This window comes from Varanus komodoensis, unplaced genomic scaffold (assembly GCF_004798865.1).
Source record: "Varanus komodoensis strain SLA01 unplaced genomic scaffold, ASM479886v1 scaffold24, whole genome shotgun sequence".
NCBI classification, from domain to species: Eukaryota; Metazoa; Chordata; class Lepidosauria; order Squamata; family Varanidae; genus Varanus; species Varanus komodoensis.
Window position 1 is genome coordinate 10,727,327 of NW_025335641.1, and position 62,610 is coordinate 10,789,936.

The following is a 62,610-nucleotide window of genomic DNA, read 5'->3' on the forward strand; positions in this document are numbered from 1 at the left end:
CCCCCGTTCTGAAATGTCTCCCTCCTCTTCCAAGGTAACCTTGAAACTGCAAAATCATCTGCTCACCTCTGCCCCTCATCCTAGTCCTCCTCAGAATTAGATGAGTCTATCTCAGGGGTCCTCAAACTATGGCCTGTGGGCCAGATACGGCCCACCAAGGTCATTTACCCAGCCTACCTCAGAGCTTTCGGACTTGTTTGGAGAAAATCTCCGAACAAGTCCGAAAGCTCTGAGCCAGTGCAGGCATACTCTGAAACTCTTTCAGTTTCAGAGACTAGCAGCAAGCTGACGTCCACGCCAAATTGTAACAGCTCCCTTCAACTGTGCATGCACCGGCTCTCTCTGCTAGCTCTGGCTAGCTCCGGCTAGCTCCTGTTGCTGTGCTGGTCGTGCCAGCGTGAATTGCGCACGCACCGGCTCTTCCCCCTATTGCACACATGCGTTGGCTCTGAATACAGAAGAGATGAGTGAGAATAGAGAAGAGAGAATATGGAACCAGACACTGACAATCTCATTAGCCAAAAGCAGGCCCATACTTCCCACTGAAATACCCACTAATAAGTTTATGTTGATTAATATTGTTCTTCATTTTAAATATTGTATTGTTTTTCCTGTTTTTGCACTACAAATAAGATATGTGCAGTGTGCATAGGAATTTGTTCATATTGTTTTCAAACTATAGTCCGCTCCCTACCCAACAGTCTGAGGGACAGTGAATTGGCCCCCTGTTTAAAAAGTTTAAGGGCCCCTGCTCTATCTGAACAGACTGGAGGATGCTTTCTGCATCACTCATCCAGGAGGTTCAGCAAGGAGAACTGGCCCCATGAGAAAGGGGCACCTGCCCCTAGTTAAATGCTTTCTACTTCATTAATCCCTACTTTGTCCAAGTCTGACACACCTTTCATTCATTCTCTGCCATATTAATCTTCCAAACATTAAAATATCTAACAGAAGGATTGCAATTGTCTCTTGCCGCTTTCAAGGCCAGACCCTCAGGACAATTTGCAATGGAGTTGGTCTTCTTTGGGTAGAGTAGATGCAGGATAAAAAGAGGGGACAAAGTGACTCACATTCAGTTCTCTTACAATGGAGCCAATTAATTACCTAGGAAGTAGTCATTCTTGTTTAAAGGCTAAAATCAGAGAAATGAAACAGAAACATAAATGTACTAGAAAGAAAGGTATGGGATGAGAATTACTCCTGGTGAACTCCTATTCAATTCCTAACTTACTATAAAGAGCATTTTCCACTGAATGTTTCATTCTTGTTATTTCTGTCTCCCACTCCTTCCCCATTTTCTGTAATAACACACCAATTTGCTGCTTCGTAGGAAGGTAGGAAGGTACCTGTTGCTATGCAGGTGTCTACAGCAAAACAAACAGTGAGCTTTGTCTGTGGGCCAAGATTTAATGTCTGCTGCTTATCAGCTCCACTGTTTAAAGGGTTTTTGTTCTGGAGGCAGCAAAGACCTGCTCCCACTGGCTAATCTCTGCACATATAAATAGCAAGCACGTCGTTCATTGACATGTATTGCTGTGCTTTCTGACATTGACTGCTTCCCATACAGCTTTTTCCTTCTTAAGGGAAAGGTGGTAGTCACCAAAAGCCCACCATTTAAACGATGTGGTTTCAATACATCCTACCTTGACAGTACATGACACTGCTCCATTCCCATGCCCCTGCCTCCTTCCCCTCTTCTCCTTTGCCTTCTCCTCTCATCACAGCTTCTGCCTCATGAGAGAATCCACACATTCCAAGATAGCTGGTCCATCAATAAATTCACTAGTGGTCGGGGTGCCATGGGAGTCATTTTACAAGTGAATCATGGATCTGATGAGCAAACTATGTGCCACAGAATGATCTTGGATCCAAATTCTCTGAATCCTGTTCTGCTACTGCAGATGGAGGGGAAAGAGATCAAAGTAGATCCTTCCAAGGCAATTGTCCCTTTTCATGCCTGCAGCCCCTGATAAACGTCTTCAACTTTGAACAGAAAACAAAAGGAGCTATTGCAACTCCAAAATAGCTAGTTGCAAAGAGATGTAAAGTCCACCACTAGTCAATGCAAGATGTAGGTGCTTAGGAGGATGCTAGATTGCATAAAACTGTCTACATGTCAAGGGCTACCTTTGAAATCATTGCATCAGAAATGGACCCAGTAATCCAATGTTCAAATACAGCAATAAGAAAGCAATTCCTTCCCTGCCGCCTCAAAGAAGTCTGGCACTAACTATACAATTTTGCTTACAACATCAGGTGCCACCTTCAGAACTGGGAAGCCCACCATGTGTGAATTCTTCAGGGAGGCAAAATGCATTATCAACAAGCACATCATAAAGGGGATGAGACAAAATGCATGGTTTCTCTAACATGGGCTTCCCTCAGACAGAGGGACACTGGATTTCAATGAGGGTTTTGACCTCACTGAAATACGGAATAATCAATTCAAGTTGTGACAACCCAGATTCAGGCTGGACACCAGGAAAAGCTTCCTCAGTGTCAGAGCAATACGAAAGTGGAACCAGCTGCCTAGAGAGATGGTGAGTTTCCCACACTCAAGGCATTCAAAAAGGAACTGGACAGCGATCTGAGTGGGATGGTGTCCTCCAACAGCCGGGGTTGGACCTGATGGCCTTCATGGCCCCTTCCAACTCTACTATTCTATGATTCCTGCCAGGTAGAGGAGAGGAGCTCTACAAGAGAAAATGTTTTCACACTCCAGATACTTGTGGAATCTAAGGGTTGATCTATAGGTGTTTATGCTGGGGTTTTAGGGAGGAGCCATAACATAGCAGTCTTTTGAAATCCCCCTTTGGCTGATAAGCTTGACAACGGAGTTTCCTTCCAAAATCCACTTGCCCATGTAAACAGAAAGCTGGTAGACCCCCTTGTTCTCAGGGACCAGCCTTTCACACAACAAACATGGCTCATGGTCCTGCCTCAGAAATGTTCCAGTGGAAGGACTTCAACTACTAGCCAAGCATTGCAAGTCCACCCACAGATCATGTTTTGAGGTGCTTAAAGGTGTGCTGGTGCTCTGTTTATTCCCTTCTGGGTTTGAAAAAGACGTTCCAGCAGGATGGTGGCCTGTTGCATCCTTCACATCTGTGAATCAAGGGGAGCTGCTTTCCTGCAGAAAAATCCGAGACCCTCCTGGACCAGCAGCAGAAAACCACATAGTGGGAGTTAATAAGCACCCCAATCAGCTCCCACTGCAGCCTTTAAGTCCAGCATCAGAAATAGTAGTCCATCGTGAAGCACAAGAGACCTAACCCTTTATGAACTGACATGGCTTTCTCATGAGAAACTGCCTTCAGGTGAGGTTGTCCTATGCACTATTGGGAAAAGAACTCCCTTCTCTGCTTTGCAGAATGCACAAAAAATATTACGAGCAATGTATATTCAGAAACATGGCCACTTTTGTCATTGAGTAGCTAACAAACTGCAGCATTGTTTTCACCTGTACAGCATTCCTTCAAGAGGACACCAAATAGCCATGTTGTCTTTACAGTAGCACACCTTTGAGACAATACAGCATCCGTGCCAGTGTTTATGTTTGTAAATTACACACTCTCTTCCCCCACTCTCCACGTGATATTAATGCATCCACATTAGGTGGGGAAAAGGATCGAGCATCCCTTCCTCCTGCCATTTCTATGCTTCCAGTTGCCCCTCTTAGAAGCATCTTTTCCTGATGTAAAAAGAAAAATAAAGACACTAAGCTACGGTTATATGCATTTCAGTGTACTCTGCAGTTGGGAGCTTATTCTACACGAAATGTTCCTGCCCATCCAACAGCCAGGGTGGACTACACCTCAGCCATAGCTGCTGGAATAAAAGTTGATTTTTGGTCTGACTTTATGTTCCCTTATCCCTACTCACATAGCTTTGTCCCTGGAGTTTATTTGCATTAATGACTGCAAGCACAGATATAGCCTTTCAGGGTATTAGACCAAATCTGTAAATGAATGCATTGGTTCATCACAATTCATTAATCAAGTCTGTGCTGAATTTAACAGGCAGCAGATTATTAGACACCAAATTATACAAACTGGAGGGGAGGGGGCTTTCCCAGAGGGTCAAATGTAATGTGAATGTCTTTGCATAAAACTATGAACCCCCCATTAAATTAAAGGCATACAAAAATTATGTACACTGCTTATCTAAAGGGTTTTTTTTTAGGAATGTTGCACTAATTTACTTCTTAACTGGCCCTAGTTACACTGGAAAGGACTAAAGGTTAAATGCAATGGTTCCTTTGATGCTTGGTTAAACAGCTCATACCAACGTATCCTTATAGAGGGGAAAAATTAATGAAATTACTACTGTAATTCATTGCTAATGGAAAATCATCACTGCATTCAGCCAAGAGTTCAAACAAATTCTCTGCAGACCCCTAAGACCTAACCCTATGACTCACATGATTCGATTTGCAACTCTTCTTTCAAATTTTCTCACAGGGGATCAAAAGAGGAATTTGACATATAACTCAGTAAAGTTTGCAAATCGTCACCCTTAACAGTTGAGGTCAGCTTACAAGCAATATTAAATAAATAATAAAAGCTAAATTTTAATTTTCACCATCTATTCTGATATCCCCACCCTCAAATTAACAGAATGGAATAGGAAGACCCCTTTTGCCCAGAAAGAAGGCAGCACAATTAATATTGTAATTTGCCAATTACGGTCATGAAAACCAAGTCAGTGTAAAATGAGAAACTGCTCAGTCATACGAAGCAATATTTTTACAGTAAAGAATAAGGAACAAAGTACATAGACCTGCAATATTTTATATTCTTACTCTGACCAAAAGAGAACTTTCAGTATTTATACTCAAGGTGAAAGGAAGAGTCATCTGTTATGAATTTCAGTTGCACCTTCTAATGGACAGTTACAAATGCCCGGGATAAATTATTCCAGTGAATGGGAGTCACACCGACCCCTGTTTCAGGGAGGTTCTTGAAGCGGTGTTAACTGAGAGGCAGTGAGCAACAGGGGAGTTGATGTTGCCCCCCCCCACCCCCAGTGTAACCAGGAGGTTCCTGGAGAGCTAGACTATGGACAGACAGAGTTCGTACAGGGACTGTCCTGCTTTCCACTGGTCAAAATGGATTTGCAGAATCAGTGGATGCCGCATAGCAACCAAAGCACCTGAACTATGAAATCATGCCCACTACCCAAGGTAGACAGTTCCTTTTCCAAAGTACTCACCCCCTTCCATTTTCAGAAAGCACCCAGACACTGTATTCATTATTATTCTCAAAGACTGGAGAATAGGTTCTGATTAAAGTGAGGACCACTTTAATATCAAAGTGGTATTTGCACCATTAAAATTATGAATGTTAAGGCTTACTGCGTCCCTTAATTATATAAAGCCCTACCAGGAATAACAATGTGAAAATTTACTATGCAAATACTTTTAATTTATGACAGATTGCTACTTCAAATACAAGTATTAAGTCACTATTAGATTTGTTTAGGTAATGCACTAATATGCATCACTAAGGTCTTAAATTTCTAAGTAGCAATAGTGTTTGTTAGATGCAAATAAGGATTACCTTAATTAAAACACCATCCTCAGCATCTCAGAAGATTTAGTCCAAATCTTTATATAGGGCAGATTCATTATCTTTCTGCAGTTAATAAAAATACAGCTTTCTTTGGTTACATTTTCAAATTTAACATTGATTACTATTTTGTTACTCGAAATAAGATACTAATGACTTTTAATGCAAGCCAAAAGCAATTTTGTCAGCCCAATTAAAATATTATTTAGTAGCTGCTAAAGGAACTTTAATTTCTACATAATTATATGGTGGGTAAATGTTTTGGGGGAAATTGTGGGTTGTTTTTTGTTGTTGTTTTTAATCGCACATTGTGTAGAGTCCATTGCTGTGTGCCTATTACATTCCACCAAAGCAGTCACTTCGAAAGGATCACTGGAGAGACAAGACTAACTAGGAGACTTAGCATATATGCTATCCCCCAGTCTCCAGTTAATTGGCCTCATGTTGCAAAACAGTGCTGACCAGAAACATGGTACTGTTGCAGAAGGCATATAACTTTGCAAAACATTTGCTGGCCATTATGGAATACAGATAGACCAACTTGGGCAAGAATTTATAACCAATGGCTTTTTCCAAGACCCTCTTCTCACCTTTTGCAGGTGGAGGGCCTTATTCCACGCAAACTCTGTCTCAGGAGAAGCTCAGGAGCCCTTCCAGAAATTGGAGCAAGAATGGCATGGAGTGAAGCCACTGCATCAGCCAGGGGTCCTCCTGTTACCTTCAATGGTACAGGAAGGAATCACACTGCAGTCATTCCCAAGATTATGAGTGAGCATGATGTGAGAAGGTGGCCTCTTTGCTACACTGAACCCATCATCAGAAAGGAGAACAACAATGACACCATGGAGTAATGTGCAGAAAGGGGCAGGGAATAAATTGCCTTATGCTCAACAACAATGACCCTTCCTGACACCCTTCTAATGGACAGGATGAGGCCGCTGCCCCCATCAATAGATGACAGAGGGCAGGAAAAGGCAGGGAAATGTTGGTGGACAGAGTCGTGTATGCTTGGCCTGTAGCCACTAGGCTAACCTGCTGCCCCAGGACTAATGGAGGACGTTGTGCCATTTGCCAGTGCTGAAGTGACAGTCAACTGCCAGTCTAGCTGGCATCCTATGAGGAAGGCATGGGAGATGTTGTCCTTCATCTCAGGCAGTAACACATCTTGAGGCAGTGTTGACCGCAGTAGTTCTTAGAGAAGGATCCTCAGACATCGGCATCTTGGCACAGGAGAACATGATGCTTCAAGTCCCTTAGTTCTAACCTTTTCGGGTTGTCACAACTGTTTTCTGAAAGGCACTCTATGAAAGTCCACCTTATTTTTATATGTATTCATACATTCGTATCTCACCTTATACTAGTAGCAACGCAACAGTAGAAATGATTGAACAGGAAGAATCTCCAACAGTAACTATAATGGGGAGAAATAGACCCAAGATAAATCAGAGACATCTTATAAAAAACACCCTGCATTAGGTTCCAAAGGGCAATGGTAAATCATGTTCAAAAGGAAAGTTGAAATGTTGGAAGGAAGCACACAGACACACCTCTGTGGAGAATTCTTTCTTGGAACAACAACTGCTAAACTCTTGCTTCCATTGGAATGGATATTCTCTGCTTGGAGGGCTTTGGCACAAGGTGTGTGTTCCCAAACTGAAAGGCTCTAATTTTCTCCAAGAAGCCAGAAGCCTCCACCAGGGTGAGAAATAAAAGAACTACCAAAGTCCAGCTTGACCACACAGGCCATTGCCTGCATTACACAATGCTTAATATATCCCATTGGCTTTGGAGAATTAATTGTCATCAATGATCAGGAGAAATACCAGAAGCTACAGACTTTAAAAAAAAAAAACTTAGAACACCTCCTCGGTCATGACAGCAAATAGATTTGTGTTCTTTAAATACATAGCTGACTTTTGATTAATATTTCACCTTTCTGATACTTTGCAATATTCTGCAAATAAAGTAATGAAGGCAATGCTTCATATTTTGTGAAAACAACAGAGAGTCTCATGGCATATTTGGTGTGCACTAATAATGCTTGTTTAGAAAACGACCATTAGTGGATTTAATTCAGATCTGCCAACTCTAGTTAAAAATTATTGCTATTTTCATTCCTCTGAAAGGAGGCAGGGAACTGAAGCATCCTGCTGTTCTGAAACACAATGTTTATGGCAACCCACTAAAAGTTATTTATCCATTTCTCTGTTGTAAATTTCAAAAGAGTTGTGGGGAAATAATGCCACAAATATATATCGCCAGAGTATTCACAGCAAGTGGAAATTCCCAGTTTAATTAAAGACAATGAATATCATCTTCCTATATATCTTTTATACCATAAAATATGTCTTCCCCAACAGCAGGGGATTCAAGTTTTATCAGAGCAGCAGCTAAATTAATGGACAGCCACTTGGGAGGTTGGGAACAAGTCCTAGCAACAGATAAAAGATAGGAAGAAGTAAACAGAAGAGAGCAGGGTTGGCCACCCTGAGGCTATCAGATGCCGCTATTGTATCATATTCATTGATTTCATACATCACAACACTTCCCCTGCAGTTCTCTACCCTTGATTCTTTTTTCTGGACCTTCTTTACTCTTGCATTGGAAAGCTTGTAAACCCTTCATTTATCCAAGTTACATGTCTACATTCCTTATCTTCCATTCCTTTCATTGTTTTCACCATCGTCCTAATGATGTGAAGATGCAAATAGCATACCAACCTTGTATCATTTATCTTCTAATACCACCGAAAAAGGTTAGAATCCTGTTTCAAACAGAAGTATTGTCCATACTGATCAGGAATCCCCTCTTTGGCCAGGTGGGCACAGTTGAAATTTTGAGAGAATGTCATGGGCATTCACATAAAATGGCTACCACAGGAGCTCCTAGGGTGAACATGGCAGTCATGGAACATTCATTTCCCAGAAGGCAACTTGTCCAAGAACCTACATAATCAGGCATAGGTGAGGGCAGAGTTCCAACATAAAGCCCCAAACCACTCTTTTGAAAAGAAAGAGCACTTTGCTCCCAATTAAAAATATTTAAATATCTTAAGAAATAAAATTAAGATCATAAGGGACAGGAAATTTGGCAGTTGCTAAGGGGGTGTCCATGCACATTGGTGCCTGTATGCAACAGACTGAACTCCCCACTTAAACAGATTCTTGTTAGACCAAATAGTTGTTAGAATGGCCTTTAGACCAGCCATATTTGGTCCAGTTTCACCAAAGTTTGTATGTGTATAAAATCTTGTATATACTGTTCATTTGGCAAAAGAGCACTCAGAATGGTGAACGACATGGATCAAAACCACACTAAAAATAACATAATATAAATAACTTTGATGTCAATAGGACATCATGAACATCCATCAGTGTTCACCCAACCCTGTGTCAAACAAGCTACCTAAACTGGATCAGACCAGTAAGAACATCTGGAGCAACTCCTTTATGAGGAGCAGCTCCAACAACTGGTACTGTTTAGCTTAGAAAAATGGCGAGTAAGGGAAAACATGATAAAGGGGTTTAAAATAATGCATAATGTGGAGAAAAGAGAAATATAATAAATATCTCTCCTATAACACTTGTACTTAAGGTCATCCCATGAAGCTGATTGGTGGAAGGTTTAAGACAAATAAAAGGAAGTATTCCTTCACACAACATATAGTCAAGCTACAGAATTCACTGCCATGGGAAGTGGTGATGGCCACCAATTTGGATGGCTTTAAACTGGCGCAGTGGTTTAAACCGCTGTGCTGCTGGGCTGCTTGATCGAAAGGTCACCGGTTCGAATCTGCACAACGGGCTGAGTTCCCGTTGCTCCGTCCCAGCTCCTGCCAACCTTGCCGTTCAAAAACAAGCAAATGCAAGTAGATGAAAAGGTACCACTTTGGTGGGAAGGTAACAGTGTTCCGTGCACCTTGGTGTTTAGTCATGCTGGTCACATGACCTTGGAGACTGTCTGCGGGCAAACGCTGGCTCCCTCGGCTGGGAAACATTGATGAGCACTGCCCCCAGAGTCAGGCATGACTGGACTTAACGTCAAGGGGAAACCTTTACCTTAAAGGGGAATTGGACAGACTCATGGAGGAAAAGGCTATCATTGGGCAGCAGGCCTGCACACACCAGTTGCTGAGGAGCTTGAGCAGGTGGAGGCCTTGCACCCATCCTGCTTGGGTGATCTTGTGGGGAGCCAGTTTGCCACCATGTGTATGGAGTGCTGAACTAGATGCACCTTGGTCTGATCCAGCATGGCTTTTCTTATGTTCTTATCTCATCCAAGACTTTGCCTCCAGCACTGGCCAGCTAGACGACCACAAGAAGCTCACAAAGGAGCACCAGCAACTGCTACAATTTGTACAGTGCACGACCACATCTAATGATATCCCTAAATATTTATTTGTTGACTCCTTAAGTATTTATTTACCGGCATGACAGGCCTCTGAGTGATGTGCAAATAATCTCCCTTGTTGAACCTGAATGACAACTTTTCTGTGCCTTTCTCTTCCCCAGTGCATCTTCCTCAGCCCAGGGCTCTGTATCACTTACTTATGACCTGCAATGACTGGATGAGGCTGAGCCCTGGGCACGTCCACTAAGCAGCATCTGGAAGCAAGCAAAGCCAAAAGCACAATAGTCCCAGTCAAGAAGACAAGCAGTCCAAAAGCAGGGTCTTGCTAGGAACCCAGAGATCGGGGCAGACAATATCAGTTCAAGAAGAAGCACCTTTTCCAAGCACTGGGAAGCGAAATAAGGTATTGTTCTCACACTCAGCAAGTCTCAACCAAGAGTTTATCAGCTGGAATTTCCAGAGCACCACCCAGGATTCATGAGGAAGAGCCCTACTCACAAGAAGGTTTACTCATGCCAAACCTTCCTCTGCGAACAGACACTGCTTCCCACAGTGATTGTTCTGGTCTGCCTCTTAGGTGGATGTTCTCAGGGGGCTTGGTGGTCCCTAGCTTCTCTCAGAGGCAGAGTTCTCCTCCTCTTACAGGAATGGACCTGCAGACATCCCCACAGAGGGCTCAGGCTCTTCATCTTCCAACATGGACTGGTCCTCAGTGCTGTTTGTCTCTGCAAGCTCCAGCTCTTCTTCCAACAGGGACAGAACTGCATAGGTTGAATCTTTGGCATCTTCTTACTTCATTACACTTACATGGGATAGAACTGGCACTCAGATGAATCAGATTCAGCTCCTGAGCTGCAGTTTACTTTCTTCATGGATAAATACATTCCCATACAAAGCACCATAGCATTAGTAAGTGCAACGTTTTTGGAAAGTATGATAAGCTCCATCCCATATTATATGCTCTCTATGATGAATACGTGGATGTACCACCTAGCAGATGGTTGTCTGTATTCACCCTATCCCTTGATAAAAACAAACACATATTCAGCTAATTTTATTAAAATATCAACAGATTTTGTGAAACAACCACCATCAAAATGCTTTACATGTTGACACTATTAAGCCCCTTGTGAATTTTACATTGCAAAATACTTTTTGGCAAGTTTCTCATTACATAAATATCACCCACTGAAAGACTGTTGGCACAGATGTCTCTTATAGGTGCTAGATCTGTCTGTAACAGAGATCATGAGATACGTGTTCCTAGCCAATGTACATGTTCCAACAATGACTCATCTTTCAAACATTTCTTGAAGCTAGGTTTTTATAGCTGTGATGTCAACCTTTCTGAAAGACTGCAGATGTACAGATTACAAATCCTAAGCAAGCTAAATTCGTACCAGGTTTCTTAGACAATAGAAACTCTTACATGAAAAAGGAAGGTGTCCTAAAATTCCATTTCCTCTGAAGGACATTTCTTAAAAGGTATGGGTATCCAACCAAAGTTAAACACCTCTAACAGAGTAGTCCTATCTTCAGAGTTTGTTCGTGGGGCAGGACAGGACTGCCCTCAATCTCTCAGTGTCAACAAAAGGCAATGCATGCATTTTGCTACAAAAAGGCTGCAGTTGCTGCATGTGAATAGATTCAAGGTGCTGATCGTTGTTGTAAGCAACTGGCACCTAGAAATATTCACATTTGCATGGACTGAGTCTTGAATATCCCCTCTTGGGGAAGGAGTTAATAATTCAAGATGCACAACAGAAGAGGTCCACGGTATTAAAAAGTTACTTCTCTTAAAGAATTAAAACTTAGCTGTTCTAAACTTCTAGAATTTGCTCGGACTATTTTAGTGATGGCATATCTACTTTATGGCATACAATCTAGCAGTGTTCTTGTGCAGTTATACTAATATCACCCCTTTATTGTCTTTAATCTGGAAGTAAAAGCACAGGTATCTGCCATTAGCGGTATGCTTTTAAGTGGGTGATTACCTTATTATTACCCTCTGGGAGGTTTTTATGTTTTATAAACCATTCTGAAGGCTAACATTGGATGGCATTCTGATTTTTTTAAACTCTAGGTCTACCAATCTGCAATTAAACCTCATTGTTTTCTGTCCTGTCCTCATCAGATCAGCAGTTCTTACATTCCTTTTAATCCTCCCTGATGTTCTTGAAGTGTCCCCATATTAATCCAAACCAAACATATTGAATAGTTTGCTTTCATCACATAACACACCTTCCATGTCAATCACCTTTGTGATAAAGGCATTTTATCATTGTTACGAGCTCCTCGCTTAACCTTTTTGCTACTGACTTTGCCAAAAGATGGTGTTCTTACTGAAAATGGTGCTGTTTCCTCTGTGGTAGAAAGGAACTGAGATGCAGATGAGAGTCACACCTCAGGCTTCCACAGAGGAAGGGGTGGTGCTCCTGCCGAAAAGAGGAAACCCCTCCTGAGCTCTAGGATGCTCCGATTACTGTCCCATGAACTCATGTGTGCCACAGAGGTTGTGAAGATGAAACAAGGCTAACGTATTGAATATTGCGGCGCTACTACTTGCTGCCTCTTAGGAATTATGTGTCAATACAGCGTGAAACATGTTTAAGTTTTGTCACATCCAGTATTCAGGACTGGCAGCTGGGAAATTCTGCATGGTAGAGCCTTTCACTTGATTATTTGGTCCAGCTGCAAAGGAGAATGGCTTTGATCCCAGCTTTGCTTTCACGGGTAAGCATCCAACACTTTTATCCCACAAACTAAAATAGCATTAATGGAGTTCCACCAAATCTTTCTGATGTACAAGTTCTGAGCATTACAAACGGTTACGTTACCACTTGCACAATTGTTCACGGAACCACACTTGTGCAAACATATCTTTAGTTGAATTTGCCTCTAACACATAGTTTTGGCTGGAAAAACATTATTACATGAGCGGAATGACACGGTTGAATCCTTGCCCAATGAATGAAAGAGAAGTTCATGGAAAGGGGCTTTTCAGAACCCCCCTTCAATCTGCAGCCCCCTCTGTACCAACCAAATTTGCTCCTAGGAGTTGGGGGACTCTCAGTTAAGTCCAGGTAGTAAAAAAGAAATAGCCTGTACATCAGACTGCCTTGGGTGATCCCAACCCAGCACAATAGGCAGCCCACAGCAATGGATAACAGACAAGAGGGAGAAAACAGATCTCTCCGTCATGAATACTTGCATGTCTGCAACCCAGTCCAATCATGCAGGAACTCCTATGTGCACTAGCTGTCCTTGGGCTCATAAAGATTTCCCCTTCATTTCAGTGGAGGCAACCAATCAAACCACTGTCTTCTTCTGTGCCCGCAGATTCAGTTCTCCCATTCCAATGAATTCATTCTCCCTGACAATGAAATTCTGGATTCGCCTTGGTCGATCTTTCATAAATAAAGAGAAGAAAGAATAGCCATTAATGTTGCTTTGATTCATTTTTAGCCCTCCAATTATAAATGGATTGATTATGAATAATCCATAATTGTTTGTGGATAATCAAGATTTAAAATAGAATAAATACTTATGAAATGAGAACTCTAATGCCATATATGAAGGTGGTACAACTTTTTCTACCCTGAGGACCACATGAGGACTTTGACACGGAACCCAGGGGCCACATAATGTATTACATTTCCATATTGTAATTGCAATATATTTAATTTAATATACGCAATTAATATATTTAATGAGCCCTTAAATGAGGGAGAATTAATGTTAAGATGATTTAGGGCTAATTGAAAAAGAACACTCTGTGGGCCTGTGATCACAAGCAGTGCCTTCTCCAACCACAGCCCAAGCACAAGGACCACTCACCTGGGGCGGCCCGTCCATTTCCTCCCTGTTTCTCCTTCCCAGAAACCCTCCCAAGTGATCCCCAGCCCCTCCTTCCTTCTTGGAATTGGCATGCTGAGCCTCTTATGCTTGAGCTGGCAAACTTTCCCCACTGTGACCTGCCTGCTTCTGCAGATGAGCACAGAGACACTCCTCTCCTGAGCACCTTTGAGTTCATCACCTGGAGCAGGGCCTCAGGAAGAGAACAGGATGGGCCAGCAGCCTCAGGAGAGCTCACCACAATCATGCGCCTGTCATTGCTGGGATCCAGGTTTGCAGGGCACAGGGGGCTCCAAGCTGCGAGAAGGCCGCATGTTGGACCACCCCGCCATATAGGAACTGATTGTTTGCATTAGCTTATGCACAAGAAATGCAAACAAGCCCAAACTGAAGCTTTGTTCTCTTATTAGCATAAGGTTAAAGCCAATGAATACATAATTGTTCCACACCCCAAGTGTTAAAGGATTTTATTCTTAGAGTACAAAGAATTTCATAAATTAATATGCAACACTGCCTTTTGCTGGAAAATCTTTTTCTCTCCACTTTCTCTCTCTCTCTTGAAAACACCCACACACAACAGTTCTTTGCTGGAGGGTATTGCCATGAATGGAGCCAGACAGCCAAACTAATACTGATGCAAGAGCACATATCTTGGAACTGCTCAGAACAATAACTCTAAAATGCTATTAGCATATTTTCATTTCAAGTTCCATTTATGTCTATAAATCCTAAAATTAAGTTATACAATATATATTTCCTGCATAAGATAAAATTAAATTAAACAAAAATATACAAACTGCAAATTGGCAAGAATGCTATTCATGTAAAACATTATAAAGACAGAAAATACATTCTAATATTACAAAATATATGAGATTAGTCTAATAATTACAGCTTATTGTCCTAAAGACAATTACCAGTTTAAGTTCAGAGACAAACAGAGGACCTACAATGATCCATCACTCTCATGAACAACATCATGAGTTATTTTAATTTAAAAACCAGCCCTAAGTACCATGTTGTTATAAAAAAAAAAACCCTTTGCTTTTTCTTTTCAAATGTAACTGGTGTTGCTGGGCTTTAGATTTAGTAAGGATTGTTTCTTTTGCTTTTTAATACCTTGGCTTTTGTGCTTCAGTTGCTTTATGCCCATTGCCCAGGTTTAGTTTCAACACCTGGCTTCTCTATGTATTAGGAGATCCCAGTTTCAATAAACACAATTGAACATAGAAATGTTCCTCCATTTTTTCCTTTATTTTGGTGTGATATACCATCAAGCATTTCACAAGAATATTATATATATACATATATCCATTAAAAGAAAATAATCAGTTTCCATTAGATTTTCTGCATCCAATTCAATCCTCCAAAATCAGCTAATTTCAGTTACCACCACCACAGCACCCCATCCACCTTTCAGGGCTAAATTTGCATTTTTGAGTTCTTTCAGCATTCAGTGGCAATTTACCTCCCCTACTTAAAATAAAGAACAGCCATTGCCTCCTGCATTTCAAAACACAGAGATGGGGCACATTCAGCCTTTTGTTCAGTTATCTGAACTTTTAGTCTAACCAGTTCCCAGGGTTCAGCATTTTAAACAATAATAATGAATTAACATCTTTAACAAGGAAGAATGGATGGCCATCTTGAACCAATGAATGAATGAATGCTCTCCAAAACTCTCCAAACCCAGCATGTAAACAAGATAAAGCAGCCAATAACAAATGTGACAATGCACTTCCCCAAACGTTTTGGTCTCCACGGCAGCTTTAGATTCTGATTTACTGTTGATACACTGAATTCAGGATGTATTTTTGTATGTTTTTTTCACTGAATTGTTGTACTGATTGAATCCTGCCGAGATCCACTGATACAGAGTACCTTATTAACATTTCAGTAAACAAATAAACATCGCCCCCTGTATGCCAACAATTGAACACTATTAAGAAAATGAATCATTCAAATAGGATCAAACTGAAATCTCACATCTTGGCTGTTGTCACTGACTTGAGTGTAAAGCTACCTCCCCATCCTGGTACCCTTCAGATGTTTTGAAGTGCAATGCACAAAATTCCTCACAATTAGCCATGCTACCAGCGGGAGCTAAGAACTGTTATCCAAAGCATCTGAAAGGCAGCAAGCTGGGGAAAGTTGGACAGCCAATGACTCCTTCCCATTTCAACTGCCTTCCTGGTTGGTACTTGCTTAGCTTTAAAGTGCCAAACCTGACATTTTATCATTTTAACGTCATGCTTTTTTTGCCTTTCCTGTCTTCTGGCTAATAAGACCAACAGGTTTCGCCTGTTTCCTTAGTAGAAAGATGCATGCAACACATGCAAATTAGCCATCAACTTAGCTCAAAAAGGAAAAGCCTCTTAGTTATTTGCTTGAGCACAAGATGTCCATGTGCTTTTTAATGTCAGTGGCTGATAGATGGGAAGTCAGGAGCATTTGCTTTGATAGAATCAGGTTGACATCCACTTTGATGTTCTCCTCCAGATGTCTGAGAGCCTCCTGCTCTTTTTAAGTATGTCAAATTAAGCAGAAAAACTAAAGTCATTTCTTATGCTGAATGGATATGTCGATTTAGACCATTTAAGAACAGTGAGTAACAAATTAGGCGGGTGATAGAAGATCGATGCACAAAGCATCTGTTGTTTTCTCTGGACCCAACAGATAATCAAGCTCCTTGAAACAAGTAATCATCTCTCCTTGCTTGGTGAATGAAGCGATGCTTTAAGGTGGTTGCAACATAGTATGAGTGTCTCTGCATTATGGATCATTTATGAATGTACAAATGCCACAGTCTATGGGCTAAAGAACGTGAATTATGTTTCTGTCTCTAGCCATGCTAATAGGACATGTCAGCAAGGACTTCCATCAACTGCAGCTCTTGCCATTTATAGCACCGGGGACTGAATATGAATGAGGCTTCAAAGATGTCTGAGTGACTAATATAGCATCTGTCTTCATAATGGTGTTTATACATATTTTTAGATTTTAAATACTGTATGTAATTGTCAGTTCTTGCTCAAAGAGTTTGCTATGACCTGACTTTGGCTGACATTAGCTTTTCACAGACAGTGTGGAGCCTCCTGAGATGTCACACCAAAACTTTGAGGACAAGGGTATGAACAATCCATTTCAGTTCTTTTCTCCCTGACAACATTGTTCCTAAAGGTATTTGTCAAGATGCTTCTGAAGGAAGTGCTTCACCGCAAATTCTCAAGCTTTAAATTACATGGCCCACATACAGATGGGCACCAACAGATAATAAATAGGAGGTGGGACAGAATCCTGAAACTGAAGTGAATGGGAAACTGAAGTGGTGTCCCTGCAAGCATGTGTACACATAGACACTTAGGAGAGCAGAAACGTTGTGCCATAGAAGTTGAAAAAATGTATTGCGTGACTTATGGTATGCATACACAATACAGCTAAATAGTCCTGGAATTGCATTATTGTCGATATCCAATAGAAAACAGTGGAGATGGGATACTAAAGAATTAATTTTCAAATTTATTAACAGATGTTAGATTGATAGCAAAGAATTGGAAAGTAAAATATGATTATCAGTTGAGTGATTGGTACAGAGAAGTTTGGGCTATAGCTATTAATGACATTAAAGACAAAAAGTCTGATAAATAAGAGTAATTTTTATTTTTGGGGACCATTTATTGAGTATGTATTAATAAAAGGAAAAGGTTTTGAGCCTTCACAAGATTCATTGCCATTTTGGAAAGAGGACAGAAGCTCTTGAAAGAATAAATGATTTGACATATATCCAATGGTCCCAGTGATGGGATACACTGCTTTGTTTTTTGTTTGTTATGCTTTAGCACTTTTTTTTACATTTATTGTGCAATTTTATGAATGCTATGAATTTGATTAATTTTTTGTAATTAAGAGATTTAATAAAGTTAAAAAATACAGCTAAATAAAAAACAGTTAAGTCACTTTAGCTTTTCCCCAAAGAACTGTGGGAGATATAACAAGCATCATATCTCAGACATCATCATCCTGGCAACTTTCGAAAATCTAGTACAGTTGAATACATTTATCTTGAACAGGCTCTGGTCCAGATCTAGTCAGACAGAAGGAAAAAATTCAGGTTCCTTTGACATATAAACGTGAAGCATACCACCAACTTTAAGTCAGAGATACAAGCTAGGACTCCTTCCTATCATAAAAGGGGTGAGGAACCTCAAGTATGGGGACCAAATCTGGCTCTCCTGAGGATCTCGGCAGTTTCCCAGAAAGCCACATCCCACCCACTGACCCCACCCTCTTCCCTCAACCACTAACCATTCTCAGCTTTTGCGCACGCTTCCCCCATTTTGCCCTGAGTCTGGCCCCTTGCATTCGTCCCCACCCAAGGCAATGCCAAGAGCTTCTCCAAAATTGTATTCTGAATTTGGGTGGAAGCAGATCCCCAAACGCTGCATGAAAGGCTTGAAAGATCAGAAGTGTTAGGTCCTAATGGCCATTTCACGCAGAAGCCTTCCTTTCCTTTAAACATTATATGAATTTGCAGTTTGCTGCTGTCTCCTGAGTGCTACAAAGGCAGATGTTGTCATCCGAAACACACAAGATATAAATTTGATGCTGAAAAGCTATTTCAAAATCATACAAATTGGTAGACAAAACAGTGTACCACACACAATTATAAAGAAAGCTTTTTTCCCCGTGACTGTTGTCTCATTAAATAAGCAAGTGTGGATTAAACTGACATCTACCATATGCTTTGAAATGAAGAACATTAAAAAAAAATACAAAGCTCATTAAGGCTTGATGAACTCCAAAGAAGTTCAGCCACATTGCATGGATTTCAGAACTGTTTTGCATCATAACAGAGTGGGGGAAATGTACCCTGATTTGTTAAGGTCCTGATTTGTTAAGTTCCCCATACTCAGAAGCCAGCCAGGCATGGATGCTAAAGGACCTAAACAGTGCTGTGCAATGGGGGAGGCTGCATCCATCATGTGAGTCTAGTTGAACATATGGTGGATCCTGAAGGAAATAATTCTGAAATAATTCATGGTATCTCCAACCCACCGATTCACCTTAACCCTCCATATTGTATTTATTACACACTCATGACTCTTCACTCAAAAAGTCTGCAGGTCTTTTTGACAATATCATCATCATCCAAGGACCCTCCTGTGTTTTCTAGCTATTTCTGCAGTTTTTTCAATTTAATTTATTGGTGCAAGAAAAGCAAGCTATTTCTGGAATGTCTCCATTATTCGCTACAAAAGCCTGATATAATTTCCTAAGTCTGCTCTCTACCACAGCGCCATCTTGCATTGTGCACTGGAACATATAAGAGCATACAGAAAGGCAGACAGGAAAACCATTGGAAAAAGAACTTCATGTGAAAGACACTCAACCCCTTCTGCAAAGAAAGCAGAAGCAGCAGCCTCAGTTAAGTTCTGGGTTCAATGCCACATGTGGAGGAGTTCCAACATGTGTTTAACCATGTCAAAAATTGCAGTTTTAGTCACAAAGGATGGAGCAGGCAGCTCTGGCAGCATTAGAACTGGAAATATGAAAGTCTTTGATCCTAAAGTTCTAGCATTAAAGGCCTACTCCTCTACCTTAGTTTCAAAACTATGCATACCTCTCTTGCCAAGACTCAAAAGCTACCAGTAGGCTTCTAATCTTGGGGCTTTGACACAACTGGATCATGCTAGCTGTCAAAATGTGGAACACGCAACATCTTTTCCCTGTAGAGAAGAATGGTGGGCACAGCCCTGTGAGAAATCTTCACCAATTTTGTAGATAGAAAGTTCATGATTCGTTTCAATAATGAATAATAAAAAATGGGTATTTGCTGCATCATTGCTGCTTGCACTGGTGCCAGTCTCTCTGACAAGATTGCGGAGTACCATAATTGACTTTAGTTCAGCTGAATCTCTATGGGCGAGAATTGTGTGGGAGAGCAAGCGAGCGTGCCTAGTAGTGCACAGGAGTACCTGCTCACGTGACAACCCACCTTAGGCTGAGCTTGTTGCTGCTGACACTGCCCAGCATCTCCCGCCCTGCCTCCCACCCCACCAGCCGCAACAGACAACAGCCTCCCCCTGCCCCAGACCCCAATACAGCAGGAGAGCATCTCCATTGCGTGCATGCAGACAATTCCAGCCTAGAGTTCTCAGTTATAGATTTTCAGGCAGAACAGCTGGAATTGACCCCAACCTAAGATGCTGGGGAAACACTACAAGTCAAAGCAAACAGTAGTGGATTAGATGGATCGATAATCTGTTCCAACCTAAGGCAGCTTTCTGGGTTTACTTTGGTTGCCAACCATTTGAAAAGGCTGATAAAAATAGTTTATGTTTTGTAAGACATTCCACTGCTGCACTTTATGCTAGTAGTCTCTTGCCTAACCACATCACCATGGAATATTTCTTTATTTTAAATAGCTATAGCCCGCCATTTTTCCTCCCAAGGAACTCAAGGTGGCTTACATAATTCTCCTCCTCCTGCTCAGTCTTATCCCCACAGCAGCAACTCTGTGAGGTAGGTTGCGCTGAGTGTCTGTGACTGGCCCAAAGTCACCCTGTGAGCTCCATGGCTCAGTGGGGACTAGAACCCAGATCCTCTGAGTCCGAGTCCTTCACTCTTAACCAATTCATCACATTGGCTCTCAATATACCAGCCTTCCCTAATTGAGCACTCTCCAAATTGTAGTTCAGTTCCCATTAGCCCCAGCTAGCATGCTAATGGACAGGAATGCTGGAAGCTGTAGTTCAAAATATCTGGAGATTGAGCAAAGCACTGAGACAGCAGTGATGGGTGGAAAAGTGACAGCAGCCAGTGCTGTCAGTACAACCTTTTTGCTATATCTCCAGCACCCACAAACATAATTTTAAGGAGAAATTTAGGAATGTAAATTTGCTGTAAGAAAAAGTATGCAGGAGATAGATTTGGGTGAACAGGTGATGGGTCTTGTGTTCAGTTTGACATTCAGGAATAAGTGTCCAGCTCTTGGAGAGTACCCAAAGGATTGACTCCATCAAGGAAGCCACAGCCTTGAGTTTGCAAGAGCTAAGCAGGGCTGCCATGGACAGGACATTATGGAGAGCTTTCATTACAGGGTCACACTAAGTCAGAGACAACTTGACTGCACGTAACGACAACCACCCCAAAGCATCTTTCCACTAGTGGAATGAACACCACTGCTGGATTCAATTTGTCCTGCCCACCTGTTTAGCATGCATATCCCAAATCTGCCCTACAGGGTTCAGGAACCCTCTGAAGCAAAACTTGAAGGAAAAAGATCTTGCAGGGGCTGGAATGAGGAGGAGATGAAGGTCCTTCAGGAAAAGAAGAAACGAGCCAGTGTGGTGTAGTGGTCAACTGCATGGACTAGGCAATCTGGGTTCCAGTCCCCAGTCAGCCATTGCGCTCACTGGGTGATTTTGGGCGAGTCACAGACTCTCAGCCCAACCTACCTCACAGGGTTGTTGTGGTGGGGATAAGATTGAGAGCAGGAGGAGAATGATGTAAGCTGCCTTGAGTTCCTTGGAAGGAAAAAAGGCATAAAATAAATATAATAAATAAATGGACTGTTGTAAACTGCCCAAAGAGCTTCAGCTGTGGGTGAGCGGAGAAAGTAAATAAATAAGTAAATACCCTGTTGTGCGAGCAAAAGTCCATTCCCACAACAGTGGTTTTGCCCTGTGCTACTAGCCCATTGGTAGAATTCTGTAGGGAAAAAAGATGCAAATTAAAATTCCATAATCATATTTGTGCTTCAGACCTTACATATCTGATAGCTCATTCAATTAACAAATTAAGCTAGCTGGGTACTCCTTAAGCCACAGAGCAGAAATGATGTAAAATGAAATCCACTGTAATTTATTCTCAATATTACTTTTTGAAGATACAGTGGGGGGAAAACAGTGCTTCCTGCTTTTTACAAGTAGCATAATCAGAATCACAAAGGTCACACTAAAACGCATTTCTTTAAAATATAATTTAATTACAGGAAAATGAGAATTAATGGTACCGCTTCCACCCAAATCCCAAAGACAACAATGATTGCACCATCATCCTTCACATCTGGCCTACAGTTCTTAAATATCAACTGTTACAAAAATCAGCGGTTCCCAGCAAAGTTGGCAAGCCACGCCGTCAAAAATACCATCCATTCTGAGTATGAAGGGAACTGCCTTTTGCCTCTTACGAAGGGGATGCTTTTTTCTGACATTTTGCTGTGGAGAAGCTTTGGGTGATGTTTGCCACCAAAACCTTTCATTTAATCTTCTCTCAGCATCTATGGGATACGTTCAATGCCGGCTTTAGTCACAGCCATACGCGTTCACTTCAACATTGCTTCAAGCGAGGCAGCACAAACTCACTGAACGTTTCTGCAAGTCCCGCTGCCACAAATTCATTGTGTAGCTCATCCAGCGTCGAATACTCTTTGACTTCAAATGCCTGAAACCTGTGTTGTACAAGAAAGTCTTCATGAATATGCCTACTTCTGTGTCAGAATGTAATTATCAATTCAGAGCTGCTTTTCTAGCCGAAACAATACTAAATTATACCTTCTGTGTTCTGCCTGAGCTTTTGTTTCAGAGAGTACACTAATCATTTTCTCTTTACACTTCTTTCCGCTTGAATCCACGTCCACTTTGCTAGTTTTTTGAAGAACAATGTATTCCTGAATCGTACACAAAACAACAACAAAATATTATGTTTCATCAAAAATACCTGTTAACGGTAACTGCTGGAAAATAATAAAAAAGGAGAGGGGAAATCATCCCCCAAAATCATGCCCTTGTTGAAATCAGCAGGTCACAGCACGCTTCTTCTATTAAAGGCAGGTCTACAGTTTATGCTCTGTGTGTTATTTCCATGTAAAGTGTGGAAGATGTAGACCTGGAGATATCTGCCTGGGAAGCCCTTTACAAGTTGACAACAGAAGCATACTGATGTCCATGCTTAAAGGCACGATCCTACTCATGTTTAGACAGAAAAAGGGTTGTACCTTCAGTCATGAGGGTCCCATAATACCTGGAGCTGCATCCAAATGTACAAATGAAACTGCAGCCCATATATGAACTCCATATGAATTCCATAATGCTCCCAAACTAGCAGGTGTGGAAGTTAGCAGTTCCACTCCAGATCATCCAATCTCCATGGTGTTATTTCAGGTTAAATACACATCTGCATTACTATGCTCTTGACCATGCAAAACCCACAGCCCACTGCAATGGTTATTTAAAATATCTCCCTCTCCTAACCCTTTTTTCTTAAGCTAGAAAGACATATCTGGCTGCCATGATACTTGGATACTACCACTACATAGTGCAATGCAAGGTCATGACATCTAGGACAGTGTGGAAGGCTTGGCCACAGCGCCATCCGTTGCATGGTTTGGTCAGATCATTTGGTCTTTCCAACAAAAATATCAGAAACTAACAACTGATTATGATAGCAAATGATGGTGCATTAGTCCCAAGAGATTAAATGCTGATATAATACAGGATCAAGGATTCTTCTACAATACTGCCAAATATAATCCCGGGAACAAGTAAAATGCTTATATTTTTAAAAAGATCAAATTAGAAAATAAAATTGTGCGATGCTTCAGGACCAACACCACGTGTTGTTTGACGTGGATGATCTGGATCCATTCCAATCTATTTCAAGCCTAGTTTGGGGACAGAAGCAGCCTTGGTTGCAATATAGAAGGCTGATGTTAGGAAACTGAGATTCTAAACGGCTTGCAGTTCTATCAACCATGAAGTTCCTTCTGTATCATTGATCTAGGCTGGACATATGGGTACACAGGGTATACCTTTTGTTTAATTTTCTCTGTGTACATCTCACAGATTGCCATGCATCTCTCATTCTGTTTTCGACTCATTTATGGAATCAGATTTTCTTCTTCAGAAAAGTACACAAAACTGTCCAGTGCCATTTACGTAAGTCTCAGAGATAGACTAGAGATCTTAGTGCTGAAAAAGTCCAGACATGGATAACATGCTGCGTTGGGTCTCTTTAAAAGCAACCCTATATTAGACCTCAATTAGTATTTCCTCCTAAATTTTGTATGACAAAATTTGCACACAATTCTGGGAAGTTAAAAACAGTACACAAGCCTTGGAAACCATTTGACTTAGAAAATGCCAGTCCACTGTGGAATTTGAATCCATTTCGGATTTCTGTAACATCCTCAGGTACAGCAATTCCAGTTCTTCCAGGATGAATGATCTCTGAAGATGGTGCTTGGAGGCACCTGCACCACACTATGGCTATTGGCTTGTGGAGTTCCACAAGGTCCTCTCTTGTCCCCTATGCTTTTCCATACATACGTTTGAAAAAAAATTGAGAGAGTTTGGCTGAAGCGATATCAATACAAAGATAAAATTCAGCTCTGCTCTTTTTTCCATCTAATCATCCCAGGGAAGTGACATAATCCAGACAAGGTGGAATTACTGAGGAGTCGCCATGCAGCTAAAGCTCTCAGGCAGTCATATGTAATAAAAAGAGAGCTATTTTTATTTGCAACTGCAGTTCTCTTTGAGCATTACTGCTTTGTACTGTTTCTTCAATCTTATACGCCACACTGGTGTTCAAAAATACTTTTAAAGAAATTAACCAATAAAGCATTGGTGTTATAATGAACAGCACAATCCTATACAGATCTTCTCAAAAGATCTCAAAGATCCATCGATTTGAAGGAGGCCTTCTCCCAGACAGGTAGGGATGCAATTCCTATTTCAGGCCTAGTGGATCGCTCTAGGATTGTGGTTAGGCTGCTGGACTTGCAACAGGAAAAGAGGGTTTCCTTCAACAATGAAGTTCACCACTTGGGCCAGTCGCTATCATTAAAAGTTGTGGGCGGCATCAAACATGCCAAACTGAAGTTTTTGGAGGAAGGGCAAAACTGAACAGCAGTAATAATAAACTGTATGGTTTTTTAGAGCTGCTGGAGAGGTTAAGTGCTTGCCCCAGATAGCCTTAAACTCAAATACCTTACCAGCAGTGAGAGTAGCTCTCCCTACACAATTCCCAATTACATGGAAACTTGCAATTATTTATCCCAGAATAAATAATGTCAGCTCTTGGGGGGGAATAGGGAGAGAAGCCTCTAGCATGGATTTGTAAGAGGTGCTGCATGAGGACAAAATGCTGCATTTGCCATAATTCATCCCTGCTCGCTGCCACATAATGAATGTGATAGCCTACATCCACTCGGGCACTGGTCCCTGGCTGGCACAACAGCAGTTGCTCCACATTTCACAGTTCTCTGAACTGCAGCTACAGGTAATTTGTTACACTGGTAGCTCTTCAGGTAGCTGTCCCTATAAGAGGGAAAAGCAACTGGAAAGCCTGATTTCCCAGAAACCTCTTGCCCAGTTTATTCCCTGCCTACAAGAACCTTTCTTTCTCCTGGGCACAGGCTCCCTTTCTCCTTTGTGTCAACAACCAAGAGGATCTTGCCGGAGTTCTTCCATCCTTCCCCTCAGCTGATCACTCCCAGGCACGAGGCAACTGCAGGCCACTGGCACTAAGCAGCTGAGAGGTTCCCAGGAGATCTCAGCCAGACCCACGGTTGCTTTTGATCTGGAGAAGAGGGGGTGAAAACAGCTCTTTCCTGAAAAAGAATTCAATGGGTGACTCGGCTATGACTGGACTTTCTTCCCATTTGGAAATGTGACTGACCATCAATCACATCTAATACCTTCCTACATGCAATGTTGTTAACAATATTGTTAATGAGCAGCCAGTTTTGGATGGTTAACATAGAAACAGAGAAAGTCAGAAGGGTCTCCTGGACCTTCTAGTCTGACCCCCGGCTCCAGCCGGCCACATTCATGACGTGCCTATCATGTACATGACCAGCACACCTTAAACACCCTCACTGTTGGAGCTTCAACCACCTCCCGTGGAAGCCTATTCCAAACTCTATGGATTCTAACCATCAGGAAGTTCTTCCTGGCATCCACCCTAAATCTTAGTTCCCTGAGCTTTGCTCCACTGGAACGTGTCCTGCCCTCCACTGCAGGGGAAAAAAGGTCATGACCCACCTCTGTGTGGCACCCCCTCACGTACCTGTATGTCGCTAACAGGTCCCCTCTGAGTCTCGCCCTCTCAAGGCTGAGAGGACGAGAAACCAGCTTCCTCGGTCTCTCCTCATATGGCTTGCCCTGCAAACCAGCCACCATCCTAGTGGCCCTTCGCTGCACATGAGGGGTGGGATGAACCCTCTTGGAATCCGTCCCTCTAGCCCCTGTGGTTGGCCCAGTCCAGCAAAGCAAGCCAAGAGAAACGAAGCTCATGGCTACCTAATTGTAAGGGGAAGTACAAGAGTGGCTGTGCCAGGTACCATGCCCAATGAGCAATGTTTTTCTCTACTCCGTGCAGCTGGTGAAGGTCAGGTACATGAAAAGAGTGCTGCTCGCACAGCATATGTGGCTCCATTCCAGGGTTGAGCTTCACAAATACCAGGAGTGCTCACCAGGAACTTGGGCTCCGGCCAATGAAAAGCAGACCAGAGTCCAAGGAGCCATGCCCAGGCAATCCAATGGATTTCCACCCCAAAACAAATTCCTCATACGTTCCTGCTTAACACTGCTAAAGAACCCACACCCAACACAGAACAAAATGCCCTACGTTTCTCTCTACTACTGAGCAACAAAACTGGTAAACCAGAATAATGTTGGCACCTTAACACTCCTTCGGTCTCCTTGAAGAAGAATCAGAATCAGCTTGCCCATGAGCATCAGTCTTCCAGTCAGCTTTAGATCTGCACACCATTTTTCCACTGTTTTGACATATTTTCTTTTAGCTCTCATATGATCTAAATGCAAAAGGACAGTCCAAATGCCATCCTCCTCCGCTGTGGCTGCTGACAGAGTACTTTTCCCAGAGCTACAGACCGAGGTTCCAGCTTGCTCGACCACATGCTTAAGGTTCTGCTGTATCCAGAGAATCAGCTCATGTACCATGAGTTGTGAAAAATGTCTCTCTGCTTCCTCAAGTAATCTCCCTCTCACAGCCATACACTGTGTCCTTGTAAGCTGCTCAGAGTTAACAGAGATATTCGGCAGGCTTGTCGGATAACTGATGGGTAAATGAAACAGCAGCTGCAGCAATACATCTGTGCCCAGAGGTCCTTCCACATGGGTTTGAATCCTAAATGAGATCCCCTCTGTCTCTGAAAAACATCCAAAAGCCATAATCAATGGAACATCAATTGGAAAAGTCATAACAACTTTGCTAAATTCAATCTTCTGTCAAGGAAAACTTGAGTGGTATCAATATTTCATACAGTTTGAGGGATGCTCGCTTCTGTACTAAAAATGATACACGCAAAATGAGTACAAAATGCATGCAGTGGCTCCAGTTACAATCATACCAGCACTTGCCTAGGAGTAACCCCTATGGAATGTAGTAGGTTTTACTTCTGAGTAGATATTTATAAGTTTGTATTTGAAAGGCTCAGTCCTACATATGTTAAGACAGAAAGAAAGAAAAATCTTGCAATTTCTAGCATTACCCAGCCAGCCATGGAAGGCTTTTTTCTGTCCAAGTATATACAGAATTGCACCCTTAGGAAATGAGATTACCAGAAAGCTTGTGGTTACAATTTCAGTTTTGAGATGTACTTTATGGGTGGATACAAATGCATCCAACATAACCAGTTCTGTTCTTCACCCTTAAGAGGTTTTCTGCAATAAGAAAAAGCTAAGAGAAGCAGTGGGAAAATATAGGAAGGTTACAAATGCGAGTCAGTGTGGTGTGGTGGTTAAGAGTACAGGACTGGGACTCAGGCGATCTGGGTTCTAGTCCCCCAGCCACAGAGCTCATTGGATGACTTTGGGCCAGTCACAGACCCACCACATAGGGTTGTTGTTGTGAGGATAAGATTGAGAGGAAGAGAAGAACTATGTAAGCCAACTTGAACTCCTTGAAAGGAAAAAAGGCAGGATATGTGTATAATACATGAATGAATAAATGTGATTCCTGTCTTCTAGACTTTCTTGTGGGTCAGGCAAAAAAATAAGTGTGCAATAAATGCTCACATTAAAAACAAAATATACTCTAGTGAGTTTTCTCTCTGTGAAGGCCAATCACAGGGGTTGAGTCGCCTCAATCACAATATGCCATTATAACATGAAATGGCGGAGGGCATAAAGGTTCTGCGGTTCATACTGAGAACATAGTTCAACAGACTGATCAGAAATGTGGCACTCTAGAGGCTTCTCTATATGAGGGGACTTAACTTACTGTTTCACTGAGGCCTTTTCTTCCTTTTTCATTTCAAGAGAAAAATGTCCCCTATAATCAACCGTAAGGTGGTGCTGTGATATAGTTTCAGTAGGGCAGATTTGCAGCAACACCACTTTCGTTCTGCTTGGTCACAATTTAAAATTTAATACCAGATTTTCCTTGCTCTTACAAACAAAAACCAAAAGGGAGAAGGGTCCAGAAGACAACAATCTTGCAAAAAGGCCCCACAAATTATCAAGAGTGCAAAATGAATGCCTTGTGTGAAGAAGCCCTAAGAGGAATGGGTTTAAGGATGTGCTCTTCCTATTTTGAGGTTTAAAAGGCTTATTTAAAGGAGTTTGAGAGGCATTAACTTGGGGTGGGGGGGAGCACTGTTTTTCCCACAATGGAGTTTAATTTCTACTAGCATTTCTCATTTAGAAAGCAGTCTGTCATCTTAGCTAAGGAAAAAAGTGCAGAACTTACTTTCTCCACAAAGGTATTTGTAGCATTTTAGGGAAGTTTGACTTCTCATCCTGTGCTAGCCTATGAGATTCATCAGCTCCTACATACAGCTTGGGGCAGGGGTGCTGAAGGCAGCCCCCTGGTGGAAGGGCTCTATCTAAAGCATGTGTGTGTGTGTGAATTTGGTTTAAAATTTTGTAGGATAAGGTTTCAATGATGTTTTAGTGTTGTTTGCATTTTATATTTCATACTTTATGTGCTGTGCACCACACAGAGAGTCCCAGCTATTGCACTGTATAGAAATTAAAATAAACAAACAAACAAACCTTGGCCTCTTCTGGCCCCAAGGAACCCAGCCGAGAGGGCAAGGTATCAAAGTACCTTGAGGACAGAAAAGGAGATTGACTGGGAAGCAAAAACAGAAGCAGGAGAGACAGGCCCTAGGAAGGTTTAATAAAGACCTGGAAAGAGCATTCTGCCCTTTCCCCAGTTCCTTCACAGCAGAAGCACCAAAACCAGCCGTCAATAATGAGGAAGCCTGCAGATACATGTTTTAAGAAACAGTCTATCGTTAGGAAACATGCCACTTTTGGATTCCCTTCCCTCCACTTTATTGCACAGAAACTTACTTGAAATAGCTCATTCACTGGGGTGTCTGTTTTGTTTCTTCTCCACCTCTTGTTCCCTCCCTGTTAGGAAAGTCTTAGTTATTCTTTTGTAAGTTGTTCTCTGGCTTTCCCTCACTTGTTTCCAGGAAACAGGAGGTACACTTGGAGACACTGCTGGTTTTAAGTATACAGCACTGCATGGATAAAACTAGGAGCCAGAAATGCTTCCTAAGTCATCGACTCACTAGTGGGTCACGCCATCTGTAATATTACTGTTTCGCTTGACGGGTTTGGGAGGAATTACTGTAATGATGCATGCAAAATGCTTTAAACCCATAGACTGTGCTATATAAATGCAGTTTCATTATTATCACATCCAATTAATCATGCTATCCAAACTTTTCTAACTTGGTGCCTTCCAGATGTGGACTGCACCTCTCATCACTCCCAGCCAGAGAATGATGGGAGTTGTAGTCCAGCACATTTGGGGAGCACAGCAGGCAGCTGGTTGTGGAAAGTTCGTAAAACCATTGACTATGGAAAGAGCAGCACCGTTCACAAACAGTATTGTTTTCTGATAGCAATACAGCTGTGGTAAAATAATCACAATCCTTTTGCTAAAATAAAAGGGGGAAAGGACCTCATCAGCTTCTACTAAAGCAGCAGGAAAATCAGGGTGTAAGATGAAAGGTGCTCTTTTTCAGATCTTCACAGCCTCATCTCTGTGTTGTATTCCAACCACTTCACCCCGATGCTTCAAAAAGTTGCTTAAATGTCAGGCAGATTCATTCTGCAGAGGTTGGCCGAGACAGATTTAAACTGTGCAGCAGAGCAGGCCCAAGTTTTAGATGGCTTCCTTTGAAGTAGCTCCTCCCCTCTCTGTCCCCTAAGCTTTATTCTCCCTTCAGATGATGGGCAGTGCAATTATGTCTGTGCCCAACTACCACCACCTTTTCACTGCTGCCACAGCGTCACAACTTTTGGCGACCTCTGTAAAGCAGCAGAGAAAAGATCTTTAATGAGCAACGTAAGTTAAAACTATTCCAACAGAAGGAGAGGGCAATTTTGTCATGCCAAGAACCTTCAGCAGCATTGCCCATATGACACACACCAGTGAGCAGTACCGTGAAGAGAAAGTCCGCTGGTCACTAGTCACTCTTTCCACATTAGTTTTGGGGCATCTGACTCATCAAAAGAGATGCGGTCAACTAGCCAATCAAACATGTAAAGCATTTACCTGAACTACAGAAAGTCAACCATTATCCTCAGGTAAAACAAAATACTAAACTTTGTTGTGAAACAATGACCATTCCTTCTGAAAAAGAAATTGTAGTGGATTTTTAAAGCAATATTAGGTCATCCTTTTGCATATTTGAACAATTCACTGAGCAGGTTTTCTTTTTGGCTTTTAGGATCAGCTTGTGATTACAAAATATATTTTTAAATAAAGTCAAAACAAAAATAACAAACAACTCTTTATAAGGTCAGCTTTTAAGGTAGTTCTGTTATGTACGCAGCAGGTAAATCCTTCACATGTTATCAGCAACCTGGAACAAGATGGTGTTCTAGGCAGTAAGCAGCCCTCACTCCTTTCCTTGCCTACAAATGGTGCCCATACTTAAATCCAACAGGTGATCTGCCACCTGCTAGGAAAAGTTGAAGGAAGAGGAAGACCAAGTATGAGATGGATTGACTCCATCAAGGAAGCCACTGCCTTAAATTAAAAACAGCTAAGCAGTGAAGCCATGGACAGGTTTTGGTGGGCTTTCACTCATAAGGTGACTGTAAGTTACAGATGACTTGAAGGCACGTAACAAACACAGCAGCAGTTCCATCTTCGTGTAACATTTGACAAACATTGTTTTGGATTCAGACTCACTGAATTCAGTGGGACTCAAAGTGCTCATGATTCCAATCGTTTAAAGGACAAGTCTGAAATTGAGACCATAAGTTGAACATCTGCTTGAGCTTTATCAATCACAATGTAAAACAGATACACCATCTTTGCATCTTGGTATACCTTTGTTGTCAATCCCCCCTCCCCCTCACACACACAGACACACTGTACATTTTGAATTTATATTTACACTTCAGGCTGAACGTGATCACAGCCTGACTCTGAAGGTGGTGGATTACAACAGCTCTTCCTAAGTTGACTACCAGTAACAGTGCCTTCTATTTGCCTGATTCTATCACAAGAGGTGTTATCTGAAATAGAGAGCAGTAAATTACCATTCTGTTGACATTTATTGTGCTAATAAGTTGGAACCCAGCACATTCTCACTCATTCCCCCAGCTGCATGCTTATCCTCAGCAAATTCAGTGCTGCCACACTTCAAATTGTTTCCTACTTTGGTGTCAGCTAGAAAGGGCCCTTCTATTCACCTCCCCACCCCCCACCCATGAGCTTTCTGGGTCACACATTCATTTTGCAATTCAGAGCGTTACCTACAGAAATCCAAGTTTTGATGAACAAATATATATTTTATGGTAAGAAAGCTGAGCAAACTGGAGAACAGGAAGGAATAGCTTAACAAGTAAATTAAGTCATTCTATCTGCAACACTAATCTTTGGGACCAGACAAGCAAAGTAAAACAGAACTGTGTTAATTAGCTTATTTAAATTCATACACACATCATTTTCAATAAAATATCTTCTGAATTTTGAGTATGTCAATTTTAAGCTCGAAAAACACCCTTATTTTTGTTATAATGTGAGTGAAAGGGAAGATCTTCCTTGCTTTACTTAAAGCCACTAGTCCTCAAGAAAATGATGCTCTACTGCAGCTCCCAAGGCAGGAGTTGGAAACAGGCTTTCATGAGCATCTCTTTAACAGGATGGGAATTAAACCCACAAACAAGTGCTGTGCATACACTCCCCAACACAATTCAACAGCTAGAGCTGTACAAATGAAAAGCACACGACAAAGCTTGCTACATTTTTACACTGTTGGATCAGAATCAAGAAGTACAGATCTTTAACATAATCAACGGAAACTAATCAGGTGGCAAAAGATATTAAAATGAAACACAAACAAGACAATTATAAATGTGAAGTATAATAAATGTTGCTATCTTTGAACATTCAAAAATTATGCATTTGTACTTCAACAACTGGGTAGGAAATGAACACAAGAAAACATTTCACTTTTTAAAGGAGAGACAAGGCAGGCAACTTCTGACGAATTCAAGAAATACATTTTAGGTGCCTGAACAAACAGGCTTCCAGGATTTTCCCAACCCTAAACATGCATGAATCCTGTTCCAACTAATTTATGTTTTGACAGAAAGTGCTTTCATACATTATTCACTTCTAATTGAGATGCTGCAAAGTCACTCTAGGGATCAGTGTCTACAAAAGTAGAGTTTGTTTTGCAAAACAGAAACATGTATCCTAATTGCACATTTGTACTATTTGGAGGCATGTCAGATCTTCCACTTTCTGCGGAAAAGACCATGTCCTCCCGGTACACCCAAGGTGCCATCCCATTAAGTACATTTATTTATTTATTTAAACATTTCTATGCCGCCCCTTGCCGAGGCCTCGGGGCAGCTTACAACACAATAAAATACAATAAAATACAAAAATAACAATATAAAATTAACAATATAAAATAAATAACACCCCCGCTGCCTCAGTTACCACATTTCACTTAACTGCAGTTGACCGTCAGACCGTCAGCAAGGGTAGGGGCACAGAATCCCCAAGAAAGTAGAAATGCCATGATTATCTTTAGAGAAAAACTGCTAATATCTCTAGGGCAAAAACATTACTATCTCTACAGAACTATGCATTCTGTCTGGGGACACCACACTCTTTGCCTCAGTACCAACCAACATCACTCGTGTATCTCAGTGAGGGCAAGGACTCTAAAGAGTTTTTCCCCTCAAAATATTTGTGTTTTTTCCCCTTTTGTGGGGGTCCTATGCCCCTACCCTGTGCAAAAGTAGTATTTGCTACTATCTGTGATTTCAGGCATCCACAGAGGGGCTGGGAACCTATCACTTCGGATACGGGGGTGGGGGGTCCAGCTGTATATGGAAACCCTACTAATTTGTCCTTGATTGCACAGTTCACAAAAGGACTGTCCTAATATTCTAGGACAACATCCAACGTTGAGGGCATGGACTTCCACTCACACAGCTTGACTCCTATCGTCTTCTACCCCTTACAGCCCCCACCACCATGCATCCCTAAAATCTCGCCTGAGGGCTACAGTGGAGGGAAGAGGATACGCTCTCTGGCTATCACCATTTTGGCGATACACAGGCACGATTAAATGTTTTCCTTTAAAAAATCTTCTGAAAGTTCCCTTTAACAAACATTTAAAATTGTGAAATATAATCTAAAATAGGACTGTCACCTAAGTAAGAACATTTTAATCGATCAAATGGGTTTTAACTGATTCATAAATGCATCAAATCTGCATGGATTTCTATAAGTAAATTTTTGAAGATAGCAGCATTGTTCCCTTGTTTCTACATGTTAATATACAAGCTGTAGCATCTTCAGAAAGCCATTCTCTCCCGAGCACAAAGGGAAAGCACGTCTTCTAACAATTTCTTTTCATGAGACTTTTAACCCACCACTTTATCAAAGCTTCTGCTTAATCTTTCCAGGATTAAGACTAGCCCCTTTTATACATATGTTTTCCCCCAGCCCCAGGGAGGTGTCTTTCTTTGTCTTCCTGTATGTTCAGTTACACAACCATGAAATGGCACTGTGGCAAAGCAGAACTACAGAAATACATGTGATTGTTTTGCACAATAACCGGTTAATACTACACAACCTTTAAAAAGTCACCTAGATAGTTGAAAAGCATGGGAGATGTTCTGCAAGGCGCCAACATCATGTAAAATAAGCCCATAAGCCACTGCGACTGAGGAAACACAAGAACACAATAAATGCCTTGTACTGGGAAGCCCTAAGACTATGACCACTATCTGCAGTTTTTATAAGTGGAAAGCTGCTGCAACAGGTTCTTGACTAACCATCTGAGATACACAAATCAAACCTATGTACGCCAGCTATAGATTTGCCTGCCATAAGCAGGCAAGGGAACTTACTGGTGCAGGATCATAAGACTGAACTGTAGAACTGCTAAGGGCATGGTCTGTGGGCAAGTGATGCCATCCCCCTGCTGAAGCTAAGCAGGTTTAGTTACAGTTAATGCCTGGAGGGGAGACTCCACAAAGGAAAAAAGGGAAAAAAATATCCAGCCCTTTTACCATCATGGAAAAAAGGCTGAATATAAATGCTCTAAATAATAAACAAACAAATATTTGCCTTGACAAATATGTGAACATAAATAAATATATTTGCCTTTTGGGTTTTGTACACTGAGTCCTTCCAGAGAGATGCTATCCTCTGGTCCTGGTGGTGAAAACAGAAAGGAAAACAAATTCACAAGACATACCATATCTGTTTGTTTTTGGTTGTTTTTACCAATCCTGTTTAGGCCACCAGTACCAAGTCTGCACAAGGTTTCTATATATGATTTGCAGGTGTCTCAAGTGAGTCCATTAGCAATAGGCACAAAACAACAAGAATGAGAAATACTTTTTCCACACTGTTCAGGATTAGTTTACAGACCTTGGTGTCAAACAATGGTCACTAGACAGATAGTTTTGTAAAGTATTAGTCAAATTCAGAGGCTAGATCAGCCTATGACTATTTGCTCTGGGTAGCTAGTAGCTCAAGGATCAATAACAGAACCTCAGCAGAGAGAAGCCATCTATTTTTGATTATCAAATTTTGAGCAAATAGCAAAAGGCTTTCGAATTTCTGTGGATCAGCCAGCTACATGCTATGAAAGGCAAAATGCTGGACTAAACTGACCTCTAGTTTGAGTCACTGAACAAGAATGGTTGAGAGAGCCTAACTGTTAACGGTACAGAAACCTGTCCAGAACAATACGTGGCTAACCCAAGTAATTGTTTTGGGATTAATCAACCCTACACCAGTAATCCTCATCCCAGTGCCCTTCAGATGACTAGAGCTACAGGGTAAGATGGGGTTAGAATGGGGGACTCCAAGGCAGCATGGAAACCAAGCAGCAGGTTTATCTCCAGCTTCATGGTGTAGAGACGCGTCTCCCAGCCTTCCTCAACTTGGTGATCTCCAGATGTACTGGACTGCAACTGGAGTTGCTGGCCAACACAACTGGAAGAAATCAGATCAGGAAAGACTCCCCTATACCATTCACACATTCTATTAACATTAGCACTTCATGTGCTGTTTTCCCCCAGGAATATTTCATTCACTGACATCCCAGTATTTTTAATGTGGCCTTCTACAGAGGGAAAGCAGTGCTCACTTTACCTCCTCTTCCACTATGACAGGAAAGGGGCTAGCAATCACATCTTTTGCTTCCAAAATTAAATACCAAGCATCAGGAACAGGGAAAGTTGTGGGCAACACAATGCATGAAAGAGAAGATTTAATCCTTTCCTTCCCATCTACCTCCTCTGTAAACAGCACCCAGCCATCCTCACCTTGCACAGCAATTAGTTTTTGGGGAGCAGAAACTGCAATGGATACCAACATGAGGGTTGTTTTGTTTTCTTGTTGTTTGTCTTGCTAATGCGAATTGCTGTGTGGGGCAGCATTTTTTTACAGAGATGATGGCTGGGGAGAGAAAACTTGAAACCTCCCCTTGCTAGGTGTCGCAGTGCTGATGACAAACCCATCCAGGGGTGCCTGGTATTTAATTTTGAAAAATAATGAATATCTGATTGATAATAAGGTCTTAGCATCACATTTGCGATTCTATGCCTATCTATTTAGCAGCAAGTCCCACTAAGTTCAGTGGGATCTACTTCCAGGTAAAGATGCAGAGGACTGGAATTGAAGTATGTTTGTTAAAGTGAAATTATTGTTTGTAACAAAGCGAACAAATTCAGTGTGAAAAAGGTTAAGGGTTATATCACCTTAATAAACACAAGCAAGCATGCCCAATAGCAAGGAGAGTAACAGTGTGTTTTAAAAAATAGGACAGAATTACTCTTCAATAACAGAACATACATCTTGGATTTCCTGAAATCCTTTTAGCAAGTCAAGCAAATTCTGACTAGTGTCACTCACTTGCTATCAAAATTTGCTGCCTGCAATCAGAGAAGGCAAAAAAGAAAAAAAGAAAAAACTGTGACAGGAAAGTGACACCCATTAAAATCTGTTCTGTGTCAAAAGCTGCTAACAGTAAAGATGTAAGACTTAAAAACTGACAGAAAAAAAGAACTCAACTGAATTTGTTGCTGCTAATACAATAGCAGAGAGAATAAAATTAGTTACTTTAGATAACTGTTGTGTATGTATGCGATGCTGAAGCATATGTCACAATAAGTTACACACTAGCAGGGCCAAATTGTCTGCCTTCAGGATAAACTTTTCTCAAATGGACTTTTCTCCTGAGAAAATTGAACGTTACTTTTCTGCTTCCATTGCATCCTCAAGTGGCCACCCACCAGAGGTTTTTCTGGTGGTAAAAAAGTTTTATTACAATTTATGGTTATTATTATTTGATTTATATGCCACCCCATTAACCATTAGGCTTTCTGGACAGCTTACAAAACAATCAAATACAACACTGCAATATAATCCACAATTACCACAAAACCAGTGATAACAGTGAAATCAATAATATAATAACATTAAATAACATGAATTAACAAAAATGAATTGAAATAAGCTGAGATGAGAGGGGACAACCGTGTTGAGCCAATTGAAACAACCTAAACAGAGAAAATAATATCCCTGATAGGGATATATTTGGAAGCATGCTTTGATAAATTTGCTTAGCACTTGAGGATACGATTTCTCATATTTACTACAGTCAGGATATCACTTAAGAGAGCAGTTCCTATTACATCACCTAGAGCACCACCTGGTCTGGTTGTATGGACACAAGGAAAGCTGTGCTGGATCAGACCAAAGGCCTATCTAGTACTCCATTCTGTTCCCACAGTGGCCAACCAGATGCCAATGGGAAGTGCCCAAGCAGGACATGAGTGAAACAGCTGCATCACCAGGCAAAGATCTATGTTTTGCTAACCTCCTGGATGGATGACTGCAACGTCTTGCACATGGGAATACAGCTGGCGACTAGAAACATCTACCAGTGCAAAATTCAGTTACCAGAACTGGGACATGCTTGTTCAGATCATAGTGGGGGCTTTCTGAGAACCTTCTCATTAGTAGCTCCCTTGTTCTGGAATGCCCTTCCCAGAAAACTCTGAGTGGTACCTACCCTAAACCCCTTCTGGTACCAGACAAATATTATTATTTTTACTCTCACAAGCTATTAAAACTGCTGTATATCTACCATGTCCAGTTTGTATCTTAAACTGTTTGTAGTTTTATTTGTAAGAAATCTCCTGGTTTTAAATGGAGTTGTGTGCTGTTTTTGATGCTGATCTAAGTTACCTGGATTTTATTGGCTTTTATTTCTGTTTTATCTGCATTTATGTAAGTCACCCTAAAATTAATTTCTCATATTAATAAATATAATAAAATAATAGGACACGGAAAGCTGGTGTGGTGGTGAGAATGTTGGACTGGTGATCCAGGAAAACAGGATTCTAGTCCTCATTCAGCCAGGAAACTCACTGAGTGACTCTGGGCTTGTCATGGACTCTCAGCCTAACCTAGCTCATAGGGTCATTATTAGGAAGATAAAATTGAGCTTTGTAAACCATTCTGGGTTCCTCACAAGAAGAAAAAAGGCAAGATATGAATGCGATGCAGAGATAACAACAACAATAGAGTAATTCATCAATGGAATAAACAATAAAAGAACTGCTCTGGTTACCTATTCATTCCCAGTCTCTGTTCAGAACATTTTCCTGACCAACCTGTAAGCTCCCCAGACCTATCATAAAGCAAAATATCAAGAAAATCATGCCTTCAGTATCAAGACTTTGCAAAGAGTGGTGACAAAAAATCCATCTATGAATGCTAGGACTTTAGTCAGAATGGTGTCACTCTCCTGTAATAACGACTTAGAAGTAAAGGGGTAAGCTTGACAGCCACAGACTGAAATAGACCTAAAAGATGGACAACAGTACATGAAGTATTTCCATCTGTTCCCCTATCCACTTCCTCCACACAGTGTCATATGCCTTCTCAGTATCTAAAAATGCCGCAATGGAATATTCCTTCGGAGATAACCTCTTCCAAACAGGAGCTTCTCAACTCACGCTGTGATCAGGAGAATTCTGATCTACAAAATCAAAAAAAGTGGATGCAGAGACACAAAAAGCTGCTATTTCTCCAAAACAGCTACTTGCTGAACATATGTTCCAAATGTTTACAAATATGTGGCGTCAATTCAATTGACGTATAGGAAGAAGGAACGGATAAAAGGTTTTCAGGTTTTCCTGTGGGGAAAACAACAGCATGTTTCCAGGATTTAAGCCAAACATCTGACCTCCATTTAAGATTTTATAGATCAAATGGTAACGTTGGTGCTAGTTAAGCAAGTGCTTTAACATTACATTGCTCACTCGGTCCTCACCAAAACAAGTATCCTTATAGCAATCCAAGCTTTTTTCTCTTTCTGTCTAGTAAAAATACATTCAACACCTCTTCATCTCCCAAATAGCAATCTTCTAACAAAGCACCAAACTTCTACCAAAAAAAAACAAAACCTAGCCCCAAATTTTCTATCTCTAATGAGAATTATCCATTTCTCTTTATTATGGACTCTTTAAAATAAATTCCCAATATATCTCAACTTTATCCTTACTGACAGTGCAAATCTTACCACCAAAACTTATATTCTGCTCTAACAAGAATGTACACCACTCACCTTCTCAAAGATGTCCAGCCACCAATGAAAGCGGCACATCAACTGCAATTTTTCCACTGGACTCCCTCCAATTTTTCCATTTAGTATTTCAAATCACTTTTTAACAATAACCCTACAGTTTATATAGGTCAAATCCTCCTCTGATTATATGGGTCAATTCCTCCCCTGCCAAGATACACTGAACTTTCTAGAGAACCTCCTCAGTGGTGGCACCCCAGCTTTAGAATGTCCCACAACATCCTGATTACCCTAGCAAAAAGTGCAGCCATGGGGTAGATCCACTATTGGCTGCAAAACTGGACTCAAAAGAGTACTCATAAATAGCACATTCTCAAACTGGGGTGAGCTGACAAGTGGGGTGCCACAGGGTTCTGGGACTGGGACTCTTCAATATTTTTATTAATGATCAAGGAGGACGTACACGAAAAGATAATTAAATTTGCAGATGAGACAAAGCTGGATGGAAAAGCAATTACTCTGGGGGACAGAGATAAGAAACCCTGACCTTGTCAGTGTGATATTGATAGGTTAGAATGCTGGGCAGAGAAAAACAGAATGAAATTCAATAGGAACAAATACCAACTCCTCCACTTAGGAACAAGAAACCAAATGCATTGCTAAAGAATAGGGAATTGACTCAACAATACAGCAAGTGAGAAGGACCTTCAGGTTGGTGTAGATCACAACCTAAAAATGAGCCAACAATGTGATACAGCTGCAAAAAGGGCACATGCTATTTTGGGCTGTGCTAACAGAAGTATCACTTTCAAAACATGTGATATACCAATTCCCCCATATTCAGCACTAATCAAACCCCACCTGGAGTACTGTGTCCAGTTGTGGGCGCCTAAGTTTTAAAAGACGCAGAAAACTTAGAAAGGGTACAGAGGAGGGCAAAGATGATTCAGGGACTGGAGGCAAAGCCCTATGAGGAAAGATTGCAAGAAATAGGCATGTTCAGCCTCAATAATAGAAGACTGAGGGGAGATATGATAGCATTCCACAAGTGCCTGAAAGGCTGTCAAAAAGAGGAAGGACAAGAACTCTTCTCATTCATTCCTGAGTGCAGGACTTAAGGAATAACAGACTTACGTTAAAAAGAAATCAGATTTAAACTAGACACCAGGGAGAATGTCTCCACTGTCAGAGCAGAGGGGAAGTTGTGGGCTCTCCCTCACTTGAGATATTCAAAAAGAATCTGGACATTCATCAGAATGGGATGGTGTAACTTAAGTGTCCTGCAATAGAAGGGGGTTGGACTGGATGGCCTTCTGAGCCCTTACAACTCTACTATAATGCATCAATTCCTCACAGCAGTCCAAGAGCAAAGGACAATGCCTCTTGCCATGGTTTTTAGAAAGTTTTTCTTTCCTATTTTTGTAGAGTCTGTCAATATGCACACGGGCTCTTAACTCCTCTTCCCGAGAAACATGGGGGGAGCATGTAGCCACTTCAGCGAAGCAAATATTTTCATTCACACAGCAAAAGCAGCTCTTATCTATAGAATTATTTCAGAAAGCAACTTCAAGATGACTATCTCTGATGTGCTTCCTAACAAGCTGAAGCCCATGAGGCCTTGACATGCTTTCAAGAACTATTCTTTTGGTCACTGGTAAAGTTTGCTATGTACTTGCTGAATCTCCAATACAACAGATATGAGAAACAGTGAGCTAAATAAACCAAGCTTTAAGAGAGAGGCCCATTTATAAGGTGCCAATCTGGAGATGCTAAAAGTGTTTCTGCAATGTAGCAGATGCATATTTAATGGGCATTAGAGATATTTAGCAGTCCAACTGTAAACCCTCGCAAAGCAGCCGTGGGGTCTTCAGAGGCTACCTGAAACAACAGAGAATGTTTGGTTCTGCTTGCCAGCAGGTGTTGACAGATAGGCAGGGTATGAGAGCAAGGCTTACAAGAGGAGAGGGAACAAAATGGGAACATGTTGCATGTTTACAGACACTTGAGCTGGGAGGAAGAAAAATACATAATAAAATGTACATAGTGCCATTTATCCCCATGCTAGGGATGTAGAAGAGAGCCAAAGACAAAATACATCCAATAGGAAATCAGGATTTTCCCCTCCTTAATATAATAGGAATAAAGTAGAGGCACTGAGAGGAAACCAAACAAGGATGAGTTGGGGAGAAAGATTCTCAAAACAAAACAGGTTACCCTCTTCCAGTGTAAGCTCCTGCTCCTTAATGAACACACACCAACTACCTAACAAATCCTGGACAACTGCTACATTTGTGTACAAGAAAGCGCACATAAAGAAATGTCTGTGCTGCCTCACGGGTGTATATTTTGTTTTTAAGGTGGGTCTCAGCTAAAATAATTTACTATACATCAGACTGCCTTATTCACAGAATTTCACAAGTGAACTGGGCAACATCATCCTGCATTTATAGCCCTCTTGCATTTTCCCAATGCTTTTTCAGGCCATTAAGTAGGAAAGGCAGAATGGCTGCATGATGTAGTGCTAAAAAATAACCAGTAGTGCTAAAAGGCTTCCATCTAGAAGCACCCAGAATGTACCAAAATACATCACCATACAGCACTTTTTAGGAAATTATCTCTCCCCAACTGTCCTGCAGTTTATAAAGAAGGCAAAATCTGGATGAATCTACAGGCTTAGTTTTCAAATCCTTTTCTCCTGCCCTTAACAGCTGGCCACCCACACCAGCCTTAATAAAATACAGTGAGATCATTTTTTTCCTGTGAAGTGTTAACCTTGTGAGCCTGTGGGAAAGCACATCCACTTAAATGGTTGAGAATGCAGCAAGGAGATGGAGTCTGCATCTTTGCTTTTGCACGGCCTACGCCTTGGCGAGCCTATTTGTGGGACAGTGTGGAAGTGCATCTCTAGAATGAACCTTATGTTTCCTCTACTCATTTGCATGTCACACTAATTACCCTGCTTTCCTCAAATGTGAAAAATGTTTTCTCCACTCCCAGATATAAGAAAACCAAAAATCAAAAGTTATTAGTTCATGTTTCTAGAACTCCACAGTGGTTCTAAAAGGAATGCTCTAACAGCAGACTTGTTCTTTGTTGTTCCCAAGGACAGAATCAGAACCAACAGGTAGATGCAGATTTTGGATAAACGTTCCCAGCTGTGAGAGCCGTTCAGCAGTGGATCTGACTACTCTACAGTTGCCGAGCTCCCCTTTACTGGGGCAATTGTGGCAGAGGCTGGCCAGCCAATTGCGAAGGGTGCTGCAACTCCACCTTGAAACGCACTGAGCAGGGCTGGACTAAATGTTCTCCACTGCAGCTTCAAACTCTATAGACAAACTCTTCTTTGTCTGGAACCAAGGGCCCTGTGGTTCCAGACAAACAAGCCCCATTCCCAGATTCCCAGAGAATCAGGGCAAAATGAAGCTCCACAATAAGCACTGAACCATTTTTTCCCTTGCAGCAGAAGCTGGAGGTCTTGGGGGACTGCAGCGCATGTGTTTGTCACTAACCGAGCTCATAGAGTTGTTGTGGGCGTAAGAGAGGGAAAGGAGGATTCCATAAACCGGCTTACGTTCCTTTAAGGAAAAGAAGGGGGACGCGTCGTTACTGGGAAGGCTTCTTCTGCAAAACTCCAGGTACTGAATGCAACGATAAACCCGCGGTAGTCACGATTGCAACGCAGTCACCTGACACTTGCAGCACTTCGCATTCATCCTTCCCAGAGTAAATAGCGGCTATGGCAGAGAGCTCCTCCAGGGCCAGCTCCGACATGGCAGAGGATGGGTCCGCCCCCTTTCCTCTCGCGCCCGCGCAAGGCAGAACTTCAAGAGGCGCTTCCCCTTCCGTCGCAAGGCGAAGCGATGCTGGGATTGAAAGGAAGGCACATGTCCACGAGGGAGCACTCGGGAGCTGCTGCGGAGAGCTTGTTCCCACGTTAAACATAAAATTTCCGCGTCGTGCTGGCCGCGGTGCATCCTGCCGGCGCAGAGCAGCACGCGTGCTGATCTTGTATGCGCCGAAGAGATGAGTGTAGGCGGGCAGTGGCGAAATCGGGTTATATGTTTCATCCGAAGCTCCGTGATGAACGCGACTCAAATGCGTTTCTGGAACTCTAACGTGTATGGAAGTTCATGGAGGAGACAGTTCTCATAATGCTGGGCCCGAATGCAATGAATGATGTAAAAGCACAGTGTCCATGTTTTTATTTATTATTTATATTTATTCTCCTGCAAGGAACCCAAGGCAGTTTATGTAATCCTGCTGTCCATTTTATCCTCCCAACAACCCTGTGAGGTAGGTTAGGGTGAGAGTCAGTGGCTCAAATCATGACTGCATGGGGTCAAGAACGTGTCTCTTCTAAGTCCCAGTCCAACATTCTAACCAATATGCCACTCTGGCTATAGAAAAACAAAACACACTTTTATATGGGAAGGCTGCCCTGCTGTAAGCAATGAAACAGACACGTGCTACTGTGACACCAGCTTGGGCAACTGCTTATTTTTCCTGAATGGTCGAGCCAGCTTATATGCAGGATCAGTATAAGGCAATGAATAAAATGGGAACATAAAAGAAATAGGGTTAGGGTTAGAGCTGACAGTTAAATTGAGTGACTTTGCAAAATTCTGTGAAATATTCTTGCTAGGGGAGTTAAAAGAGTGTGGGTAGAAGCTACACACCCATGAACCTAATGCTCATAAACTTCCGCTGAGCATTAGAACTGAGCACAGATTATTCCCAACTGGAGTCTGTGCAGACATGGAAACTATGTGTGGGACTGCACACTGAGTGCTTTTTCACACAGCAGATAGTCACATTGTAGGACCTGCTACACAAGTTGTTGATGGCCACCAACTTGGATGGCTTGCAAGGGGAATTCAATGAATTAAAGGCTGCCAACTTATCCTGGTGGCTGCATAATACCTCCTGCATTGGATATGGTATCCCTCTCATTACCAGTTCCTGGGAAACAGGAGAGGGAAGATATCCTGCTTGGGGGTTTTCCATAAGCATATGGTGTGAACAGAATGGTGGACTAGATAAATGGTTGGTCTACATAACATGGCTCTTATGTTCTTAGCCATTTTCTCCCTGATCTGTCAGTTTGAAAGTATCTGTGGTACACTACACTAAAGCCCTTTTCAATTCTAAGGTGCTGCTGTGCTGGAATTTCCCCCCTTCCCCTCCCCCCATAAATGAATGCACTGCAGTGTCTGCTATATTATACTATCTTCCAAGTGCTGTGTACCAAAGCATAGTATTCTCATTGTAAGGCGCTCTCACAGGCTTTGTCATTTGCGTTTTATAGCGCAAGCCCAGGCATCAAGCCAATTACGGAGAAAGGGAAGGTCATCCTGCTATTTCAGCTCGCTTTATTTTTAAAGTCTGATAAGTTCATGCACCCCTGCACCAGAATGTAGGTTTTTAAACAAAGATTGTATCATTCTTTGTAACTGTGCAGGCACATAGTGAGAAATTGGTGCCCCCAGAAGTTATTATGGCTAACCAACCAGTCCAGCTGTACAAAGAGAGAAAATGGAAGATAACTCAATGATTTCCTGCATGCAAATTCTTTCCCCCACCCTGAGGTCAAAGAACAAGGTGAAGAGAAATGTTGCAAAGTGGGTTTTATTACTTTGAAGTTGCTCCCACTGGCAAGAGTTTTAACATCTCTAGACTGGAACATAAGCTGTTTGCTATCAGCAGTCACTGAAAAAACTGTCATAAAAGACGACTGTGGGGGGGGCGGTTGTGTCAGAATATTACTGGTTGAGGGGGACAGTTGTGTGCAACAGGAGTAAGCCACCATTTACAGAACAAAGATAAACTGGCCCCATGTCTTCCAAATCAATGTATGTGTTGTCCCCTCATTAGTCAGGGATGGCGCTTTAAAGCAACAAAGATCTGAGGAACAAATAGTTCCCTGTATATGTAACCCCTAATGACAAATTCTTTCTTTCTTTGTCCTGGTCCTCATATGCAGCCCAAACCACATCAGACTATCCATGAGGAATACCATTTTTGAATTCTGTCTTCCATAGAAATCACACTCCTTGCAAGTAAACCAAAATGAAGCAAAGCCGTATACACCTTAGGACAGCAGGTAGCAAGAATCTTGCCTAGTCCACTTCCTAATTATATGAGGTTGGGGGGTTTTGTGTGTGTGTGTGTCCTTGTTTTACAAAGAAATGGCTTCTTTTTAAGTGCAATTCCCCCACCTACAGTCGGAATTAATACAGCCATTATATTACTTCAGAAAGCCATTTCCTAATTGCCACCTAACTGTGGTGTTAGGCTTGTTGCAGATGCACAACTGAGTAAGGGGGATTATTAGGATTCCCAGCTACACAAAAAATCCTACTTTCACTCAAAAACACACAAGTAATGGTGTCCCTGCAGACCTCAGCACTCAACAAAGAGAAGTGAGAGGCATTGGGACCAGTGGCAGGCACACCCGGCCCCATTAATAGTTGCAAATAGTAATATCTTCATGTTCTGTTTGGTATTCTATATTGCTTTGCATTGTTAAACTTCCTTTTCATCAGACCTAATATGAGCTTCTGGTGACCAGGCTGCTGCCAAGGCCATGCCCCAGCCAGGCCTGCAAACAATTTTCCTGCCCAGTATTCCAAGTAGTGCCAAGCAGCTGGGTTTAGTTATCATTCCATTTCCCGCCCTGCCCCTGACCTAACAGGATTCTGGGACATCACACAATGGGAAACTGAAGGCACAGCTGTCCAGTGTTTTCTGGCATGCTGCCATTGCAAGCAGCTGGGCCCACCAGGCAACTCATGCCTGAGGCCTACACAAATCCAGGGCCAGGCCTGCTTTCCTCTCCCTAGTCCAGTTGCTTAGCCAATCTTTATTGCAGAGCATTTTAGAGGATACATGTCCACATTTAGAATTCACAGCTGCTACAAACCCTTAGGATAGAGTGTGATATAAATCTGAATAAATAAACAACACTTGGCAAATTCAGTCACCTCTCCAACACTTGCATTTTGCCACTGTGGAACTGCCTTTACAATGCCACATGTCCCTTCTATTTCTACATGAAGATAACATGTATAAACAGCAGGTTTGCAAAACCACATTTTAAAATATTAGACACAAGTTTATTAAACTATTAGGGCACAATGGTAGGGAAAAAGCCTTATCATTGCTTAAGCAAAAACCCTTGTATAGGATTGCACCCTTAAGACCCAATGTGATCTTTTCATAATGTCATGTAGTGAGTTTGAAGGAAATATGCAGGAGCTGACATGACTGTAAGATCAGATACTAAAGAGAGTGAGATTATCAAAAATGCAGCTCCTGTCAGAAAGGCTTCTTTAAAAATTAGCCCAAACTTGCCTTTTATTTCTAACTTTTCCTCCCTTTGCATTCTAACCCCTCCATTTTCTTTCTTTACCAGGCTTTGTATAATCCATTTAATTTTTTTTTAAATAAGTCAATGTAAATGTCTTTTAAACTGACACTATCTAAAGACACTGAGGTCCCTGTGCATAAGTTCCTGCACTCTGACATTTGGAAGTCATCAAAGGAGACAGCATAATGTCAGTTTGATATTTGTCACACTATGCAAATATCAGCTTCATGTCAAAGATCTAAATTCCATCTAAACGTAATACATTCCCTTGTAGTAAAGACTTCTGAAAATGCTAAATATTTAAATTTGAGATGAATGTCTATTCTTGGCCTTCATATTGCGTTATTACTATCTGGAAAGTCAAGATCTTTTTTCCATTTTTTAAAAAATGATAATTCTTCCAATATTTTGACATATGAAAACTAATATTATTAGCTGCTCTTATTATTAAGGCACTCAGTTGGTATATGTCTGGCTCACCAATCCCTGACATACAAAGTCTGCACACTCAGACCTTTGGAGACTTTACTCACATGTACAAGGTATCTGTGCAAAGGGGACAATGGACTGCATGTCCACCTGAACATTGCACTTACATGTGAGTAGCTCAGTGCACATCGGTGCTCCATGTGATTGAGCACATGGAACCTTAACATGTGTTCACATGCCCACACAGAGACATCCTTTTGCAGAGATCACAGTTCAATGGATGGATATCAAGGAACCAGGAACAGTTGTGTCACGAGAGCAGGGTCACCTATATGTTCTACGGCTGAGTAGTGCCTGCAGTGAATTCCAATAAGGGGGATTCTGAGCACCTGAAACACCGTATGGTTAAGGATGCACAAGTGTGTGTCTGTGTGTACTACAGTCAATAGATATTTGCTGTCACTATAAGCAGTATAAAACAAGTCTTCAGTGCAGTTATTATTTCCACTCTTACATTTCTAGTAGAGAAGCATAGATTTGTAAGGAACAAAGGAAAATGGAGCTCAAATTAGTGGTATAGCCCAGCTGAAGATGGCCTGAGATCTCTAACAAAGATGCTTAATGGAAAGGACACAGTAAACTTGGCACATTTGTAGAAGTGGGGGATGTTTTGGCCTTGAATACTTTACCGGTAAAGTAGGCCTGATAGGAAGATAAATCATGTGTATGTGTTGAGAAAACATTTAGTGCACATTCTTGATTCAGAATGTAGTAAATTACACCTATCTCTGATAACCCAGGATGTAGTCTGGACTCTGTTATATCTCACTTTTTTTTTTTGGCTGTAAATCAACATCAGAGCAGGCAGATAAGTGTTTATGAATTTGTGATGTTTGTGTACAACATCAGTGATTGTTGTAATTGTTGTAACATAGTAATTGAATCGGTTTCTATTTCTCTTTGTATAAGCAAGAGGCATTTCTTTGTGGGCAGAGAAATTTGCTGCTTTCAGGGGAAAATTCCTGTCAGTTCCAGTTTTCTCTTCTGCAATTGCTGGAGTTCAGGCTTTGTTAAATCTACCTATTTGGATGAACCTAAACGCAGAGAAGTTCCTTTTCTTCCACACATTTAAGAAGGTGCATTGGGATTTTCCAGCCTTCCATAAGTTTCAGGTATGGTGGAGTACACATCCCATAGTCTCACACCTGGGTGATTACAGGAATTGTAGGACATTATACATGCACCATTCAGACAAAGATATTTGCTGCTGCACAAAATATCCCCAAAATATAAGCAAGTTTTAGAATTCAGGTCAGCCTTTCCCACCTTGCTGCCACCCAGATATGTAGCTATGCTGGATGGGGATTCTGGAAGTTGTAGGCCAAAACATTTGCAGGATATCGGGTTAGGAAAAGCTAATTCATGCTTCAAATTCCTGAACAAAACCCAGTGACATTTCAGACGCCAAAGCAAAACTATATAGATCCCGTGTAGTTACATTGCTCTCTTAAATAAATATGCATAAATAGCATGTGCTTTAAAATTGATTAATTTATTACATTTGTATGTGAATAAAGACAAAGAAATCACGTCATTTTTAGAATGTTGAACATTCTTACCATTAAGCAGTCTTATACTAAACAGTGTCTAACTCACCTATAGATGCCAAGCTTCTGAAAGCACACAATTAGTAACTTGGGCTTCACTTACATAATTATCTAGAAGTAAATCCCACTGAACTCATTAGAATTAATTTCTGAGTAGATATGCATAAGATTGTGCTGTGAATGCACAGTGGAATCTTTACACATAAAAACTACTGCCATAGCCATAAGGGCATTTGTAGACTTGAACGCAAACCATCCTCATTTCGACAAGAGGTGCTTTAAAATACTGTTTTATAGACTGCATGGACTGTAATTTTAACAGAAGAGTACTTAACACATTAATTTTCTACCACCATATAATATAAAAAATAATGGAAATTTGTTACTTGCTGTTGGAAATGGTGTCAGAGAACAGATGCAAACTATCTAGAGCACGGGTAACCTTACCTGGAAGCAACAGCGAACTCATTACATAAGCTTCTACAGCTAGGAAATATATCCATTACAGTTTCCACTCATGGAAACTTTCACATCAGACTTTTAAGCTCTTCAATAATTAACACTAAAATATTAGTTATTTAGATAGTTTGGAGACAGTATCAACTTTTTTAAAAAATAACATTTATCGAGAAGTTTGAGGACTACTTGGTGTTCAAGGAAAGATAGGTGTATAAGGTAAGATTGGACAGCCACATGTTGGGGATTACAGGAGCTGACTCAGCTGGAGCCGGGGGTCAGACTAGATGGCCTGGGAGACACCTTCTGCCTTGCTTTGTTTCTGTGATTATGGATCCTGACTCCTAGCTGAGCAGATCAGAGGAAGCTGCCCAGTTGGACTAGGGATGCTGCGATAGAAGTAGCCAAGCTGCCAGAGAGGAAGCAATTAGAGAGAGCAAATAGGAAAAGCTAACAGGAGTTTAGTTGTGGAGGTCACTATTTTTCCCCTTTTTCCTAGTTTTTCCCCCTTTTGTTTTCTTCCCTGTAACACCCTCCCATTTACTGGTAGGACTGTTGTTAACCTACAGGGAAGACGGGGACGCACTGGTTGTTAAAACAAGCCCAGCGAGGTGGAATCAAAAATGCAGCAGAAAGAATGGACTGCAGTATCTGTTTTCTTGCCTGAGGTCAACAAGGCCTACACAGGCAACAAGCTCAGCCCAGCAGTCCTGTTACAAGAAAAGGTGAAAGCATTAAGAGCAGGGGGTTAGATCAAATGGCCCTCTGGCCTCTTCCAGCTCTACTCTTCTATGAAACTGTTTGGAAAATTAAACAGAATAGGATGGTTTTTCAAAAAAAGCAAGTACATGAAGTCTTCATAGTGCAAAGATAAATGGGCAGGACAGATCAGATTCCAGTAGGAGAAGCTTTGTTGTTCAAACATTGTTGTTTGAAACGTCTACATTTGTTGACATCTACCATATCTTTTATCACACATCAGACGCATTCCTAGGTCTGGGACAACGCATGCCTGACTCTGAATCCATTTCCAGCCCCATGCCCCTCAACATCTATGGCATAGGACCTGCATGCCTATCCATGGGTGTAAACAGAACCCTTGTTATCATGCAGGAGAAAATTTCCAAGGGGGATCGACGCTGAGGAAGGCTTCTTCACCTTTCCATGCGTTGCAACCTCACAATCTTCCTCAGCATAACAATTATGCTCAGAGGAAAAAAACCTCCGTTGGTTGGGAATGCTCTGTGTTAGTGTGCAAACTGAAAAATATTTTCTTGGAAACAATTCGGATGAAAAATAAATTGACTGGCTTTTCCTTCTGTGGAATTTAAATAAAGCCTAGTAATTATTTATAAATTTGCATATATACATACGAATTAGCGTATAGTTATGTTGTGCGGGTACCTGTTCTATAGCTCTGGTCCTTGAATATAAGTACCTAGCAACGCTCCAATAGAAATTTTAAGGCCGCATAGTTCAGATTTTATTGAACCTCAAAATACTGTATTTCAAGGAGCTTTTCATTAGGTATTTGTCTGAAGAAAAAGAACAAAATAAATGCTTCAAATTTGGCAAAACGATTTTAGATAAACCATTAACAAAAGTTTTGTTTGAAATTTTTAATTGCTGTTATAAAAGCAACCAACATATTTCTTCAGAGAGTAAACCATATTCGATAAAGGTCACAGTAGATTTAAAGGCTGTAAATACATTTTAATCTCTTTCTCAGAACTCCTGAACAACTCGAGTTTCTGATAGTCTACCATGACATTTGTGGTGTTAATGCAATCACAATAGTATCAACCTGTGCAATTAATTTGTATCTACTGCTTGAGAAAGGTCAGATTTAAGTAAAGACCATCTGCATCTTCATAAAGTCTTAACTGCTGGTTTTATATATAACAAAAGGCAGCATAGCTGTTGTTCCAGTAGAAAAACGTTTCTTTATTTCACAAGGTAGAATTAAGGTGCAATCCAGTGTCCCCTGCCCCCTGCCTCCATGCAGAGAAGCTCATGTGCATCCACCTTGCACCTCACACCATGCATTGCATTGCCAGGGATGTTTTCAGCTGACTAGATAAAGTGCTGCAGAAGGAAGGGAAGAGGGTTCAGCTGCAGTCATGAAGTCTGACACCAGCATCAGCCTGATTTTATGGGGTTTGTTTAAGTTGCTTTGGCCCAACAATATTGACAGGGTGCTGGGAGCAATACTACCACCCTGAGTCCTCTCAACCCATGCTCTTCCTGGCTCAGAAATGCCAGCTGGGAAGGTATGACCAGGTATGGGTCCAGGGAATGCATCCTTACATGAAGGGGTAGTTCTTGTAATCCTTAAGTAGACATTAGTGCAACCATTCATGAAGAGACTCACACAAGATCTTCTATTATAGGACAACTACAGTTGTGAGTAGTTCCTTCTTAGGGAAGGTACTTGAAAGGGTCATGGCTGAGCAACTGTAGGCATTCTTGTTGTGGTGGTTTAGCGAAGTCACGTTCGACCCATTGCAATCCCATGGACAACATTCCTCCAGGCCTTCCTGTCCTCCACTATCCCCCGGAGTCCACCGAAGCTCACACCAACTGCTTCAGTCACTCCATCCAGCCACCTCATCCTCTGCTGTCCCCTTCTCCCTTTGCCTTCAATTGTTCCCAGCATCAGGGTCTTCTCCAGGGAGTCCTTCCTTCTCATTAGGTGGCCAAAATATTTGAGTTTCATCTTCAGAATCTGGCCTTCTAAAGAACAGTCAGGGTTGATCACCTCTAAGACTGACTGGTTTGATTGCCTTGCAGTATGTCCCTATTAATTCTGCTTAATCTCTCATCAACTTTTGGTACCATAGGCCATAGTATCCTCCTGGACCAGCTCCCAGGGTGTTGGAGATACTTGTGTTAGAAAGGTTCTGTCCTTGCCTACAAGGTTGATTTCAGACAGTAGCACTAGGAAGCTATTCCTCAGGCCCTTGGTGATAGAGCTGTGGCTACCATCTTGCCTGCAAATTTGGCTTGACTTCTATGTGAAGCCACTGGAAGCTGTGTTTTGGTGCAAATGTGATCAGTATGCTGATGTCTGCCTAGACATCTGAATCAGGTGAGGCTGTGCAAGTACTCTAACAGGGCCTAGGCTGGAATGGGCTGGATGAGGATCATTAGACTGACGCTGGATCCTTCCACTCATTCAAGATGGAAGCTCTGTGGGTGAATGGTTTCCAAATCCAGAAGATACTCTTAGATCCTTCACCATTGCTGGAGATGTGTGACAAGTGGTCATGGTGGCTTGGAGATCCTCTTAGCAGCTTCAGGTTTGATGCAATCTACAACCTTTTCTGATAAGGGATAGCTTGGCTACAGAAGTACAGAGCTGTAACCTCAGAACTGGACTGCTGCAATGTGCTCTGTGTAAGGATGCCCTGAAAGCTGGTCCAGAAGCTGAAGCTAGTGGAGTGCAGTAGCTTAGATGTTGTCAGGAGCTGCCCCCTTTTTCAGCATTTTAACTCCTGTGTTGCAAGAGTTTAACTCCTTTGTCCCCTAGCTGTCTATTTGTTACTGGGCCAGGTCTAGTTTCATTACTACTAGCATATAAAGGCCAAAACCACATGGGATCAGAATACTTGCAAGAGTACCTTCTTTCCTTACCAAATTGCTTGGTCACTAAGGTCATCAGATAAACTGGGCCTGGTAGTTCCAGACAGGCCTATGGCCATATTGAAATGCACCCAAGGTAGATCCTTCAGTGTAATAACTCCCTCTTTGAAACTTCCTGCCCGGAATGTCAGACACACACTTAACACGTTTCTATTTAAGGCACCTACTGAAGACATTTCAGCCAACTGATCAGATGGTTTTTAATGCTACCATGTTTTAACATTAAGCTTTATTCCTGTTAAGTGTTATTAGGTTAACCCATTTACCTTTGCAAAATTTGCTCTTATGCAGATCTTACAAAGAAATACAAATCCCTAGAAATAATACATGTCTTCATCTTTAAGGTACCACAGGACTCTTTTTGGTATAACAGACCAGAGGCCTCTGTTTGGTATAACAGGCCTTTCTGGAAACTCTCTAGGAATACTGTATTCACAACAACATCTTTGAAATATTGAATATTTTGCAGTTATATTAGCTGAAGTATACATCAGTCTCGGCACTAATCTTATATATTAGTAAGCAATGCAAATAAGCACCCACATTATCTTTTTACCCTCTTTGATGGGATCTGAGTTCTATCTCCAGTACCACTAAGCAGCAGAAATTTCCAGGTGCTTTATTTTTCCAAAAAGTATTTCAAATTTCTTAAGCAGACAGCTAATGGCTGTCAATTGCAAACACAGTATTAGGTAAGCTATGTGGTTTCAGAATTGTAATTAGGCCTTTTCCAGTGATTCAAGATTCCAATAAAAATTCTATGCAGTATTTAAGTCACATTTTCCCATCAAGTGAAATGGGTCCTTGAGACAAAAAATTGGATATTTTTGTTTGCTTTGTTTACTAATTACAAGTAAAATACATATGCTAATTGAGATCATTTTCTAGAACAGAGAACATCTTGTGGTTCTCCAAACATTTTGGCTTACACCTCCTATCATCCTTCACCATGCTGGCTAGGGCTGATGCGTGTTTTGAGTGACATTTGGAGGGGCAGAAGTTGCATCCAGGACATCAGAATTATTTCTAGTGCAAATTGTCCTGTTTTATTTTTTTAGAACTATCATCACTATTAAGAACAGTGAGATCTGGGGATGTAACACTTTCGGATGGTATTTCCTAAAATAAAAGAGGAATTCCTACTGTTTTTAGAAAAGCCTAACCACTAGCACACATCCATCTATGATAGCATTAATGAAACCTAACATAACAGTTAGAATATGTGCATGTGTTAGTTGAGGAGTCAGTAGCAAGGCAAAAGGGTTAATGCAGCTGAATCCCAATAGTGCAGTCATCCAACAAGGAAAAGAATGCCAAGCATTCCCATTGGGCCTTGTTATAACCTTTGTCTGTTGCCTTTACTGACCACATGCTGCTGTTTTTTCAAAGATGCTGCAATCTGGCAGGACTATTAAATTGCAACCAAAGCACCTGTCTTACTAATCCATCCTATTGCTTGGGTCTTTGTGCAATACTACCACCGCTGCTTGGGGCTTACATACTAGGGTTCTGACAAAAACGAACTACTAGATTATGACAGCATAATCATGCAAGGGTCCAGAAGAAGCTGTTCCACACCCTGCTGTCTGAGCACAAGCTCCAAATTGTACTGAAGCTCTTCTGTCAATCCCATTTCCCTTTGACACAAATGTATGTTGTCAGGATGGGGTGGGGATTCCCAGAATAGTTATAGAAACAAAAAAAAAACACTCCATGTCCCCAGGAAAAATTAAACTTCAACTATATTGAATGTTCTGTGCATTAAGTTATCAGCAAATTAATGAAACATTAATATCAAAAGACTAAATTCAGACAGGCAATGAGGTAAAAATAAGAGTTTATTAAAGCAGAAGCACTGCCAACACATGACTGAAGCCTTCTATATACAACAGATACATACTCTAGAATAATAGCAACTCATACAGCATGTGTAAATTAGTCACATAGATAAAATTTTCATATAAAGTGGTAGAATTTAGATTTCAAAATACTAGATGGTTTATACCTACCCTCTGTGAATTCCAAAAAAAAAAAAATCAAGTTCAACATTTTAAATTTGACAATCAATTGTGAATAATATTGAATAGACAGAGCCATTAAGCAAAAACATTATTTTATCTCCTAATTATTGGTTTCTTCACCAGCAGGAGTATAATTTTATGCTTGCTCTTCCCAAATCTTCTTTTCAAATGTTATTAGGCCTCCCTTCTGTGTTATGTTTGTGTGCCTGTGCTGAAAATATCCCAAAGGCTGGGATATATGAAGAGAGGATGGTCCATTCATAATAGCTTTATAAAAATTATTCAAGAAGAGACTCATCACTGCCTTCTTCACTCACCTTGTTTGCTGCTCTTGTGCATAATATCCTTTTAACGCCCAGTGAGGGTGGGGAGTGATGCACACAGCAGCACAGGTAGATGCCAACTACCTATACAGCTGTTCAGGTGCTTGGAGTAGTGCCATTTCTGAAGCAGTATAAATAGGCAGGCAAAACAGAAAGCAGGTGCACTTTACCACTCATTTGTACACCAGGTAATAGTTGCTGATCCACATGAGCAGAAACTGAAAGACTGATTCACATATGAGTTTAATTTAGAGTGGCAAGTTTATCACCACTGAAAAATAAACATTTTCTGTTTGATCACCTTGAAAAGACAAGGAACAAAATCTCTAAAAAAAATTTTCAGGCAGCTTCCATGAAAATCCAGTTGAAAAGAAGATAAGTAGGCTTACTAATGATATATATTCAAATCTATTTCTTCTTTAAAAAGCAAGCAACACAAGCCATTTCAGAACTCTTCTGTGTTCTAAAAATATTACCATTTTTACAGGAATCTCTTAATCATGAATTTAGAGGACAAACGGTTTTTCTTAGTACCTGTCAGCATGTCAAAACCCCCAAATTATACCATATCAGCTATAGTAAAAATGCATGAATTTACTATAGTCACTTTTTGCTTTTAGTAGGCTAAAGAGTGCATTTTTAAAAAATTAACAGGCATTAGCGAAAACTCAATGGGAAATTAAAGGCACAATCATATGCAAGTTTAGACAGAAGAAAAGGCCTTTAACTCCCAGCATGCCCCAGCTGGGATATCCTGGGCATTGTAGGCCCTTTCACTGTTTAAACTCACAAAGGTTTGTGCTTTAATTATCCAACTGCCACTTTACCTTTACTATCTTGTAAGGGGAAAAGAAGGATGTGAAACTATATTCAGATAATTTCTTAAAGTTGTTAAAGTGGTTCAATTACACAACACCTAAATTTATATGTAGCCTGTAGCTGTTTGATAAGATTGAATGCTCAACATAGACTAAATATGTGGAGGCTGGAGGCTTCAATATAGAGTGACTCAAATAGCATTTAATAATATAGATTTTTTACATGACTTTTACATGATTTTTTACATTTTAAATGTCAGTTTTCTTTCCTAGCATTGACAACAATACATATCATTCCAAAACAGATAAACTCTTCCCTTTCAAATATGTTACTGTAATATAGCATAGAGGCTCTACCTTAATGGCAGTTACTTTTCTGGTATATATGATATCAAATAACAGCTATTCTCATTCCATAGCAGTTATAACTAATTCCTTAGTCATAAGGAATGACTAAGGAATTCCTTATGCCTTCTATACTCCTTACCAAGCATAACATTCCCATGATATTTTCCAATTTTGGTAGAAAACACACACACACCATATTCTTCAATTAAAGTCCTGATTAAAGAAAAGCAATTTTCCCCACTGGCAAATATAATACAATTAAATAGAAGTGCTGTCACTATAAACTTTATTAAAGTCCAAAGTCAGTGCAACACCAATTGACCATTCTTTCAAATATATTTATGAAGTCCAGCGCCACCAAGCCACCTTCATCCTATCCCACACAGCAGAAAAGGAATCAAAAGCAGGACGAACATCCAAAATGGTAAACTGATAGTTCTTATCTACTTCTCCTCCATCATAATAATCAATGACATATCGAACTTCTGTTCCACAGCGGTCAACAACCCAATCATGTCTATCAAAAGGTAGTTCATAGCTGTAAGAAATACAAACCAAAATGATGTCAGGCTAAAATAAGTAATACAAGTTTATAGATATTGTAACATTTGTATCTTGAAGAACAGAATTAAGATGTCCAACAGAATCTTCTTGTGCTATCTACTACCGGTAGATATTCGGTAGTGTATCTACTGAATACTAAATATTCCAACATAATTCTCTATCTGAAAACAGAAAGTTATCTATCATGTACAACGCACCCCATCCAGGATCGTATTCGGGCTCTTGGTGAGTACTCCTTAGCTTTACCTCCAAACCGAATAAGGGCTGGTCCACATGGGCATTCTCTAAAAGACAATTCCAGAAATGCAGAATCAGCAAATTAGGCAAAATCACTGCAATAAGAACAGAGGGTATTTGACCAAGACATGTTCAAATCACCACATAGCCAGTGATTAACTTCTTGCTCTCAGGTCTGCAACAGTAAAATACACTTGTTACACAGTTAATGTTATGCATCCAATGCAATTATTTGGGGAATAAAATACTATTATTTACATATAAATAAATAAACAAATAAATGTATCAGTATAACATGCACATTTTAAGATATTAATCCTGTGTAGCTGTATTATTGATCCTACTGAAGAAAAAAAAGAGCACCCATTTCCAAGACTCTTGAAAAATCAACAGTCTAAATTCTGAATTTATCCAGTGGCCAACATGATGACAGATGCATAGGAAAAAGTATGTTCAGAAATGTGAAATCTCTTTCAGTGAAGCAGACCTATCCCAGTACGCCCAGGTGTGTTATGAAAGGGAGTTTTAATTCATTCTCCCCCTGTCAGAAATTGCCTTCCAATAAGGGAAGTCTTCTTTTGGAAGCTTTAGAAAAGCAACCTTATCAGAACCATGGTACAGACAGAGAACTTTTCCTTTTGCCCATCATCCTGAGACTGCTTGTTACATAACAAAAGGTGGCATATTAGATTTTGACTGTGTTGATGCAGCTAATCTATCTCTTAGATGCGACAGATGTAACAGAAGCTCAGAGCCTCTTGCAATATCCTCAGTTCTCAGAAACTGAAATAGATTCTGCATCTAGAAAGGGTACCTGAGAGAAAAGCTTCAATAATGTTAGTGAAATCTCTAGTGAAAATCCACACCAACTTCTCATTTCTATTGTTCATTCAAAACAGAAGTACATGCAAATTTGGAAAGCATTAGGAGAAAACCCAAATGCATTAGCATACTATTCTATTAGAACAAAATTCAATACAAACTCTTAATGTAAATTTTAAGATTACAGAGGTACTTGCCTAGCATGAAGTGCTTCCCATTTCAAAATTTCTTTCCAAGCCTGCTCATTATTCTGATTATGAAGCTTGATTATATTAGACATATCTTCAGGTTTTAAGTCATCATCTTTCCATCGCCATCTAAAGGAAGCAATATTGAAGAAGTCAAGAAGGGACCATAGCTCAGTGGCTATGCTGACCCTGGGGAGCAAAAATCATTCAGATCCCTAGATGCAGAAAAATAAAACATATTTTCAGAATGTCAGAAAGCTGCAATGGGTATGGGGGAAGAGTGATATAGAAATCTCCTCACAGAAGGAGTTCCTCAGCCTAAGAATGGATATTGAGATGACCCATACAGCCACCAGTCATATCTCCAGGTGATGGAACATGAGGGAAAGCCTCCAGAGATTATCTCAATGGGCACAGGCTGGACATCAATTACTATCATAAAAGATGCACATGACATAAACTACATATTTGAACCTTTTAGCATAGCTGTTGATCTGAGAAGCATAAAGATCTTTTTGGTGAACCACAGGAAATCTGTGCTGTAATCATGCCTAAAATACAGTATACACACCCAATAGATAATAAAAAAGGAAGGCTAACTGGCTTAGACCATACTTTATGATGTACATTAATATCCTATGCTTAGTGGGGACTATCCTACCACTTTATTCACTGGGACTTACTCACACAGGGTCAGGAATACAGAATCACAGTCTTAATAGGCCTGGCTAGGCCCTGTTCATAAATGTGTATTCACCTTTCCTGTTACCTCTAGCACAATGTTTTCTCCTTCCCTATGAAGTTTAAACTAATGCTGGCAAAAGTGTAATAGAACAGAAAAAGGAGAAAAGCAAGATACTAGAGCAATGAACAATGAACCTAAGGACAGTTGCATGCACTTTAGTTCTTGTAAATTCTGCCTTAATGCCAGATGTTTTAGGGCAGATTGAATTTAGTCTGAAAGGATGGGGAAAGCACCTTGCTCAGTCTTCAAGGCATTCTTCAGTTCTTTCAGGATCTCTAAGCTACTCTGAAAGGGGATACAGAACTGCATTGATAGATCATTTACCCTTTTCTAAGCATTGCGTTCCAGAACATCTGTTCTGAAGGATAAACCCATTTCTTTTCAGAAGCAGCTCTAGGAATAGAAGACTCTTCTCTCACTGTAGACAATGGGAATGGCTGATCAGGAGATGGTACTTGATTAGGAGGTGGCATCTAAATAAAACAATCAGAGTAGCAAAACTGATTAGTGAATATTCTGCAGTAAAGAATAGTATCTCCAATTATCAGCTTTTCTTACTCCAGGAATGTTCCATACTCACTCTATTCAATACATATTGTAACAAAAATTCATTCAATTCATTCCAAGATTTCCAAGTGTGGTATTCTGCACAATATCCAGCACACTTGATCCTTGTTGTTCCACTCACAAGACCAACTTTTCTTACTGGTGCATAATGTGCACAACCTTCCATTTTTTATACTTCAATAGATATGGCTTTGGGGGCTGGAACAGCATCTAAGAGTACACCTTCGTTCAAGGTAAACTCTTTTTAAATTATTGAGGTGTCTTCCCAAATAAGTATATTTTTCTATACTATATTATCAGGAATAGATTTTAACATTAGGCAAGGGCTATGAGGAACTTGAGCAAGAAGCAGGCAAACAAAACAAAAAGGGAATTAACAGGTAAAATAATACATTAGAAAATACAAGCATTTGTAAAAGGATCAGCTCTTCTAAGATCTAAAAACTTCAAAAAAAAGTATGACCAAGTACATTTTCTGCATCTTAATCCTCTAAGTTACAGATTCCAACTATTTTAGTGTCTTGGAATTTCCACACACCCTTTGAAATGTCAGTCTTCGTACAGGCAAGAGGTAACCTTCTGTAGGCACTTTATACATGCTTTTCTTTTCTTGATTGGCTTTTCTTAAATTTTTATGAATTCTAAAATTTATTAGCATTATCAACACCCCTTTTTTGAAGATATTAGCTATTTACTGACCTTTGATACCAGGAGACCTGAATCCCTTTCTCATGAGTGTAGAGCCTTCTGTCTAAATAAGAGTGGGATTCTGCCTCCAATTCTTACCCTACCTACTTCACCTTTCTTTCTAGAAAAAGCAGTTACCATCCACAGGACACCCTCCATTCTGAAATCCCTAACAAAAAGCATGAAAACAAAGGACCTTCAGAACTGTCTGTCTTTTCAGGGATCATGCTCATATCCTAGTCTTTTCAAAGCATAGCAAAAAAAACTATTTGCTTAAGGATTCTTTCATCTTTCTACTTTTTATGCCTCTAACCCTTGTATAACCCTTGTTTGCTGGGTTTGCATAACACAACCCCCCCCGGGGGGGGGGGTGCAGGGTCAACATGGAAGCCACATGCACCTTGCAGCCTTATCATAACCAAAGGTTGGTATTGTGTCATGTGAACAGACCAACTTAGAATTATTTCCATGTAAGCATACAGTTCCTGTTAGTTCCTCTCTTTTCCTCACCTTGCAAAAAGTCTCACACAGCCCTGGAAATGTGGTTAATCAGCTAGAGCTAAGGATCTGATAGCTCTGTGTCACAGAATGCCCTCCATTTATCAAGCAAATCAGGTGACAAAAACTCATGTGTTGAACATGATCTCTGCAGAAACTATCTGAAGATGATCTAATAAAGAACCTGACCAATCGAGGAACATTCTGAACAACATTAGCCAAGCCTATAACAAGAATGACAGAGTTATCCCTGGTAGGAAAGCAAAATGAGTCAAAGGGAAAGAATAATAGAAGAGTCACTTATTTCACCACATATACCTGGGAAAAGGGAGAAAGGATCTGAAAAAATAGACTTTTCATCTTATATTTACATAATATATTCACAATCAAAATACAGGCACATACAAAAATGAATATATGACTGTCAACAATTTTCTAATTTATTTACAAAAACACTAAGTGATAAATAACTGAAGGACACTGTAAGTTTCTGAAATGATGCTAGTGTTGGCAGTTTCATAAATGGCAAATGTAAAGAAAATAATATATGGTAGGCTATTTCTAAGAGCTGCCAAATGCAATACTATCATATTCTCCAACACTATCAAAGTGAATGACTTTTCAGCTGGTAGATTGGGTGTTTTCTGCACTGCATGCTACACAGCTCAAAATATTCTCAGTTCAGCTGTAACATGTGTACTAGTTGGAATATTAAGCCTTTAATTTATCTTAAAAGCAAAAACAGAAATCAAAACAGCTGTAGGTCTGGTAAAAATGACCAAGTATCATTTTTATATCTCCTAGCATCACACTACAAAAAGACCTTTAAATTACCATATTGCTTGGATCAATCTTCTCATGAACATTAGACTTAACAGGGCACTCCACATATTCATATGCTCTTTCTTGATGTGCAGGGACAGCAAAGTTCTGGTTCTCATCAGGACTGGAACCTGATTTCATGTGCACTGGGCAGCCTGAAACAAAGCATGATACTGAACAGCAAAACTGTAATTTAAAGGCAAGTGAACAGGTTCTTATCTTTTTACCATACATCCTTAGCTCAAACTTTACTTCTGCTGCTATTTGCACAGCGTGAAATACCATGATTGGAAAGAGATTTTTCAGGGTAACACATAAAAGTGCAGTGTGTACTTTCTGCCACTTTCTATGGTAGCTCATCTAAATTACGAACAACTGCACAAACTGTAAACAAATGAGGAAAAACCTTATTTGCATTTAAGTCCATTAACCTCCCTCTGCACTAGTGTGCTGTAACTCACAACGGAATTGTATTTATTATGAATTAGACTTCAACACACAAACCTGTAAAGGGTACATCCTTTTCCAAATCTGCTTGAACTCGAAATAGAACACAACACTCCAGATATAAGATTATAAAATTAAAGAAGATTATAAAGAATTCAAACCCAAACAAATTAAATGAGAGATCAACCAAGATTTTGAAAAGGAGCAAAGTTACGTAACATGAAACACTAGTAACTCCTACTGTTTCCAGGTGTAAACATAGCTGGCATAGCTACTAGAATAGTCTGGACAGCAGTATAATACAGCAAAAGCATTCCAGTATCAAATCTCCAAGTCAAATTTGCATTTCAACAAAGCATTTCTCGTTTAAAAAAAATCTAAAACTAGAAGGCTAAAGAATTATAGGATAGGTGGCAACTGTCCCCACCAAACTGTGCAGCTCAAAGGCTGGGGCTTTTCACCACAGGGTGGCAGCATACTTGTCATGTCAAAAATGCAGAATTCTGTTCTTATTGTTAAACTTGTTAACCAAGCTAAAAAATAGAACTACTTCCCCAGTGTTTTTAGCTGAGTTAGCAATTACCTTCCATGTTCTTCTGGTGCATGGGACATTCTGAAGGTGCAGTCTGAGGCTTTTCTGAAACACTTGCCGGAAGTGCAATCGATGGGGAGGATGCAGACAAACCCATGATAACCTCTGTCTCTTGCCTAATATCAGTTTTGAGGGCCAGGCATCTGAAATTAAAGCTAAGCATTTAAATATGATTTACAAGTATGTGGGAAAAGTAAAAGCAGATAGGTAATTAACAAAAAAGCAGGGATTTGGTGAACTATAGTACACTGGTACCTTGGTTCATGAACTTAATCCATTCCAGGACTCTGGTCATGACTCAAATTGGTCATGAGTCAAGTTAAATTTACCCATAAGGTTCAGTGTAAATAAGGTTAATCCATTCTGTAACAATTTTTAAAAACAGAAAAATGTGAAGCAAAGTGACAACAACAAAGATCGCGGTCATCTCTCCCCCACACCCCAAGCACAAGCCCGGCCATCTCCCTGCCCCCCTCCCAGCACGACCAAGATCGCGCCTGTCATCCCTGCAGGCGCCTGTCATCCCAGCGTGCTGGGGAGTAGAGGGGAGAGACAGGCGTGATCACAGGCGCGCTGGGGGAGGGAGAGAT

General features: G+C 40.8%; 2 protein-coding genes across 11 annotated transcripts in view; both read right to left on the reverse strand.

Annotated features, from left to right (window-relative positions):
* Positions 1 to 12,939: 12,939 nt before the first annotated feature.
* On the reverse strand, positions 12,940 to 42,618 carry RWDD3 (RWD domain containing 3). Of its 6 annotated transcripts, none has more exons than XM_044432380.1 (7): positions 42,528 to 42,618; positions 26,459 to 26,949; positions 22,328 to 22,443; positions 22,139 to 22,224; positions 21,411 to 21,482; positions 19,393 to 19,498; positions 12,940 to 13,324 (listed from the first exon to the last, which is right to left on the reverse strand). In XM_044432380.1, the coding sequence occupies exons 1-7, from the start codon at positions 42,610 to 42,612 to the stop codon at positions 13,282 to 13,284; spliced, it is 999 nt and encodes a 332-aa protein (XP_044288315.1). In that variant the 5' UTR covers positions 42,613 to 42,618; the 3' UTR covers positions 12,940 to 13,281. The 6 variants fall into 6 exon arrangements, with proteins under 6 accessions (XP_044288315.1, XP_044288316.1, XP_044288314.1 ...); XM_044432381.1 differs by lacking the exon at positions 12,940 to 13,324 and adding an exon at positions 14,824 to 17,856 and having other exon boundaries at positions 26,459 to 26,943; XM_044432379.1 differs by lacking the exon at positions 12,940 to 13,324 and adding an exon at positions 14,824 to 17,856.
* Positions 42,619 to 54,161: 11,543 nt separating this feature from the next.
* Positions 54,162 to 62,610, reverse strand: part of LOC123024576 (holocytochrome c-type synthase) — a 13,834-nt gene continuing 5,385 nt past the window's right edge. For 2 of the 5 annotated variants that reach the window (XM_044432470.1, XM_044432471.1), the window contains exons 2-7: positions 62,012 to 62,163; positions 60,994 to 61,154; positions 58,732 to 58,880; positions 57,672 to 57,791; positions 56,613 to 56,699; positions 54,162 to 56,389 (exon numbers count right to left, since the gene is read on the reverse strand). In XM_044432470.1, the coding sequence (XP_044288405.1) occupies positions 56,191 to 56,389; positions 56,613 to 56,699; positions 57,672 to 57,791; positions 58,732 to 58,880; positions 60,994 to 61,154; positions 62,012 to 62,117 (822 nt within the window). In that variant the 5' untranslated portion in view covers positions 62,118 to 62,163 and the 3' untranslated portion in view covers positions 54,162 to 56,190. Of the gene's footprint in view, positions 56,390 to 56,612; positions 56,700 to 57,671; positions 57,792 to 58,731; positions 58,881 to 60,993; positions 62,370 to 62,610 lie in introns of those variants that run through there. The other 3 variants (XM_044432467.1, XM_044432468.1, XM_044432466.1) reach the window with 3 other exon arrangements.

Bases quoted from the DNA above. Each gene is read 5' to 3' on its own strand.
- RWDD3 (XM_044432379.1), bottom strand. From the start codon at position 42,612: ATGTCGGAGCTGGCCCTGGAGGAGCTCTCTGCCATAGCCGCTATTTAC. The intron at 26,950-42,527 runs GTGACTGCGTTG...GATGTTTTTCAG, and splicing joins CGAAGTGCTGCAAGTGTCAG to AGACAGAGGGGATCTCATTT. The intron at 17,857-19,392 runs GTATGCATAGTT...CTGTCTGACTAG, and splicing joins TTTGAGTCTTGGCAAGAGAG to ATCTGGACCAGAGCCTGTTC.